Source organism: Panicum virgatum, chromosome 3K, assembly GCF_016808335.1.
Source record: "Panicum virgatum strain AP13 chromosome 3K, P.virgatum_v5, whole genome shotgun sequence".
In the NCBI taxonomy this organism is placed as follows: domain Eukaryota; kingdom Viridiplantae; phylum Streptophyta; class Magnoliopsida; order Poales; family Poaceae; genus Panicum; species Panicum virgatum.
Genome location: NC_053138.1, coordinates 52671064 through 52743152, shown reverse-complemented (window position 1 = coordinate 52743152; position 72089 = coordinate 52671064). Strand labels below are relative to the sequence as shown.

General features: G+C 46.5%; 1 protein-coding gene, 2 long non-coding RNA genes and 1 other non-coding gene across 4 annotated transcripts; 3 read left to right on the top strand and 1 right to left on the bottom strand.

The window, feature by feature from the left end:
• The first annotated feature begins 25413 nt into the window (after positions 1-25413).
• LOC120701719 lies at positions 25414-25522 on the top strand. Its single transcript, XR_005686274.1, has one exon. It is a non-coding gene; the product is annotated as a small nucleolar RNA R71 (small nucleolar RNA).
• A 7733-nt stretch (positions 25523-33255) lies between these two features.
• LOC120699569 lies at positions 33256-37820 on the top strand. The gene is made up of 5 exons (XR_005685499.1): positions 33256-33424; positions 34449-34550; positions 35739-35810; positions 35898-35955; positions 37563-37820. It is a non-coding gene; the product is annotated as an uncharacterized LOC120699569 (long non-coding RNA).
• A 1535-nt stretch (positions 37821-39355) lies between these two features.
• Positions 39356-44347, bottom strand: LOC120701033 (serine/arginine-rich splicing factor SR45-like). Its single transcript, XM_039985205.1, has 5 exons — positions 44339-44347; positions 41135-41758; positions 40705-40847; positions 40566-40632; positions 39356-40457 (listed from the first exon to the last, which is right to left on the bottom strand). The coding sequence occupies exons 1-4, from the start codon at positions 44345-44347 to the stop codon at positions 40617-40619; spliced, it is 792 nt and encodes a 263-aa protein (XP_039841139.1). The 3' UTR covers positions 39356-40457; positions 40566-40616.
• A 1349-nt stretch (positions 44348-45696) lies between these two features.
• Positions 45697-60151, top strand: LOC120699568. Its single transcript, XR_005685498.1, has 2 exons — positions 45697-45908; positions 59473-60151. It is a non-coding gene; the product is annotated as an uncharacterized LOC120699568 (long non-coding RNA).
• The last annotated feature ends 11938 nt before the right edge of the window (positions 60152-72089 follow it).

Below are 72089 nucleotides of genomic sequence, written 5' to 3'. Positions count from 1 at the left end.
TGGAAGTACTGCTCCAGAGTCAAAGGCGGAGGCATCGGGATCCCGGTCCCCTGGGTGTTCTGACCTTGGTTGTTCTGCCCCTGCTGATCAAAACCACGCCTGGTGTTCACCATCTGATTTTGGACAAAAGATTTCACGAGTAAAGATATTGCAGGAATAAATTCAGATGGATATGATAACTCTTTGCGGAAAAAGACTCAGCAATGATAAAATAGACAGGATAGAGTGGACGGTTTTACCCCCAACAATCTAACTTGGTTTATTAATTAATTTAACTTTAACTTAAAACTGATTTTCATTTAAACAAATTTAACTACTAAACTATGCAATCAACCAAAAATCCAAATTAAACATGTAGCATAATAACAAGCAGACAATTTTCACGACTTAGCCGAGTTTAACATCCGACTCGACTAACACAACGCGTCGCAGAACGTACTACCGTATTATTATAAAGCGTCACCTAGCTGATACTCATGGTGGTTAGATGACTGATTCAGGCCAATATCTACGAAAACTATTCTTTAGAGAGAGAAATCAAGGCAAGACGGGTAAAAGTCATAGAATTCAAGGGGTATAATAGTAAAATAGTTTCAGTAGGCAAGAATGAGAGAGAAGAAGACTTAAAACTTGACCAGTTCTATCTAGGCTTCGTCCTACAGTCGATATGGCTCTGATACCACTCTGTAACACCCGGTTTATAAAAGGACATAAACCGAGCAATCGTATACGTGCCAGGATCAAGTCACACGTATATACAACAGAATGAACAGTATATCACAGCACATATCATGTAAAAAGATATAATAAAGCGAATACGAATGTTATTTATTACATTAATGACAAAATGTCTGATACAGCGGAAGCAAAGTACAAAATACGATAAACTCTCCGAAGCTGAGTAGGGCGCCACAGGGACATCGACTGGGAGACGAATGCCTAGAAGTCCTCGTAGTCCTGGTAGCGCTGAGTGAACTCCCTCGCGTCGGTAGGAACTGAGCAGCAGAAGAGTGTCCCAAGAGGAAAAAGTAGAGAAGAGGCAAGAGTGCGTACACAACTTGTACTCAACAAGTATAACACAAATTATGAGGCTCTAAGGTTGGCTGACTGACTGCATTAGCTTTTAAGTCTTGGCAAAATTTTATTAAAGCTATTTACTACGAGTTGATGAATTACCATTAACCCAGTTACATAGTAATTAGTCAAATTTAAACATGATACTATTGAGAACCATACCAACCAAGCCACCCGGGGAAACCTGCCTCGTCAAAGGAAGATAACCCCACTAATCAAAAGGAGGATCTGGGCCGCTCATGACCGTGAGCACGGCTAGTATACCAGTTTTACACTCTGCAGAGGTTGCACATCTTTACCCACAAGTCGTGAGCTACGCTAGTTGTTCATCACACTTCCTTAGGTGAGATGACTAGCAAACTCACTACGAGGCCTTTACAAAGAATCTCGTTGGTAAGGAATAACCGAGAGGGTTGGATCGGCGACTATGGAGCAGGTCTAGTGGGCGTCAAAAATACCACAGACGAGGCCACTCAGTACGAGGGACATAGAAGCTTACCACCCTTGCCCCGCAGGTAAGTTATTCCAAACCAAAAAGACCTAATTATTACGCCAAGACCGTCTCATTCCAGTCTTGTGGTAGCGCTGTTGTCCCAGGTTGTCGCTCTATGAACCGGTCCTTATGGAGATTGGCCAACCAGGCAGTAAGCACCGTGCTAGCCCCCTAAACCATATTTCTAACAAAAACCAATTTTAACGAGACGTGAGCCACTCAAGCCACACAGAGGGCCACTCTCAGAATTAAGTTGCATATACCATTAATCAAATTAATTAAAAAGGACCATTATGTGTTATAGCGCGGCACCTAGCACAACTAACCAAAATGCAACCCAAAGGATATATATATATATATAAAGGGTATAAAGTGGCTAGGAAAGTCCTTATAGGCATACAATATTAAAATGCAGTATGAGAATGTATTCAAAGTGATAGGTTGTTCATGTTATACTTGCCTTCCTCGTACTGCTCCTACTGCTGCTCAAACTGGTCGGAAGATGGCTGCTCCGGGTACTGGTACTGGGGCTCCTCCGGTAGCTCAACGTCTACTCACGAACACATGGCCAAAACAAGGCACAACAATAAGCATACAAGCAAACACTAACAAAAGCTAAGAAATAGTACATCAATACACAAAACAGCACACTAAACTAGTCTAAAACTATTCTACGTGTTACAACGATCGCGTGGACATAAAGAACGCTTAAAACGGAGTTAAAACGCATAATCTAGGCTAAAAACAAGTTCTAAGGGCTTATCTGCGAGAAAAACTAAGTTCCAGGGGGTTTTCTGCAAAAACCGAGGACTAAAACATAATTAACAGCTAGATCCGGGGTCTAACTCGCAAATCTACCAGAGCAGGACGGCGGGTTCTATTTTAATGAAGCTCAGGGGTTAAAACATTAAAAACAGGACCTAGACGCAAATACTTTTGAATAAGCCTGGATTGCGGGTTGAATCTCGGAAAGCTAAGGGGCTCTTTAGCAAATTTGTCAGGCCGAAGGGGTACGCGTGGATCTGATCCGTTGGATCAAGATCCAGCAGCTCAGAACAGATATGGCCGTGATCTAATCCCGTGCATTGGCTGTGGATCCGACGGCCCAGGTTCAACGGAGCGCGCGGGATGGCGGCGCTGGTCGACGACGCCCAAACTCCGCGGCAGCGCGCAGGGGAATCCACCAGAGTTCACCAATCTTGATGCTCCGGGCCTCTAAACAGCTCGGGTTTGGGTCAGGCGTGATTGGCGTGGCGCGCGTGATCCACCTGTGCCTAAGGCGAAGGCTGATGGGGCTCGGAGTGGCGGGCCCAACTGCGGCGGCGGGTCTGTGCAGCGGCACTTGCCGGCGAGCGGTGTTCTAAGTCCCGGAGTGGACTACAGGCCGAGCTATCAAGCGCAAAAGTACCAGGGGGCTCTGGGTGCTTACTGAAGCCTTGGGTCGGCCGGAGCTGTACCGCAGGAGAGGTCATGGCGAGGTCGGCGGCGGTGCTGAGACGAAATGCGCGGTCCGGGCGGTGCTGGGCTCATCCGGGGTCCTGGGCTGCACGGGTCGCCGAGTGATGTCCCTACGAAGCAAAATCCGGGGTCATCTCAGGCCGATCCGCACCGGCGATGTGAAATTGTGGCGGCGAGGCGATCTTACCGGACTTGAGATCCGCACGATTCCGGCGCGGCGCGGGCAGAGCTCGGGAAGGGCCAGTTTGGGGAGGTCCCTGATGTCACAGCGGAGCGTGCGCGGGGGTTCGCAGGAGCGGAAACGCAGCGGGGAAGCGAGGCCATGGCGGCGCAGGACTCTGCTCCGCTCAGAGTTCAGAGGGCGGCGGCTAGGGTTTGATGGGGGCGCTAGTGCGTAGGAGGGGGAGCAGGGGGTCCGCGGGGGGGGGGGGGGGTTTAAAGAAGGCGCCGGGGATCTTGGGGGGGCGTGCCCGTTGTGATCCCGGTGGGGATTGCGGGGCAGCCGTTGCGTGAGCGGCGGATGCGGGAGGAAAGGCAAGGCGCTGACGCGTGGGCCCGGGCGGTTAGTGGCGGGGCGGGGAGCGCGTGCGGGCGACGCAGCTGAGAGCGAGCGTGCTGGCGCTGGCAGGTGGGCCCAGGTGAGTGCGGGGTGAGAGGGAGGAGCGCGGGCGTAGGCCGGACGCGTGCGCGCGGGGTGAGACGCTGGGTTGCTGCGCGGGGAGAGGGGAAAATTCTAGGCCGCGCTGGGCCGTGCGGGAAGGAAAGAAGGGGGAGATGGCCTGGGCCGTGTGGGGGGCTCGGGCTGGGCCGGTTTTGGGCTGATGGGCTGGTTTCTGGGTTTTGGGTTTTGGGTTTCTTTTCCTATTTCTTTCCTCTTTTCTATTTTCTAAAACAAACAAACAAATTCTAATTGAATTCAAATTCCCATTTGAATTCAAACCTAGCACTCAAACAAAAAGAACAATGCACCAGCATGAATGCAACAACAAATTTTTAAACTTAGACAAATTTTAATTACTTGTGAAACGAAATTAGATTAAACGCAAGGCTAAACATAATAAACCTTAGAAAATTAAATAAAGCCAATTAGATTTATTATTAAATGCTGAAATTTAAATTAGGGTGTTACATGAGCGTCTTCGTCCAAAGTTAGCATCCTGTCAACACGGTCTGCAATCGATACCCATTACAGGTATCTCCTCAATAACTACACCTCTACTATGTTCCCACAGGAACGTTCTATCACCTGCCACAGATGCCCGTCACCCATTACAGGTGCACACAGGGTCGTGCCCAACACACAATCCCCCGGCTCCCGATCCGAAGATCAGGGAAAAGGGTCCGCTCTCCCCCGCTGTAACCTAATCACCAACTCCCATATAAGTGGAGGCAACTTCCAGCAAGCAAGGACTATCACATCATATATTCCCATACCCCGAAACTCACTCATAGTAGCAATAGCATACAACAAATCATTTCTAAGTATGGAAACAAGGAATTCGGTAAATAAATGGCCATGCAAGCTCATCTCATCACACTCAATTTGGGAGCGTAGCATATCTAGCAAGCAATGCCTATTAGGTATTCAATCTCGGACGGGCGTAAACCTGATAGGTCTTCATAGTCTTCCTAGTCCTCCGAGGCTTCAGGTCTCCGGGTACGTCCTTTTGGGTCCTCCGAGTGTCGGGGTAGTCCTTCTGGATCTTCTGGTCGTTCGGGACATCGGTCAACTTCTTCTCGTCAGGACCTAATCATAATTACATATAAATACAGGGGCCAAAGTGCAGAATGCACAAAACAGGCTCAAAAGAGATCAAACTCACAACAAAACCTATTCTAACGCGTAAGTCATGATTTTAGAAGAATTATGAAACTGGTTTCATATTTTTCGGAGCTCCGGTTGAATTACTGGGAATTATCTAAGATTAAATCATTTTCTGGAATTACTAAATAATTATCGGAAAAGGAAAAACACAAAGGTGACACATGGCAGCACCAGAGCGTGCCATGTGGAACGATGACGTCAGCATGACGTCACCTTAGGGTCAGCTCTGCTGATGTCAGCAGTGGGCCCTGCTGACGTCAGCGTTGACAAAGTCAATGTTGACCATTGACTGGTCAACCAGGTCAGTGGGGTCCGCATGTCAGTGGGTTCCACTGGTAAGCCTCACGTCAGACGCTTACATGTGGGGCCCGCATGTAAGTTAAAGCCAAAAAGAAAAAAGAAAGAGGTTGCAAGGGCTAACGGGCAGAAAGCAAGCGGCCGGCCCATCAAGGCTCGGCTCACACAAGTGGAAGGCTCGGCCTGTGGCTTGCAGGCCGGCCTAGGTTCGGCTTAGGAAGGCGGGCCGGCTCGGGTTCTTTGCTAGTAGACCGGCTCGGCTTTGGCTAAGGAAACAAGGCCAGCCTGGGTCTTTTGGTTCGTTGGGCCGGATGTGGCCCAAAGGGCCACGGGCTTTCCCTCCTCTCTCTCTACTCCCTGGCTCTCTCTCTCACTGGCTCGCGGGACCAGGGCGACAGCGCGCTGGCTGCCGCTGGCGAGTGGGGCGAGTGTGTCGGTCCTCTCCTTCCTCCTCCCCTGCTTTCTTCCTTGGCTCCCTCCTTCCCCTCCTCCCATGGCAGCTCGGCGGAGACATGGGGGCGCAGGGTTAGGTCTCGGCGGAGCTGCAGAAGGCGTGCGCGGATGGCGGAACAGAGCTGGAGCTACGGCACGGGCAAGCAGGGACCATGGGTGGCTTGTGCGCGCGGGATTCGGGTAGGCGACGCGAAGCTTCTCTGGCGATGGAGCGCAGCTTGGGCGGCTTGGCGGAGCTCCAACGGCGGCAGAGCGACGACGATTCGGGCGGAGGTCCAACGGCGCGACAAGGCGAAGTAGGCAATGGCGGCTGCGGCTTCTTGTGCGCGCGATAGAGTTCGGCATCTCCAGTCCACGGCGGCGTCGTCGGGCTTCCAACATCGAGGTTGGGGTTCGGCGGAGCTTCGGCGGGGGCAAGGAAGCGGCGACGCAGGGTCAGGTTAGGGGGCGGCAAAGCCCAAGGCGCGGCACGAACATGTCGCGCGTGGCCCAGAAAGGCAAAGCGGAGCGGGGCTCGGCTGCGCAGGTCGCGGCGCGGAGCGTGTGTGGCATGGATGCGACGCGGCGCGTCGTGTTGAGATTGCCCTGTCCAGCGCGTTCGGCTAGAGCACGCGCGTGCGTGGCGCGACGCATGGCGTGGCATGGCGTGCGCACGGCGGAACGCAGGGCCATGGGTGCAAGGGTTAGAGGGGCCCAGTCTTGGCTAGCGTGGTGTGTGCGCGAGTCGGACATATCCACGTTGAGCGGTGTCCAGGTGTTCGGGCACACGATGTCGCGATGGCGACGCGACGCGACGCAGGCTGGTCTGGTAGAGCCGGGGCAAGGCTGTGCGGGCCGTGGTGCGCGTGGCGAGGCTAGAATCGCATTTCGGCCAAGGTGGGTGCGCGCGCGTGTGTAGCGTGACCGCAATGTCGTGGCGTGGGTGTAGCCACGGCGCGACAGCGGCGGCGCAGAACAAGGCCAAGGACAGGATGGCGGCCTACCAGGTCAAGTCGAGGGCGACTGCGCGACGCGGTGGCGTGTCGAAGCAGCGAGGTGGCGAGGCTGTGCCGTGCCGAGCGGGTTCGTCAAGGTCATCGTAGGGGGCGCCGGCTTGATGGGATCCTGCAGCAGGCGTCCTCCTATTCGTCGCATCGGCCTGGCGTCGGTGGCGGCGCTGGTCTAGCAGCGGCGGCGCTCCACGGGCCGCTGCTCTTCCTCCTCCTCTTTCTCGCCTTCTTCTTCTCCCTTCTTCTTTCCTTCTCCCTCTCTTCCTCTGTTCTGGTGGCGGCGGACACCGAAAATGATCGCGGCTAGGGTTCACAAGGGTGGAAGCCGAGGGTTTTATAGGCGGCTGTTGGCGCTCCTTAAGTACCCATTTTACTATATGATTAGGAGTTGTTTTGGTAAATTCTTCGGGATGATTCATGTACTAACCCGCCACTTGGCACCCGAACTTGACCGTTTTCGATTTTGTCCTGGATTTTGGAGCATGTTGCATTTTGACAGGAAATTGGACAATTTCGGAGATGTTTTGACGCATGGTTACAACTGGGCTAAGATGAGGAATAAGAGGAAGATTCAACACGCAAAAGATGGGACCGAAAGGGGCCAGAAAAGGCCCAGGCCGGCCGGCCTGGAGTCCTTGGGCCGGCCGGCCTAGCCCTTTTCGGAGTCTAATCGATCTCGGTTTTCTTCAGCGCAAAGTATGCGTCAACCCTAGTCTATGTTTTACCAAAACCACCGACCATATCTTCCTATAAATACCCCGAAGCCGCCGTCAAAGAGAGATCATCGCGGGAGCATCCAGGGAGATCGCAGAGAAGAGCATCCAGAGATACATTCAAGTTAGACACAAGAGAAAGGCGACACCGGAGGCCTCATTGTCCCTCGGCGCCGCTGCAAGTTGGAGGATAGCAAGGGATCCATCCCTTGCCGGAGATTTCATCACCATGATCGACTACACTTCGCTTAGCTTCATGGGGTAAAGTCCTCGTTTGTTCATGGGGTTGTAAGGAGATCTTGAGTTGTAATTGCCGAATCCTTTATGAGATTGATCTATCACAATTCTTGTTGATGATGCTTTGATGCCTAATAGTTTGCGGCTTGGCTTTGGGTTTGCTTTGCTCTTGCATGGTTTACTTAGATTACATCAACTATCGTGTTCTTGTTGATTTGTTACTGATTATCCTCGTGTAGTGACAGTATGCGGGAGGGAAAGGTTTTGATCTTGGAACACACCTTTGGTAGATTAGATCCGTTCTTCGTTGCTTGGAGATTACATCTCTAGTGATCCTAGACCCTATGGACAAATGCTCTTCATATCTTGTGCACACATCTATCATTGCTCACTAGTCTAGATTATATTAGATTGGTTAGATTAGATCTATTTCACACTCAATCATTCCATATAGATCTTTTACCGACATCATTAGTGCTTAGTTAAGCATAGTAATACACTTGTTCTGTGGATTGATAAACCTTGGGGGAATACTCTAAGGGAAGAGCTACATGATCAGTGCGCTTGCGGTACGTAAATTGGCGCTTTAAGAAGCGTCAACAGTGGCCAGCTAGGGTTTGGGCTCAGCGCGGGGCGCTCCAAGGCACGGACGCCGAGGATTGTCGGCGGTGGCTTGGGGGCGCCCACAGGGGTACGTGGCGTGCATCACACGGCTGCGTGGCGCGAAGCCCTAGGGTTCCTTTCGCATGCAAAGGCGGTCAAGAGCGGTGGCCGACAGCGGGAGGCGCGTGGCAGGCGGTGACGCGAGCAGGCAGCGCCGGCGTGAGAGGAGGTGAGAGGCGCGGCCGGTCAAAACCAAAAAGCAGAGCAGAGCGGGCAGTGTTCGTGCGGAAGATTGGGGAGAGAGGGGACGCGCGCGGCGGGTAGGCAGCCTCCTCACGTTGTCGCGGAGCGGCACGGGCAGGTGACGCGAGCGCGGGGCAGGCGGCACCGGCGTGCGGGGCGAAAGCAGAGCAAGCAGCATTGTCGATTTGGGGGAGAAAGAGGAACAGGAGGGCTCCGACAGGTGGGGCCACGAGGTCAGCGGGCCAGGGCGGAGGGAAGCAAGGGTGCGGCGGTGCTGGCGCGTCCGCGCGAGCGGACCGGGCCACGCGCGTGGGAACGCGCCGGCGTGTGTGCGTGTTGGTAGGCTGTGGCCTGCGTGCGTTTGGCGGGCCGAACGGGGAAGCAGGCTGGCAGACTGGCAGGCCGGTGGGTTGGGCTTCAGCGCGGAGGCAGGCTGGTTGGTCAGCTGGCCCACGTGAGTTTGGTTCCTGGGCTGAGCTGGGTAGGCTACTGCTGGGTTTCGGGTTGGACCGGGTTGGACTGGTTAGCGGGCTCTGCCGGTTTGAGTCAGGGTTTGGATAGGTTAGCGGGTTAGGGTTGGAGATGGTTAGCGGGTTGTTAGAGTTTGGATTTAATTTGAATGGCTCAATTCAAATTAAATCCCACACAAACGCTAGAAGATGAAATTAGATTGAGGGGCACACCTCGATTTAATTTCCACACAAATTCACACAATAAAATAAATCCAAATCTGAAATCGAAATAAACAAGTAGAGCCAAATAAATCCAATAACTCCAAATATTCTCACACTAGCAAATCTTATGCTTAATTTTATACAAATTTTTTAATTACTAGGATTTTGGGGAGGCAGAAATCCTACTTAAGTTGATATCTACAGCATTGCCACAAATTTTTTTTTTGAAATTCACATTTTTCAACTTTATAACATTCCGGGAAAATCCGGGATGTTATAGTCTTCCCCCCTCACGAGAATCTCGTCCCCGAGATTAAAAGCTTCCTAGGGTTTCGTAAGGGTAAAAGATCGCTGACACTGTCGGTTCCGCTGATCTAGCACGTTGATCGTGGATCTTCTTCTTTTGTCCATATTTGTCTCCAGTATTTCCTCGGGATTCCTGAGTCGAGTACATGATTCTCCCATGAAACTCGGGGAGCGTGCACGTTACGCTCCAGTACTTCGCAAAATAGCCTTCCACAAGGTTCTTCTGTCGACTCCGGGGTTAGGCTCTCATCCATCGTAGCAGTTGAATTCCTTATATACGATATCTGATTTTTGGTTTGATAATGGGTGATCTGTTACCTTTCCGAGTGTTCACATTTTCTCATCCATTCATTCGAGTGTGGACCGTTCCTTATATATGACACCAACTGATAGTATCTGGCATTATCTAGGGTTGGTTGGCTTTACCATAGTTCTTACATAACTTGCCTGACATTCTGACCATTCCTTGATATACCAACTGAAGCAACTAAAAGCTCGAGATCGGTTGAGATCTTTACTCCATTTATCCGATAGTCCTTGCACTACGAGTGCATCTTCTGTGTACGGGGTCACCATTGGAGAGGATACCAACTCATACTTACTAATCTCATCTGAAGTTGTTGGCTATCCTCTGGATATTGCTTGAACTTCTTCTTGACTATTTTAGATACCAATTGAAATATCAATTGAACTAGTGGAGTCAATCAATTGTGATTCTGCCATAAATCCAACTAAAACTTCTGCCGGTAACTCTTAGGGGTCATCCATGATTACTGGTAGTCTTCTCGTGGCGTTACTTGGCGACGGGGAAAAGGTCCAACATTGATTCTTCGGCAGCTTCTTGCTGGTATGCTCTTCTTCTTAGGATTGCTTCTAGCTTATACCTATGATGGTCAGACGACTTACTCCAGGCCAGAATCTACGGAAACTAATTCTATAGAGAAGATTCAAGGCAAGACCAGTAAAAAAATTTGGAATTTCAAGGAATATAATAGCAAAATAGTTTCAGCAGACAAGGCTGAGAGAGAAGAAGACTTAAAACTCGACCAGTTCTATCTAGGCTTCGTCCTACAGTCGATATGGCTCTGATACCACTCTGTAACACCCGGTTTATAAAAGGACATAAACCGAGCAGTCATATACGTGCCAGGATCAAGTCACACGTATATACAACAGAATGAACAATATATCACAGCACATATCACTTAAAAAGACATAATAAAGCGAGTACGAAAGTTATTTATTTTATTAATGACAAAATGTCTGATACAGCGGAAGCGTAAAATACATATACGAAGTCTCTCGGAAGCTGGGCGCCACAGGGACGTCGACTAGGAGACGAACGCCTAGAAGTCCTCGTAGTCCTGGTAGCGCTGAGCGAACTCCCTTGCGTCGGCAGGAACTGAGCAGCAGTAGAGTGTCCCCAAGAGGAAAAAGAGTAGAGTAGGCAAGAGTGAGTACACAACTTGTACTCAACAAGTATAACACAAACTATGAGGCTCTAAGGTTGGCTGACTGACTGCATTAGCTTTTAAGTCTTGGCAAAAATTTTATTAAAGCTATTTACTACAAGTTGATGAATTACCATAAACCCAGTTACATAGTAATTAATCAAGATTAATCATGTTACTACTGAGTACCAAACCGAAACCACCAAGGTAACCCCGAGAGGCACCCCCCTCGTCAGAATGAGATAACCCCACTAATCAAAAGGAGGATCTGGGCCGCTCATGACCGTGAGCACGGCTAGTATACCAGTTTTACACTCTGCAGAGGTTGCACATCTTTACCCACAAGTCGTGAGCTACGCTAGTTGTTCATCACACTTCCTTAGGTGAGATTACTAGCAAACTCACTACGAGGCCATTAAAAAGGACACATTGGTAAGGTGTAACCGCTAAGGATTCAGGCAATGCAACGATGGTACCCACCTCGAGGGGTACGCTGACCAAGCCTCGTAGCCTGGAGACCATTGAAGCTCGACCCCCCTCGTGCCCCATCGGTAAGTTACTCCCGAACCAAAATGACCTAATTAGTAAGCCAAGACCGTCCCATTCCAGTCTTGTGGTAGCGCCGTTGTCCCAGGTTGTCGCTCTATGAACCGGTCCTTAAGGAGAGTGGCCAACTAGGCAGTAAGCACCGTGCTGGCCCCCTAAACCATGTTTCTAACAAAAACCAATTTTAACGAGACGTGAGCCCCTGAAACGGGCCACTCTCAGAATTAAGTTGCATATACCATTAATCAAATTAATTAAAAAGGACCAAGTGTGTTATAGTGTGGCACCTAGCACAACTAACCAAAATGCAACCCAAAGGATATATATAAAGGATATAAAGTGGCTAGGCAAATCCTTATAGGCATACAGTGTTAAAATGCAGTATGAAAATGTATTTAAAGTGATAGGTGTTGTTCATGTTATACTTGCCTTCCTCAAACTGTTCCTGCTGCTCAAACTGCTCAGAAGATGGCTCCTGGTACTGGTACTGGGGCTCCTCCGGTAGCTCAACGTCTACTCACGATCGCAACGCCAAAACAAGTCCAGCACATACACATACATGAAAATAAAGACAAACACTAAGAAACAGTACAACAATACATAAAAACAGCAAACAAAACTAAGCTAAAACTATTCTACGTGTTACAACGATCGCGTGGATATAAAGAACACCTAAAACGGAGCTAGAACGTGAAAACTAGGCCTAAAACAAGGTCTAGGGGCTTTTCTGCAAGAAAAACTAAGTTTCTGGGGGTTTTCTGGGAAAACCAGGGGCTACAACATAATTAAAGAGTAGACACAGGGGGTAGCATGCAAAAAGACCAAGGGCATCGGCCTGGTGGACTATGGGTTCCATTTTAAAGAAGTTTGGGGGTCTAAGCGTTAAAAAGTGGGCCTGGATGTAATTACTTTTCAACTAACTGGGATCGCGGGTTTATTCCAGGAAAAGTTGAGGGCTCTTTAGCAAAAACAACAGTGAAACGGTACGCCCGATCTAATCTCGGGCGTCCAACGAGGATCGGGCGGTCTGGAGCGCGGGGCGGTGGCGGAACACACCGGAGCTTGAGTTCTCGCGGCGGCGCGGCTCGGGGTTCGCCGGAGCTCGGCCTTTCCGGGTTCCAGTGGTCGTTTTGTCTCGGGTTTGGCCCTGGAATGATCACCGCGACATGAGTGACCCACCTGTAGCCTAAGCTGGGCTCGGGGAGACCTGGAGCGGCGGGTTCGACTGCGGCGGCGGTTCTTGTGCGGCGGCGCTCGCCGTAGTGCATGCGCACGCGATGTTCTGGGCTCAGGAACGTGAGCTAACGAGTGCGGGCGCGTGCGCGCAGCTTCTGCAAGCCAGGACCGGGGCAACGAGGGGCTAAGGGGCACTGCAGCAAGCTCGCCATGGTGGAACAGCGGCAGTGGAACGCCGGTGACGGCGTTCCGGCCTCGGGCGCGGCCGTCAGACCTTGAAACCAAGCGAAAAAGGACGGGAAGGGGACGCTGATGCTCATCGAGGCTCAGATCGAGCGGGGAAGCGGCGCAGGGCGGTCGGCAACGAGGACCCGTGGCGGCGCTGGGCGGTGTTCGCGGAGGAGGGCGCTGCAGATCTTCTCCGTGCTCCTAGACTCCACGGATCGACGCGTGGAGTGCCTGCGAGGGATCCACGGCGGTCAGGGAGGCTTTGGGGTCGCCGGCGGCGAGTAATCGCGGCGAAACCGAGCTCACCTGCGCGGCGGTTCTTGGCGAAATCCCGGCGATGCCTGGACTAGGGTCGAGGCTGGGAGCTTCGGTGGGGTTCCTGACGTCGAGGCGGGGCTCCTGGGGTGGTCGGCGGAGGCTGGGAGGTGCGGGCGCGGCGGGTGCACGGTGGCGCAGGGGCTCTGCGCGGCGATGGCGTGGCGGAGCGTGGACGCTGGGGTGTGGAGGCAGCTGCGGGATGGATAAGAGACGCAGGGCGACCGGGGTGCTAAAAAGAAGAAGGCGGCCGAGGATTTGGGCGTGCGTGCCCCAGGCTATCACGGCGGAAATCTCGAGCTTGACTCCGCGCGGCGAAATCGGATCAAGCAGCAGCTCCGCGTGGTCCGGCTTGGTGGCGCCGCTTCTAGAAGGTGTTGGGCGGACGCGGCATGGTAGGCGGGCCGTGGTGCAGGGTGGTCCACGGGTAGAGGCGGGGCGCAGGTGCGGGGGAGAAAAACTACGCGAGCAGAGGCACCGGCGGGGAAAACGGAAGGGAGAAAGGAAAGGGATGACAGGTGGGGTCGGCGCGTCAGCGGCGAAGGGCGAACGGGAGGCACGCGGCGAGAGGCTGGCGTGGGCTGACATGCGGGCCCGGGCTGGAGCGAGCGGGGGAAGCGCAGGCCAGCGCGTGGGGAGGAGCCAGCTAGGCTTCGGGCGAGCGGGGAAGGCGCTGGGCTGCGAGCGGGGTGAGCGGGCCGAGGAGAGAGAGGCCACGGGCTTGAGGAAAGGAGGGAGCGGGTCAGGCCGATTTCTGGGTTTGGGCTGGTTTGGGTGCTGGGTGTGGGCTGAGGTTTTCATTTCTCTTTTCTATTTGCTATTTCAAACACCACTCAAACTAAACACCATTTGAATTCAAATTCAAATTTGAATTCAAACCTAGCACTCAAACAAAAGAACAATGCACCAGCATGAATGCGCACACAAGTTTGCCCTAAAATAAATTTTAATTACTTTATGAAGCAAAAATAAATTATAAATGCAAGGCTAAGCAAATTAAATCCTAGAAAATTAAATAAAGCCAATTAAATTTATTATTAAATATAGAAATTTAAATTAGGGTGTTACAGTAGGGCTTCTTGAAGCTCTGGCAGTCAGGGCTGCGCCTCTGCCTTGCTTCGTTGGTGGGTATGACATCGGAGCACAACTATTCGCCTTCTGGCTGACATTCCTACTAGGTGTGCTATCAGGGTTTGGATCTATGCACTTGACATTCTAAGAGAAAGATAGTCGAGCAGGTATAGGTTGCAAGGGCATCTCTACTGCAGAAGGGTTTGGGGGTACTCACTGGTACGGTAGTTGTTGAAGGCTGTTGACGGGCCTTGCGTTGCTTTGCTGGTAGATCCTAGGATTTGATAGCGCTTCTTGTTCTTCTTTTTCTGAGGGCATATGGAAGCTTTGTGTCCCACTTTGACGCAGTTGAAGCAGATGATTGGAAGGAAAGGAAGATAAGGCTCAGGTGTAGGCAGTTACTTTTTGTTCTTCCGGTTTGGGCAAGCGGAGCACTTGTGTCCATACTCCTTGCACTTGTAACACTTGATCTCGCTTTTCTTCGGGGTGCTTTTAGCTTCGTCGGCTTGTCCTCCCATGCTTGGTGCTTGAATAGAGTCTGACTCTAACTTGGCCTTCTTGTTGGAACAGCTTCCTTGAGACTCCTCGGAGTATGGAACGAGATCTTGGTTTTCCATGGTGTTCTGCACCGTATAGGGGTGGTTAACTAATTAGAACGTCTCTCACCACAAGGAGACTATGTAAACAAAACAATCATTACAAGTTCACTCAATAAGAAGATGCAAATAAAGAGTCATTAAATCAGCATAAGATCCAATGTAACACCCTAATTTAAATTTCAGCATTTATTAATAAATTTAATTGGCTTTATTTAAATTTCTAAGGTTTATTGTGTTAGACTTGCATTTAATCTAAATTTTTGTTCTATAAGTAATTAAAATTTTGTCTAAGGTTAAAACTTTGTTGTTGCATTCATGCTGGTGCATATTTTGTTTATTTTGGTTGAGTGCTAGGGAGTTTGAATTCAAATTTGTTTGAATTCAAACTAGTTTGTGTGAGTTTGCAAAAGAAAAAGAAATAGAAATGGAAAGAGGACCCAAACCCAAAACAACCCAGCCCATCCTTTCCCCACGGCCCATTTTTTTCTTCTCCCTCTACCCAGCCAGCCCAACACTCTCTCCCCGCGGCCCAGTCGGCCCTTTCCTTCTGCCGCACGGGCCCAGCATGCTAGCCCAGCTGGTTCCTCCGCACGACCCGGCCTGCCCCGTTTCAGCCCGCCCCGCACCTCGCGCTCCCCCGCTCGCTAACGCCCTGGCCCTACACAGCAGGACCTTCCCCTTCCTATGCCCGCTATCCTCGCCGGACTCCCTCTGCTCCGCTCTCGCCGCTCTCCCTCGCTGCCCCGTGGCCCCGCTCCGCCCCGTGCGCGCTCCCGAGACCGTGGCCCGCTCGCCAGCCCGCGCACCCCTTCAGGAACCTTCTCCCAAGCTCGGATCACGCCAAGACGTTGAGCGCGATCCGCTTTCCCCGCAAAACAATCACGACCGCAATCCCCGCTCCGATCAAGCCAGGCACGCACGCCAAGAGAACCGGGATCCCTTTAACTAGCACCTGCAACCCTCCCCGCACCCTACCTCCATCCCGCAGCCCGAACCATAGCCGCGGCCGCCCGCTACACCGGTGCTCAAAGCAGAATAACCCGCCGCCGCAGGTGAGCATTTCACCGGAATTACTCGCCGTCGGTGACTTTTGGCCCGCCCTGACTCACCTTCCAACCTCGCAAGCACACGCCGCATCGATCCGCGCTGCCCAGGCGTCCGGAGGCCCCTTGCCTCGACCCGTCTCCGACTCCGTCCGAGCGCCGCCGCTCGGGCCTCGTCGCCGGCCCCCTCTGCGCCGCATCTCCGCCTGATCCTTGCACGGTGAGCACTAGCCCGGCTTCCTCTCCCTGTTGCGCTAGATCCTAGGGCTAGTAGACCACCGCAAAGGCCGGAACGGCGAACGTCGCCGCTCCGCAGCCCCGCGCAAGGCCCGCACTGGCTTGCCTTCACTTCGCAGGCGCTCCACAAGTCTTTTGCGCCCGGGTTTCTGCACCAGAACCGCCCGGAACTCACCTCGCCGGCGAGCTCCGTCGAGCAGGCCCGCCACCGCCTTAGCGCCCGTCGCTCCGGACCCCCCCGAACCCCGTTAACCCCTCGGGAGGCTCACGCGTGTCGCCTAGAGGCATCTAGACCCCAGCCCTGCTCGAATCCACCCCGGGAAGGCCGAGATTGGCCACCTCCGGCCGCCCGCCGCCGCGGGAGCACGTCGCCGGCGCGTCCCGCCGCCGCCCCCGCGCCCCTTTGCCCTGGACCGCCAGATCCGTATGCAACGGCCTAGATTAGATCTAGGATCAAGCCACCTAGCACCGTTAGATCCAGATCCAAGCGTCCTGAATCAAACATACCGGTTCGCCTTGCACGTTTTGCTAAAGAGCCCCTTCCTTTTGTTAATATCAACCCGCGGTCCAGAGTTAGTCAAAAATAATTCCACTTAGGTCCTGTTTTTTAACGTTTTAACCCCTGAGCTTTCCCGAATTAGTACCCACCGTCCAGCACTTGTTCTTATACGAGTTAGACCCTGGAGTTAACGGTTATTTACGTTTAGGCCCTCGGTTTTTGCAGAAAACCCCCTGGAACCTTAGTTTTCTTGCAGTTTAGTCCCTGAACCTTGTTTTTAGCCTAGATTATGCGTTTTAGCTCCGTTTTAGGCGTTTTTTATGTCCACGCGATCGTTGTAACGCGTAGAATAGTTTTAGACTAGTTTAGTGTGCTGTTTCTATGTATTGATGTACTGTTTCTTAGTTTTTGATAGTGTTTGCTTGTATGCTTATTATTGTGTATTGTTTTGGCCATGTGTTCGTGAGTAGACGCTGATCCATCTGAGGAGCCCCAGTACCAGTACCCGGAGCAGCCGTCTTCTGAGCACTTTGAGCAGCAGCAGGAGCAGTACGAGGAAGGAAAGTATAACATGAACACCACCTATCACTTTAAATACAATTTCATACTGCTTTTAATATTGTATGCCTATAAGGACTGTCCTAGCCACTTTATATCCTTTATATATCCTTTGGGTTGCATTTTGGTTAGTTGCGCTAGGTTGCTGCGCTATAACACATTCTGGTCCTTTTAATTAATTTAATTAATGGTTTACTTGAACTTAATTCTGAGAGTGGCCCTCTGTGTTGTGATGAGTGGCACACGTCTCGTTAAAAGATGGTTTTTGTAGAAACATGGTTTAGGGGGCCAGCACGGTGCTTAGTGCTTGGTTGGCCACTCTCCATAAGGACCGGTTCATAGAGCGACAACCTAGGACAACAGCGCTACCACAAGGCTAGGATGGGATAGACTTGGCTTACTAATTAGGTCTTTTTGGTTTGGAGTAACTTACCTACGGGGCAAGAGTAGTAAGCTTCAATGGTCCCTGCTCCTCCGGCTTGGTCTGTGCTAGGATTGCGCTCCGGTGCTGGTACCCCTGGAGGTGGGCCCCATCGTCGCTGACCTAACTCTTGCGGTTACGCCTTACCAACGAGATTCTTTGTAACGGCCTCGTATTGAGTCACTAGTCATCTCACCTAAGGAAGTGTGATGAACCTCTAGCGTAGCTCACGACTTGTGGGTAAAGATGTGCAACCTCTGCAGAGTGTAAAACTGGTATACTAGCCGTGCTCACGGTTATGAGCGGCCCAGATCCTCCTTTTGATTAGTGGGGTTATCTCCTTCCGACGAGGGAGGTGCCTCTCGGGGTACCTTGGTGGTTTCGGTTTGGTTCTCTGTAGTAACATGATTAATTTTGATTAATTTCTATGTAACTGGGTTAATGGTAATTCATCAACTTGTAGTAATTAGCTTTAATAAAATTTTGCCAACACTTAAAAGCTAATGCAGTTGAGTCAGCCAACCTTAGAGCCTCATAGTTTGTGTTATACTTGTTGAGTACAAGTTGTGTACTCACTCTTGCCTCTTCTCTACTTTTTCCTCTTGGATACGCTACTGCTACTCAGTTCCTGCCGACGCGAGGGAGTTCGCTCAGCGCTACCAGGACTACGAGGACTTCTAGGCGTTCGCCTCCCAGTCGACGTCCCTGTGGCGCCTTGCTCAGCTTCGGAGAGTTTTACCGTATTTTGTACTTCGCTTCCGCTGTATCAGATATTTTTGTCATTATTGTAATAAATAACATTCATACTCACTTTATTATATCTTTTTACGTGATATGTGCTATGATATATTGTTCATTCTGTTGTATATATGTGTGACTTGATCCTGGCACGTATATGATTGCTCGGTTTATGTCCTTTTATAAACCGGGTGTTACATCCAAGCATTCAATCATTATTACAAGCCTTACACTCATGTCATCTCAAGGTTACATCAAACCTTACAGACAACACATCTACTGATCTAGGATTACATCATGAAAGATTACAAAAGGGTGAGTCTTAGCGTAACAGCTTGACAACTCTGACTGATGCTACTAAGGACTGCTCAGACGAACTCAGCTGGCATGGGACATCAGCTCTTGACTTTGACTCACGGAGGCTTACACCGGAATGGGTCATCGGAGGCTCGGTGCGACTCTGACTCTTGCCGGAATGGGACTTCGGCACCCTAATTATCTTACAACTCTACTTTATTCTGACGACTAAGAACTCGACTACTCGGAACTGCGGGGCCTCTTGTACTGGAGAACTCCCTTAGACTCCTCCGGATAGAACGGTGGGTACAGACTGCTGATAGCGTCGTGAGCTTCCAACACTTCTTCTGTCTTGACTGGGGGTAGCAGGTCCCCTAAGGCACACTTCTCGGGGCGAAGCTTGGAGGGGATCAGCGTGAAATCCTCCTTCCTTATGGCGCGCTGGTGCTTCTCTGGCAGGCGGTCGAGCAACTCCTGGAGTTCGTTGACTCGAAGGGAATCGGACTCCATCCAAGTCTTCAGGGTGCGGTTGGCCAGGTCACGATAGCACTCAGCAACTAGTGTCAAGTTGGCGAGGTTCTGCACGTTGTCTTCCATGCGATCCTTCAAGCTGAGCATCCTGTGCTCGTTGGCACTCTCGAGGTGGCCTAGAAGAATCTTCTAGTCCTGTTGGTCTCCCAGCTGGCTTTGGAGGTCCTTGTTCTTCTTCTGCAGCTCCTTCTGCTTCTCCTCCAGCTCCTTCACCCTCTTCTCCAGCTTGTTGATGTTGTCGAGGTGCTCCTTCTCCCCATCTTGTAGGAGGACAAGCTAGTAATCGGCTGTCTCCAAGTCTCCTTGGGCGTCGGCGAGCTTCTCTTCAACTTCAGCTCTTCGGGCTACTTCCTCCTGTAGCATTATCCGAGTTGAGTAGATCTCTTGGTTGGCACGGAGGGCAGCTTCATTGGCCTTGGCGTAAGTGATTGACCATCCCTTGACTTCTGCTTCGAGGTCGAGGATGCGTCGGGCATTCGCATCTTGCCCCAGGTGAAGACGAGAGTTCTCGATCTCTAAGTCCACCATGAGGTTGTCCACGTCGAACAGGTAGGAACCAGTGCAGTGCAGCATGTGGGGGTCTCTTCCTCTCTCCTGGTTGGGCGCAGCTGCCATTGCTGCAATAGCAGCCCAGCGGTCTTCCTTCTCGGAGATGGCCCTTGGGATCAACCTGAAGATGGTCTCCTTGAACTTGGCATTCCAAAAGCAGACGACTATCCTCTTGATCATCTTTCTGGCCACAGATTGGATGGCAGCAGCAAGATTGAAACTGGTGCTGGACACCATCTCTCCTGGGAACTCAGGTACGGCGGGGTCAGGCATAACCACAAGAATCGCGGTCGAGCTGCGGTAGAGCGGTGGGACATGAGCCTCCTGTGCTGACAGCTTGACATGAGCTTGGTTGATGCCGGCTGCTCAAAGAACGCATTCCATCCAGCGTACGAGTCCATCATGGTGTCGGACGTACATCTCCGGATCATGGGTCACACTTTCCGTCGCGGTCATCATGGCAGCGTCCATCTGCGCACACGTAAGAGTGGCGTTAGTGTAGGTAAGAGAAAAGGTAGAGTAAGGGGTAACGAAGTAGACAGGTAAGAGAATCAAGTAGAAAAGTAAGTCTAGAAATAGGTAGAATATAGTTCAAGGTAGTATATCAATTAGATAGAAGCGTTTAGAGAGTCCTGAATCTAACGACCATGTCTACGGCTCGAGCTATGGTCCAAGTATGCTCTGATACCAGCTGAAATAGACCGGGTTCCCGAAAGGCGAACCCGAACCTCTGTATCGTCGTGATAGTCCCTGGATCAGTAGCTATCACATACAGAACCCATTTCATTTGAATACCACAGACATAACTCACATTTACAACATCACATGGGTTTATTTATTACATAATCCGAAGGATTGTAATACGAATCTTAGAGTACAAGCCCCTTGGGCTAAAAGAAAACAATCAGAAAGCGAAAATGATATCTAGTCTTCTGGGCAATCTTCATCTTCACGAATCCTCTCCACAGGCAGCTCGGAGTGTAGCTCGGGCCATCCTTCACATCATCTTCCTTTGTCGTCCTGTCGACTCCTTCACTCGGATCCTGCATCTATCAGGCTATCCCCAAGGATGGGATAGGTTCACATCACCATCCGTATGCAAGCTTTATGTGAATGCAGATGGTATAAAAGTAATGCCAAGGGTAGGCTATGTTTTCCTAATGCAAGCATTATATATATAAGTCATCCAAACACCTTTCAACATGGGCAGCTCCGGCAACCCGGACTCCCGGTCTCCTATCTTCCACTACAACTGTCTCAACCCTGTTTCGGTGCGGGAACTCCCTCTCCCCACACCTCAGCTGCTATCCAAGAAGGAAAAGTAGTACTAGAGGGAGGTAGAAAAGTATATGTGGTTCTAACTACATTTGTGGGGCCAGATCCAGAGTTGTACATAACCGAGTACGCGGCTATACGTATAGTTTTCACCCTGTAGGGGTTGTAGACCTGTACCCACTCGCCACGAATCCGGCCGGGAGCGACCCGACCTTCTCCGAGGCACCAGTCAACGAAACTAACGGCTACGGCACCATCCTACTCCCGGTCTGGGGCGCGTCTTCCCGCAGTAGGTCGCCCGGGGCTGTGAAGCTATCTAAAATGGAATCTCCATGGATCCTGCGATAGGGGGCGATAGGATCCTACCCTCTCCCCCTGACACTGAAACACTATCCTCCTGCAGTAATGGTGCTGCGCATAGCTAGCTCGAGCTGGGTCCCCCCTCATAAAGGATAACTGGTGTGCACGTTTGACATAGTTCCGTCACCAGAGCCACAAAGTCAAGTCCTTCATCCAGCTGATGCGAGCGTCTTCGTCCAAAGTTAGCATCCCGTCAACCCGGTCCGAAGATCAGGGAAAAGGGTCCGCTCGCCCCCGCTGTAACCTAATCACCAACTCCCATATAAGTGGAGGCAACTTCCAGCAAGCAAGGACTATCACATCATATATTCCCATACCCCAAAACTCACTCATAGTAGCAATAGCATACAACAAATCATTTCTAAGTATGGAAACAAGGAATTCAGTAAATAAATGGCCATGCAAGCTCATCTCATCACACTCAATTTGGGTGCGTAGCGTATCTAGCAAGCAATGCCTATTAGGTATTCAATCGCGGACAGGCGTGAACCTGATAGGTCTTCATAGTCTTCCAGGTCCTCCGGGGCTTCAGGTCTCCGGGTACGTCCTTCTGGGTCCTCCGGGTGTCGGGGTAGTCCTTCTGGATCTTCTGGTCGTCCGGGACGTCGGTCAACTTCTTCTCATCAGGACCTAATCATAATTACGTACAAATACAGGGGCCAAAGTGCAGAATGCACAAAACAGGCTCAAAAGAGATCAAACTCACAACAAAACCTATTCTAATGCATAGGTCATGCTTGTAGAAGAATTATGAAACTGGTTTCATATTTTTCGGAGCTCCGGTTGAATTACTAGGAATTATCTAAGATTAAATCATTTTCTGGAATTACTAAATGATTATCGGAAAAGGAAAAACACAGAGGTGACACGTGGCAGCACCAGAGCGTGCCACGTGGCACGATGACGTCACCTTAGGGTCAGCTCTGCTGACGTCAGCAGTGGGCCCTGCTGACGTCAGCGTTGACAAAGTCAACGTTGACCGTTGACTGGTCAACTGGGTCAGTGGGGTCCGCATGTCAGTGGGTTCCACCGGTAAGCCTCACGTCAGACGCTTACATGTGGGGCCCGCGTGTAAGTTAAAGCCAAAAAGAAAAAAGAAAAAGGTTGCAAGGGCTAACGGGCCGAAAGCAAGCTGGCGGCCCATCAAGGCTCGGCTCACACGAGTGAGGGGCTCGGCCTGTGGCTTGTAGGCCGACCTAGGTTCGGCTCAGGAAGGCGGGCCGGCTTGGGTTCTTTGCTAGCAGGCCGGCCCGGCTTTGGTTCAGAAAACAAGGCTCTCTCTCTAGATCGCGGGACCGGGGCGACAGCGCGCTGGCTGCCGCTGGCGAGTAGGGCGCGCGTGTCGGTCCTCTCCTTCCTCCTCCCCTGCTTTCTTCCTTGGCTCCCTCCTTCCCCTTCCTTCGCGTAGACCGCAGCAGGCGCGGCGACGGTGAGGCTCTTCTTCGGCGGTGGCGGCGCTGAGATGGCTCACGGCCTCTCCTCCCTAGGCGGTGGCGGCTCCTCCGATGGCGGCTCGGCAGAGACATAGGGGCGTAGGGTTAGGTCTCGGCGGAGCTGCAGAAGGCGTGCGCGGACGGCGGAATGGAGCTGGAGCTACGGTGCGGGCAAGTAGGGGCCATGGGTTGCTTGTGCGCACAGGATTCGTGGCAGCGACGCGAAGCTTCTCTGGCGATGGAGCGCAGCTTGGGCGGCTTGGCGGAGCTCCAACGGCGGCAGAGCGACGATGATTCGGGTGGAGGTCCAACGGCGCGACGAGGCGAAGTCGGCGATGGGGCTACGGCTTCTTGTGCGTGCGATAGAGTCCGGCATCTCCAGTCCACGGCGGCGTTGTCGGGCTTCCAGCATCGAGGTTGGGGTTCGGCGGAGCTTCGGCGGGGGCAAGGTAGCGCCGAAGCAGGGTCAGGTTTGGGGGCGGCAAAGCCCAAGGCGCGATGCGAACGCGTCGCGCGTGGCCCAGAAAGGCAAAGCGGAGCGGGGCTCGGCTGCGCGGGTCGCGGCGCGGAACGCGTGTGGCGTGGACGCGACGCGGCGCGTCGTGGTGAGATTGCCCTGTCCAGCGCGTTCGGCTAGAGCACACGCGTGCATGGCGCGACGCACGGCGTGGCACGGCGTGCGCAGGGCAGAACGCAGGCCGTGGGTGCAAGGGTTAGAGGGGCCCGGTCTTGGCTAGCGTGGCGTGTGCGCGAGTCAGACATGTTCACGTCGAGCGGTGTCCAGGTGTTCGCGCGCACGACATCGCGATGGCGACGTGACACAAGCTGGTCTGGCGGAGCCGGGGCAAGGCTGTGCGGGCCGTGGTGCGCGTGGCGAGGCTAGCATGGCCTTTCGGCCAAGGCGGGTGCGCGCGCGCGTGTAGCGTGACCGCGACGTCGCGGCGTGGGCGTAGCCACGGCACGACGGCAGTGACGCAGAACAAGGCCAGGGACAGGATGGCGGCCTACCAGGTCAAGTCGAGTGCGACTGTGTGACGCGGTGGCGTGTCGAAGCAGTGAGGTGGCGAGGCCGTGCCGAGCCGAGCGGGTTCGTCGAGGTCGTCGTACGGGGCGCCGGCTTGATCGGGTCCTGCAGCAGGCGTCCTCCTCCTCGTCGCGTCGGCCTGGCGTCGGTGGCGGCTCTGGTCTAGCAGCGGCGGTGCTCCACGGGCCGCTGCTCTTCCTCCTCCTCTTCCTCTCCTTCTTCTTCTCCCTTCTTCTTTCCTTCTCCCTCTCTTCCTCTGTTCTGGTGGCGGCGGACATGGAAAAGGACCGCGGCTAGGGTTCACAAGGGTGGAAGCTGAGGGTTTTATAGGCGGCCAGCTAGGCTTTGGGGCTCGGCGCGGGGCGCTCCAAGGCACGGACGCCGAGGATTGTCGGCAGTGGCTTGGGGACACCCACAGGGGTACGTGGCGTGCATTGCACGGCTGCGTGGCGCGGAGCACTAGGGTTCCATTCGCGCGCAAAGGCGGTCAAGAGTGGTGGCCGACAGCGGGAGGCGCGCGGCAGGCGGTGACGCGAGCAGGCAGCACCGGCGTGAGAGGTGGTGAAAGGTGCGGCCGGTTAAAAGCAAAAAGCAGAGCAGAGTGGGTGGTGTTTGTGCGGAAGATTGGGGAGAGAGGGGACACGCGCGGCGGGCAGGCAGCCTCCACGCGTTGTCGCGGAGAGGCGCGGGCAGGTGACGCGAGCGCGAGGCAGGCGGCACCGGCGCGCGGGCCAAAAGTAGAGCAAGCGGCATTGCCGATTTGGGGGAGAAAGAGGAACAGGAGGGCTCCGACAGGTGGGGCCGCGAGGTCAGCGGGCCAGGGCGGAGGGAAGCAAGGGCGCGGCGGTGCTGGTGCGTCCGCGCGAGCGGACCGGTCCACGCGCGCGGGAACAGGCCGGCGTGTGTGCGTGTTGGTGGGCTGTGGCCTGCGTGTGTTTGGCGGGCCGAACGGGGAAGCAGGCTGGCAGACTGGCAGGCCGGCGGGTTGGGCTTCAGCGCGGAGGCAGGCCGGTTGGTTAGCTGGCCCACGTGAGTTTGGTTCCTGGGCTGAGCTGGGTAGGCTGCTGCTGGGTTTCGGGTTGGACCGGGTTGGACTAGTTAGCGGGCTCGTCGGTTTGAGTCAGGGTTTGGATAGGTTAGCGGGTTAGGGTTGGAGATGGTTAGCGGGTTGTTAGAGTTTGGATTTAATTTGAATGGCTCAATTCAAATTAAATCCCACACAAATGCTAGAACATGAAATTAGATTGAGGGGCACACCTCGATTTAATTTCCACACAAATTCACACAATAAAATAAATCCAAATCTGAAATCGAAATAAACAAGTAGAGCCAAATAAATCCAATAACTCCAAATATTCTCACACTAGCAAATCTTATCCTTAATTTTATACAAAGTTTTTAATTACTAGGATTTTGGGGAGGCAGAAATCCTACTTAAGTTGATATCTACAGCATTGCCACGAATTTTTTTTTTGAAATTCACATTTTTCGACTTTATAACATTCCGGAAAAATCTGGGATATTACAGTTGGAGTCGTTCATTGCTCCACCCCAGATTGGAGACCATCTTCTCAACCAATTCTTTTGCTTTGGCCATAGTTAGGTCGAGGAAGGTTCCTCCAGCAGCAGCATCAATGTTGGCTCGAGATGTCGTTGTGAGCCCATTGTAGAAGCTTTGCAGGATGAGCCACTCATCCATGCCATGATGAGGACAGGCCAGGATGTATTCCTGCAGCCTCTCCCAAGCTTCTGTGATGGATTTCATCCCTGTCTGCTGGAAACTTGAAATTCTCCCGCGCAGGGCATTTATTTTGCCCAGCGGGAAGAATTTTGCGAGGAACGCCTTGGAGCATTTGGCCCAGGCGTCGATGTCCTTTTCTTTATAAAATCACTGTTTCTCCTTCCCTAGGAGGGAAAAGGGAAACAGACGAAGCTAGACAACATCGGCGGCGACACCCCGTATGACAATGGTGTCACAGAGCTCCAGAAAATTCTGCAAATGTGCATTTGCGTCCTCATTTGGCTTGCCACATAATGGGCTAGCCTGCACCATGTTGATGAGGCTTGATTTGAGCTCGAAGTTCATGTCCCCGACATTGATGTTGGGGCCAGTGGCCACATTGTCGGTGGAGGGGACGGAGAACTCGCGGAGAGTCTTTTCAGCCATAGCCTCAAGAACGAGTGGTGCTTTCGAAATGGGTTCTTGTGCCGGGAGGATAGCGAGAGGAGGAACGACGCGAGGTCGTGCCCTTCTCACGAGCCTCTCTGGATTGTCTGTGTAGTTTTCTGGCAGGGAGAAACCAGTCATACACTACCCCTGTCTTCTTTCAAATTAAAAATAAAAGAAGACATAAAGTGACATTAGCCTGAAAAAGTAAAGACTATATCCTGAGTACAAGGTCTAAGTTAATATCAGCACAATATCTTTGTTCACATGTCGTCCCCGGCAATGGCGCCAGAAATGCTTGTTGACATTTCTTACCGCAATCACTAGGAATGGTTAATCCTTGGCAACAGCGCCAGAAATGCCTGTTGGCAGTCCTTAGTGCAATCACTAGAAATGAGGGCGCCGAACCCATCCTAGCAACTGCACCCAAGGGGTGCCACTCTCATGGTATAATCAATATGATTACATATGGATCCGCAAGCGCACGGATATACCGTTGTAGCATTTCACCCAGAGAGTAAGGGTATCGTTATTTATTTGTGTCCCAAAGGACGGCAGCGGCAAAGATATTGTACTCAACATTAACCATGACATTGTGCCTCAAGCAATAGACAATACTCTAACAGGGGTAAGTACAGATAAAGAATAAGCAAGGGTAATGTGACACAGCACACATCCACACTCCAAGAGGAAGGAATAAAGGAGAAAAACTATAAAACAAAGAACTACTCTATCCTACGTCAAGTCAGCTGGAGCTTAGGCTAGATTAGGTGTCCTAGTGCTTCTATCCAAAGCTGGGGTCATGTTAGATCATGGTTAGGACTGCAGGTGCCAGGAAAATGGGATAGCGGGGAAAAGGTCCCGTACCAGAATACATCCAGTCCCGTTACCTCTTTGCATGAACTCCTACACCGAACCCGAACATCGGGGAGTACGCTAAACGTAACACCGCTGTTACGCCGGACGGACAGGGCTGTCACCACCTGCCGTCTACCCCAGTCACACCGTGGAGCACGGTCATATCCGAAGGATCCCGCATACCCGAGCACCACGCTCGTGTATGAAGTCACTACTCTAGTGCCCCCAGGTCTCCCACCCATCGGATGGACGAGTAAAATACTAGAGCAAGCCCGAAAGCACAACGAACCTCTATCTGTACCCGGATCATCTGGCCTAACCAAGACCGTAGCATAACTTATGAATGAACTAAGCATGGATTGATAAACTATCAAGATAGCAAAGCAATCATGGCAAAACTCTATATTATGAATAGAAGTCTGACAAGTCGGATAAAAAGCCATACCAGGAGCCGAGGATTGCTCAACGACCCCGAGGACGACTTGCTCGCTAAAGAGAACTAGCCTAGCTCCACTACCTAGCTAAGAGAGCAAGAGAGAGGAGAGCCTTCTTGGAGAGAATGGAATGAAGTGTGTGTGTGTGTGTGTGTGTGTGTGTGTGTGTGTGTGTGTGTGTGTGTGTGTGTGTGTGTGTGTGTGTGTGTTGAGGGGGGTGGAGGAGAGGCCTATTTATAGCCCTAGAGGTCGGTTTCCCTCCAACGCCCATATGGAAGGTGATCAGGTGCCTTGGCAGCCACTCCTCCTCGAAGTGCACCTGGACGGGAACCAGGCCAGGTTCGGCCGACCCAGGGGGTCGGCCGACCCCACCTGGCAGCCTCTTGGCCTGATCTTCTGCTGGATGGTATATTCTTTGATCCTTATCCTTATCCTCTGGTGCATCTTGCGTGGAGGCCCCGTTTCCACTGACATGTGGGCCCTCTTTGTAAGGGTGTAACGCCGGATGCGATATTTTGTGTAGTTTTATGGCGTCTGCTGCGTGTTTTCGTCTTATTCCGCTCCTGCTCATCTGAAATGTACAAAACTCGAAAACAACTGTGGAGCGAGGTTAGTGATACAAATATGTGAGTAAGGCATGTAGTTTTCCTTTATTATTGAGTATAGTTGACGGGTGAAAATGGCACTTAAGCACCGTCAATAGCCTCACCATCAACTCATGAAGGTTGAGAAGAAGTTCAAGAAGAACAAGCAAAAGCAGGAGAAGAAGTCCAAGCATGAATCCTTTGCCACATTTGGTGAATGAGTAAGCAGTGGTGAAGAATCAAGTGCAAGTTCAAGTGATGAATCAAGCAAGAAATTCACCACCCGCATGGGATCATCATCCAACACTTGCTTTATGGCCAAAGGTATGGACAGCGATGTAAGTGATGATGACTCCGACTCTCCTTCAATTTATGAACTTCTTGACTTAGTTCATGAGCACCAAAAAGTAATTAAGATGCAATCAAAGGAAATAAAAAACTTTAATGCTCTCAAAGATCTAAATGCTTCTCTTGCTACAAATTTTGAAGATTTGATGTGCAAATTCAAATTGCTTAGCAAGGAGCATGAAGAGCTTAAATTAAAATTTGAGAGCATTAATGATACTAATGACCTTTTGGAAATGAAGCAAACTATCCCATGTGCAATTTCAATATCTAAGATAGATGCTTCAACTTCTTACATTTATTTAATTGATGAATCTTGCTCTAACCCTTGCAATGAGAAATGCTATGAAAATGTTGTTGTAGAATCACGTGATGATCTCATTGCCAAGGAGAATGATGAGCTCAAGCGAGAAGTAGAAAGGCTCATGAAGGACTTGTATAGATTGAAGGGCAAAGGCATAGAAAGCAATGTCCAACCTTCTCAAGATAACCGTGAAGACATGGTGAAGAAGCTTGAGAAGAGGTCCACCGTGACTTGCTCCAAGTGTCACAAAGAAGGCCACAAGTCCAACAAGTACCCTCAACCAAGGAAGAAGCTTCTGGATGAGAAGAATAAGAAAAAGCTAACAATCAAGAGTTCTCTCATCTACACCAAGCCCAACCGGAGGAACAAAAGCAATAGCACCTCCTATGTGATTAAAAAGAAGACCAATGGCAAGGTGGTTGCTCACAAGGTTGGGAAGAAGGAAAGAAGTTGGAACCACTCCATTTGGGTGCCCAAGGACATCATCACTAATATGAAGGGGCCTCAAATGGTGTGGGTTGCAAAGGAGACTTAAAGCCCAAGAACGGCATTGGGAGATTTGGAGGCTTAGCTTACAAGTTGAAGTGAAGATTTAAGTCAAAACAAGCTAAGCTCACAACTTGGGCATTTCTTGCCCAAGTCCCCCATAAGGTAATTGTAGCTAGATTTCAATTCAAGCATCATGTAGCTCCATTGCTCTTGCTAGGATGTTTGCATGTTTTGCATCTCCTAGTGTTATATATGGTGGGTTGCTTGTGTCATGATTGTAACCCATGAGCAACCTACATGGTTTGATAAGTGTGTAGAAAGCTACACAAGGTTACCCTTCATGGTACATGGACTTCAAGAGGTATGTATTTCATATGTGTACCATGAACACAAGCTATAGAGTAAACTTCCCATTGTTGTCAATAACTATGTGCATACATTTGCTTGATGATTCAAACACTAAATGCACACATTTAGGGGGAGTTCATCCTATGGCTTGTGATTTTGAGACTAACATGCTTGCAAGTTTATCTTTTGTAGTCTCACGATGGAGTTAACACTCTAAGAGAATGTTATTCACGCTCAATGTGAACAAACAATTCTATAAGAGTGATTAGATAAATTGTGCTTCATGCATACTGAGCCATGCTCTATTGAACTTAAATGCTCATATCTAAGTTCATAGGCTATGTGCTCATATATTTTCTTAACCTTGGTGTACCAAGTACTCTTCTTCTAAAGACTTCAATTGTTGCAAGTCACTTTCAATTGGTACATGCAAGGTAAACAAAGCGACCCCCGGAGGTATGCAAGGTTCTAAACTCATTCAATTGGTACCATTGTCAATTCTTTATTATTTTAGAGCTATCTCCGAGCATGATATGATCTAAGCTTTCTTGTTGAAACATCTAATTGCGCACTTGATTTCCACATTATCATTTTCGTGCACATATTTGTGGAAAGCTTAGCTCATGTCATGCTAGTTCCGTGATTTTGTGATCCACCCTAGTTAATTTTCAATTGGTATCTTCATTATCATATAATTGGATCATGAGTCATGGGACTAACTCCCTAGATTGCTAATCTTTCCTTGAGCTATATTGCTTTGCAAGACTTTTTAGGTGATTTGATTCCAAAGGGTGAGAAATATGGATCAAAGCAAGGTATTTTTCCAAGGAGGAGAGGTATATTCCAGACGGGGAGAAATGACAACTGAATCAAGTCAACTCATGAGGGAGAAGTAGCAAGATAGGGGGAGGATCAAAAGCGGGAATCATGGTTTTAGGGGGAGGTCAAGCCGCCATTGGATGGTGGTAAGCATCCAAGCAAGTGTAAGTGGTTCAATTTATCAATATTTGCAAATTTTATGCTTGCTTTGATTGTGTTGTCATCAATCACCAAAAAGGGGGAGATTGTAACGAACATGGCACCATTTATGCCATTTCGAGTGATTTTGGTGATCACATGACAACGCAATCAATGGGACTAATAGTTTTATTGAGTGAACATTTCTAGATCCCAGGGATGAAGTAAAAAGGCTATACAAAGCAAAACACGAAGAAATAACTCAAAGAAACATTGAATTGGATGAGTTCTACTGAAATCAGTAGCACCAGTTTAACCGATGCCCAAGCATCGGTGCATCCGATGGTTGTCGGAAGATCCGACGCCCTATGCATCGGCGCAATTTGGTGTGCCAACTGATCCAAGTGAGAAAATCTCAGTGGCACCGGTTGAATTGACGAGGCCAAGTCAAGCATCGGTGCAATCAACATACTATTGTCCAGAGATGATGTCAAGCGCGCAGGAGCCACGCCTTCAGCACCTGTTGAAACGATGGTTCATCGGAGCATAGCATCGGTGTAATGACATCAGCAGAAGAAGGAGGATCAACGTCTAGTTCAGATGCTGTGAGTGACCGGTTTAACCGACACACAGTCATCGGTTAAACCGATGGTTCCGCAGACAGTGCGTCAGAAGCTCAACGGCTACTTCAGGTCTGAGAGTGATCAGATGAACCGACGCCACCCCATGCAGATGCATCGGTTTATCCAATGGTTTGCTGATTTCAGCTATCCATTCGAGCAACGGCTACAAGACTTGGTGGCCTATATATACGCCTCACCCCGGCCATTTTGAGTTTGCTGGAGTCCCAAGACATTACACACACATCCAAGAGCATAGAGATCAAATCCTTAGTCCTTAGCACAAGTTTTGTGAGTGTTAGTGCTAGGTTAGCTCTTGAGTGAGTGATCAAGTAAGGTTGAGATCCTTGTGCTGTGGTTCTAGAGTGAACCAATATTGTATCTTGGTGCGCCGGCCATCCTTGGAGCTTTGGTGGCTCGCCGACAAGTCAACGACCCTCCGGCTTGGTGTGGAGCGGCGTCAACAACTTTGTGCGGGGAACGGAGACCCCTCCTTCGTGGGCAATCTCCCTTAGTGGAGATCAGGATCAAGGTGACCGTGATTGTGTTCTCGGAAGAAACTTGATTGCCGGGAAGCGATACTCTTCGTGAGTGCTTCAACAAGTGGACGTAGGGGCGCCTTTGTGGCAATCGGAACCATGGGATAAATCCTCGTGTTGAGAGTTCGCTTCCTCTCATCTCTCTCTTTAAGCTTCCGCATTTCATATTGCAATCTTTGTGCCTTTACTTTCTTAGTGTAGTATCTTGCTAGGATTGGCTATAGGTTGCAAAACTCTTTTTGGGATGAGGTTTTCACATTAGAAGAACCATAGTTGCACATCTAGATAGCTTGATTTAGTTTTAGTTTTGTGCAAACTAGTTGAAGCCATAGGTTAAGGTTTTAAGAGTGCCTAATTCACCCCCTCCCCCTCTTAGGCTAGATCACCCGATCGCTTACAGCTTGTTTTTCTTGGTTGGAATATGTTGAGGAGGAATGTGTTTAGCAGGGAGCAGATGGCAGACGAGTGCATGGTTGAGGGAAAGTTTGGCAGTCAATTTATATAGAGGATCGATCAGACTTCACTATAGAATACTCTCTCGGACGGAGAAAGCAAGTCTATGATTAGATATGTAAACGTACGAGAGATCTTCTCCAACCGCAAAAAATATTATATGAAATGGTGTATGTGTGCTGCTTCCACCTAGGTACAATTAGATATACTAGCACATATATATGTGTGTGTGTTAAATAAGTCTATGATTGCATACGTACTTACGATAATATGTGTAGTATTTTCGTACCAAATGAGCAGAGGTATATTTCTATGATTGCGTACTTACTAATGATCGAGAGTATTTTAACAGGAGTATAAAAGCATATACGTAAACCCTACTCTTATAAGCACCTCCGATAGACCGATCTGGTAGATCTTAAAATACTCTCGATCATTAGTAAGTGCGCAATCATATATATCATCAACTTTGCTGTGGTGGATAAATTAGATACGAGTTTCTATCTCCATAACACCTAGCAGGCTCAATTAACTAGACTCAGGTCTTGATAACAGTGTGCACTAAAACTATGCATTTGTATTGGCAAATAGTTAGTCCCACATCAAGAGGAATGACAAATCTATAGGAGCCAAAATAAGGAGGGCTTTCGTAAGGAGGGAGGGCTTTCGAAGGAGCGGCATCCGTAAGGATGGCAAATAGTTACATATACCTACTGCTCCACAGCTAAGTAGCAGGCAAGAGAGGCGCCGACGCTTCTACCGATGCCATAAGAGCACGGCTAATAATATAACTAACAACGGGCTGTATATTTTTGCCACATCATATACAACTAAAAGCCCACTAACATAGTAGTGTAGCTATAGATTTAGACTAAATCATTACGTCTGGACCACCTTGCCATCTCAAAAATATTCTAGGAACCAGGCATCAGCCGGATGTAAGTCAATAGCTCGCTTCTCTTCTCTCTCTTCTCTTTTCTCCAACACATCACAAATCTGATGTGGCAACTTTTGCAGCCCTCCAACCTCACCTTATAAAAGTTGCTCTGAATTTTCATGACCAGCATATAGATGGCAGTCATCCTGTGATCGTGTGGTATCATAAATTAATTTTGACATATCTGAAAATTATTTACATATGTAGTTTCTTATAAAAAAATTAGGTTTATCACTTGTGTTCAAATCTTTGACTTGATAATGATGTTCATATTAAGATATGTTAGCTTACTCTCTCAGAGGTGCTTGTGTAATAGAATTTGTGTATGTGCATTCGTATATACTCCTGTTAACATGTATTTGCTTATGCTTGTTTGGTATAAAATACTAAAAAAACTCTAAGTAAATATGCAATCATATAATTTAAAGGCAAAGACTACTTAGTGGCCGGCCATATTTTTATTTGATTGCACGGCCCGCGTGCATCTATCGTTATCTATAGAATAATAATCCAAGAGCTATCACACGTGACCTTATCCTCATCCTCCTGCCAGACATGGCTTCTGCCAAGTTGCCTCCTCTCCACTCTCCAGAACTCACCCGTTCTCTCTCTCCCTCTCCTCCGATTCGTTCGTCCAGCAGCTCCGGTGGCTCGTTGCCGACGGCCGGCGACGGTAGGTCCTCCTCCTCCCCCCTCTCCCTCTTTTGGATTGAGCCATCGACGGGTTAAGGTTTGGGGATTTGGGACTGGGGGTTAGGGTTGGGGTTAGGCATGGAGAGCCTCTCCAAGCTTGCCGGCGAGCTCGACGAGGCTTCCACGCCTCGGCTCTGAAGTACCAGCTTTTCTCTGCTATACAGTTTCGTGGGCCAACAAAAATTGGTTACATCGACATCAACATGCCCATCAAGTGTTAGACGGAATGCTTAATTACTAATGTTGGCGATTTTGGCGCCCACATATGCTGCTGCAGAAGGTGCATCAACTTCGTCCTCAACTTCTCTGTTGCTCTCTATCAACATCTAGAGCTCAGCGGCCTACAAGTTTGGTGCCTCTAGTTTATGCCAGCACAAGCGCACGCTAGGTGTCTGACAAAATGCTCCAAGTTTATGGGATCTTTCGCAGTGGTAACATTGATATGTCTCGACCTAGGAACATCTATACAGTAACTCTGGCTTCAACCACCACCACTGTAGCTCTCGGAACTTGCAGCAACTACTTTCTATATGACTTGCTCTACATTGTTATCCAAGTGTCCACATGTACGGCTCCCCTGCAATACTCCTGGATCAATCATAGCATAGATTGGTGTGTTCATATGTACTACTGATGTGTCTATTCCTAATGTTGCCTGTTCAACATTTCTCCAACGAATATGAATATGATTTAACCCACGAGGATCACCATCATTATGATTTGGTTTGGTTTTGCATATATTATTACCTACTACCAACATCTCTGCAATACAAGACCTGAATTTTAGCATCACTCTGTGGTACTGTTATCCGAAGTACAGTGAAATACAACTCCAATTGTATTGTACATTAGGCAATTAAGCATGCAATCTTCTCTATTTTCTTGTTAATTACTGCTTGCCTGCTCAACTGTTTTCCTGCCATATAGGCATCTAGCAAATTTTGTTTATCCCCTATTTTTATAGATTTGAAGTTTCTAACATCCTACTCTGGTATTCTTTGCAGAGTTTAATTAAAATCTAGGGGCATTCGTTTTCTGGGTGTGACGATAAGAGCCTATTTTCAGTTTTGTGCATCATTTATCAATACATTCACATATCTTTTCAGGTTTGGTTCCTCCTTCTGCCTTGGTGATGATAGAAGTTTCCTTTATTTTTCTACATTTTAGGATCAATGCACAGCCCTGTTTGTAGGTAGCTTGTATCATGTACACCAACAATAGAAATGTCTCAGCCAACTGATGCATAAGGAAGAAGAACAGATTTGTAGTCAGTATCATTTAACCCTCTCAGATTTATTTGTAGGCAATTTTTTCTAAATCATCAAGCAACTTATTCATTTTAGTTGCTGCCTGTCCATGGCTCTGTGGCTAAGCTTACTAAATAAAAAAAAGCACAACCTGGTTTATGGAATCGTAAATGTTCAAAGTGGTGTTTTTTTCCTTTTCTTGAGGATCTAATGCTTTTCATGGCTCGCTTTCTAACGTGGGTGACGTGTTTCATATAGTGGGATCAGTTTTTTTTTAGCATTTTTTGCATTCTGATTCTTGCATTTTTCCCATGTTCCTACTGATCATTTTCTTCGATTTCATATATGCAACTTATGCTCAACCAACAAGCAAATTAATCATACTAGCTAAGCATCTTTGTGCCTTGATTTTTTAGCATTTTTTGTGTAATGTGACAATGTGTGTTTTTCTTTTGTTTCTACTGATAACTGTGTGCAATTTCATGTGTAGTCCGCCTGTGCTAAATGAACAAACAAATTATCCATTTTAGTTTAATATTTTTTTTGTTCTGGTTGCACCAATTCATATTAAAATGGTAACATCTTGTATTTGCAGGTTACAACAACAACAACATAGCCTTTTTTCCCAAGCAAGTTGGGGTAGGCTAGAGATGAAACCCGAAAGAAATAAGTTCAAGGTTCAGGCACATTGATAGCTAGTCTCCAAGCGCTCCTATCCAAAGCTATCTCTTTAGAGATATTCCAATCCTTAAGGTCTCTCTTAACCGACTCATCCCACGTCAGTTTAGGTCTACCTCTATCCCTCTTTACATTATCGACCCGCTCAAGAACCCCATTACGCACCGGCGCCTCAGGAGGCCTTCGTTGGACATGTTCAAACCATCTCAGCCGATGCTGGGTAAGTTTCTCCTCAATTGGTGCCACTCCGACCCTATCCCGAATAACTTCGTTCCGGACTCTATCCCTCGTGTGCCCGCAAAACCACCGCAACATCTGCATCTCTGCTACACTCAGTTGTTGGACATGTCGCCTTTTTTGTATTTGCAGGTTAATCAAAATAAATGCAAATTAATTAAGCTTGATAAATCCATTTCAAGATACAAAGGATCTTTAGGAGAGGTATCAATTGAATTATATTTCTTGATTATACCTTAAACATTAGTGCATAGAGTTACTATAATGATTAACTTTTAGATTATCTGATAGGAGTTTGGAGTGACATGTTATGAACAGACTTCTTGAAAGAGCATACAACAAACTTAAGGTAGTTGAGATTTCTCTTTACATGATTGCTCTTCCTAAATCAGTGTTGGTGCTTCACAACTTTTATGCATGTTATGAAAGATCATACAACAAACTCTGCATGTTGGATGATGCTTGTCATTGAAGCTTAATAAATGCAGCAACATGTTCTTCACCAGGCAATAATATGATTTTCATTAGGCAATAACATGTTTTCACTAGGCAATAATATTATTTTCATTAGGCAAAAACATTATTTTCTGGCATGTTATGAAAAAGCATACAACAAACTCTGCATGTTGGATGATGCTTGTCATTGAAGCTTAATAAATGCAGCAACACTTCCTTCACCAAGCAATAATATGATTTTCATTAGGCAATAACATGTTTTCACTAGGCAACAACAACAACAATAACATAGCCTTTTTCCCCAAGCAAGTTGGGGTAGGCTAGAGATGAAACCCGAAAGAAATAAGTTCAAGGTTCAGGCACATTGATAGCTACTCTCCAAGCGCTCCTATCCAAAGCTATCTCTTTAGAAATATTCCAATCCTTAAGGTCTCTCTTAACCGACTCATCCCACGTCAGTTTAGGTCTACCTCTACCCCTCTTTACATTATCGACCCGCTCAAGAACCCCATTACCCACCGGCACCTCAGGAGGCCTTCGTTGGACATGTCCAAACCATCTCAGCCGATGCTGGGTAAGTTTCTCAATTGGTGCCACCCCGACCCTATCCCGAATAATTTCGTTCTGGACTCTATCCCTCCTTGTGTGCCCGCAAAACCACCGCAACATCCGCATCTCTGCTACACTCAGTTGTTGGACATATCGCCTTTTTGTAGGCCAACATTCAGCACCGTATAACATCGCCGGACGAATTGCTGTCCTATAGAATTTGCCTTTTAGCTTTTGTGGCACCCTCTTGTCACAAAGGATGCCAGAAGCTTGCCGCCATTTCAACCAGCCAGCTGAAATTCTATGCCTAACATCTTCATCAATGTCGCCATCCTTTTGTAGCACCGATCCTAAATACCGAAAAGTATCCTTCTTGACCACCATTTGCCCATCTAGACTAACGTCTCCCCCCTCATGCCTAGCCGCGCTGAAATCGCACATCATGTTTTCACTAGGCAATAATACTATTTTCATTAGGCAAAAAAATTATTTTTTGGCATATTATGAAAGAGCATACAACAAACTCTGCATGTTGAATGATGCTTTTCATTGAAATTTAATAAATGCAGCAATATGTTCTTTACCAGGAAATAATATGATTTTTCACCAGGCAATAATATTACTTTAATTAGGCAAAAATATTATTTTCTGTTAGTTAATGATGTTACCTCTAGCTAGGCAAAATACTACTCTCATATTGGGCATTCTTGATCATGCAAAATATTTCTTATTTAGTCAAAGTATCATTTTTAGGCAAATCACTACTAATAGTGACAAAGTTTTGGTTATGAACAAGATAAAAAAATGCATTTTCCTAGGCAATTTTTGATGACCTTTTATTTCTGGAGGGCCTCTGTTGCTTAGTAGGATACACAAGCTAGTTCTTCACCTTATGCAACTTATTTTTGCTACACAAACTGATCTTATCTTCTTTTTCTCATTGTACGGCAGGTCATAAAAGGAACTCATCAATTATGCAAGTATGAAGTACGCTGCATTTGTGATAATATGCTTGTGACATGTCTGTGTAATCCCATGAATAACCATGCCGTTCAGTTTCACTTGTGATGTTATATTTTTGGATTTAGCATAGGGTGGACGTAAATTTGTTTGTGTATAATTGCTTATTATATATCCTAATTTTGACATATTGGATTGATGTATTTGCACACGAGGTGATCTGGAATCTTTATTATGTTTCTTGGCTTATTCAGTTTGTCTCCAAAAGAAAGCACATTAGGAGACAAAACCTACCGCTACAGTCTAAAAGCAGAAAGCATCATGATTTTTCTAATCATTGTATTCTCGAAACGGTGCGGCCGTACCATAAGCAAATTTACGGCCGGCCGTATTTTAGCTACTTCCTAATTTAAATCTATATACACGTACTCTCGTAAGTAAGTATGCAATCATACATCGATGGAGAATCATTCAGGAATCTCGTACCTTTATTAACTTTACTTTCTCCGTCCGATCGAGCATTCAACCAGGCAAGTTTTGTCGTCCTCTTGGACATGTGATTTACTATATAAATTGCATGCTAAACTTCTCCTTGATCACTCGCTCCTCTGCCATCTGCTTAATACTAGCAGGTATATGTCATTGTGGCTGCAGGTCTGAAAGCATTGATAACATTGGCGGTGCGTGCGACGGCTCCCCGCCTCGCTGTTGTTACTGTTTGTTTAGTTAGGGCTCCAATCCAATCCAACAATAATGCCCGCTCGCGCTCGGTCTCCGTACTTGTAATAATATATAATAAAGTCTGCCTGGCGTCGTACATATATGGATAGCATACTTGTCTTGTGACAGATGAAATTGTTGGACTCGTGGATCAATTTAAAAGAATAAAATTGGCTCCTTCTTGAGTAGCTGAATTGAATCGAGCAGTCCCAGAACCCGGCACTGCACGTTGCCGTCGGCGCGGTGTCAACAAGCATTTATCAAGCCTCATGCTTCATCAAAATCGGGAGAGAGAAAAATAAGGTGGCGCATGAGTTTGCCCATCTAGCCATCCGCTCCAACAGTGTTGAGATTCTTTTTCTTCCTTACTGGATTGCGTTAGAACTCTAGGGTGTAATGAACTCTCTCTTAATGAATAAAGCTCTCTCCTTTGGCAAAAACAATGTCATTTTAAAGGTCATGGAAGAACAAAATTAGAATGAGTTTTTAGGGAGGGAATATATATGGTCTATTCTGGCCTAAGATGCATGTATTGTTTCTTTCGGGAATGCTTGGATACACCAATGTGTATGGTCTATCTAGCATATACCAACCTTATACTCACTACCGGATATCTCTTGTTTGCCGAGTGTCCCAGACACTCGCAAAGCCTATAAAACACTCGGCAAAGGCTTTGCCGAGTATCGCACTCGGCATACAACATTCGGCTACTGTTTACTCGGCAAAGGAGTGTTTGCCGAGTGTTTTCCATCGGGCACTCGGCAAACACTTTGCCGAGTGTCCAGACGACCCTCAACAAAATAAAGTAGGTGCAACGAGAGCGTAACGGTGACGTATACTTTGCCGAGTGTCATAACGGCCAGACACTCGGCAAACCCTACTTCTTTGCCGAGTGTCTGCCCCCTAGCACTCGGCAAACCATGCTTCCAGGCGGCCAATTTAAGCATCTTTGCCGAGTGTCCTGGTCATGACACTCGGCAAAGTGGCTTCTTTTTTCAGTTTTTTCTGTTCGGCAATGTATATGGTACCCCTCTCAAATATACATTATATGCATCACATACACATCAAAATAACCATCACAAGAAGTTCATATGTACACAAAGTAATCCACAAATACAATTAAAGTTTAGTAGCGTTCATCCACATCTAGAAATAATCCACAAGTGCACAAGTTAAGTCCATACAACTGATACAGGTATTCCACAATGTAGCGTTCATCCACAACTAGAAATAATCCACAACCACTACAGGTCCATACAATTATTCGACAACCACTACGAGACGAGCTTGACAACGTCTTGCGGCGAAGTGAACGAGTCAAGGACGGTGAAATAGCCTCCCTTGCTAAAAAAAAGGACAAAACAGTGTAAAATAGTGAATACAAAACAGTGGCACATATATCCTAAATAAATCATGAAAATGATAAATAGTGGCACATATATGCAACCACCATATGGTTCCAACTCCTAAAGATATATCATGGCAACTAACATATTTAATTTGTGACAACCCAATTACTTGCAGATAATCATCAAGGCATCTCATGATGGCAATAGGAATAATATAGCACACTAGAAAGGGCTTCATGCTTAGGGAGCACTTGCATTTTCTGTATCTTCAGTAAGAATTTTGTCTATCTTCCAAGCATGAAGCATGAAGCATGGAGCAACATATATATATGCATGGGCATCCAGAGTAAGAGCTCTTGTTTTTCTAATTCAAAGCCAGTTTATAAACATTCATGCAAGGGGGACAAATCTCTACAGCAAAATAGAAGTTGCATACAGATAATGAGCAAATGTCCATCCTACATGATGAAAAGTCTCACACTAAATTAATCTGGTTATCTACCAAGGTATAGCAGTGTCTGACCAGCAATGAAATATTGCTCCATCAAAGCTCCTATAAGCTCTGTGTGTCATTACGAAACATGCCTGCCGGTTTTATTGTGCACATCAGTGTATGTACAACATCAATATGGCAGAAATTGCAAAGAAAAGGCAAAGACATGGTTTCAGAGAGCAGAGGTGATACCTACTTCCCTGGTGCTATTTATTGAAGAATCAATCTCTTCGTCATTTAGATGAACACGGGATTTTGCAGAATAGCTGCTTGAGCAGCAGCTGAGGGAGCATCTAAACCCACATTGGCCGATAAGAATGCAACCTGTGAACACTTCAGTTTCTCAGTTTTCTCCCTCAGTTCTCCATATTCAAAGTAAACACATATTCAAAGTAAACAACAATACAGTACAAGGCAGCTTATGAAACATGCCTGTTCATTGTAATGTAATGATGTTCTGAGTTATGAAATTGGGTGAACATCTCAAACATAATAGTTCCTACAGCACCCAAAGACCAAAATGACTAATATGTGAAATACTCTGAATTTTGAACAGGGTGCAAGGTCATACCTCCCAAGGATTTTGCAACACCAGTGAAATTTGGTCCATTGCTCTCTTTTTTTTACCAAAAGTCCAATGCTCTTTAAAAGATATGTTTCGGTTTTCTGCATATAAATTGCTTCTGAACTGAACTTTGAGATGACATTTTGCCCCTGGCATGATCATTAGATGAAAGCAGTTCAGAAACTATAGTCTTTTATATATACACGTATTGAATCATCAGGTACAAGCAAAAGATTCAGAAGTAACTGCAGACTGAATCGACAGCTCTCGGGCCAACAAAAAATGCGAGAGGAAACACCTGCGCAGGCAAATCTCCTTGCAATTCTAAACACGCCTCTAATGAACATCTCCCAGTCAAAATCAATCAGGTTCAAGAACTTGAAACAAAAACTATTATTTGAATCTAATTGTACAAAATCAAATATCCATCACTCACATGGAGGTCGAGGCACTGTTCCCAGTCGAGGGGCAGCGGGTCGTTGAGGTGAAGATCCAGGCTCGCCGACGAGCTCCTGGTGGCCCTCGGACTCTTCTTCCTGGAGGTGACCTCGAACTCAGACGACGAGCTCCTGGTGGCCGGAGCTGCGCAGACGGGCTGGCTGCGGCGCTGCGTCGGCCGGCGGTGCTCGCAGCGCAGGCGGTCTGGCGCGGGGGCGAGCGCAGGCGGTCTGGCGCGGGGGCGAGCGCAGGCGGTCTGGCGCGGGGGCGAGCGCAGGCGGCGGCGGTGGTGAGCGCAGGCGGCGTTGAGGAGGAAGCTCACCCGGCGGCCTTGGCGGGCGGCGGTGGCGAGCGCAGGGGGTCCGGCCGCGGGGGCGAGCGCAGGCGGTCCGGCACGGGGGCGAGCGCAGGCGGAGGCGGAGGCGGGCCGGCGCGGTGGCGCGGACGAGGAGCGGCGGCGCTGTGGCGAGCGCAGAAGGGAGCAGGCAGGCGAGCAGCAGCGGTGTGTGTGGTGCACTGGTGCCTGTGTGTTTGTTCTGGATAAGTGATGGGGAGGGGGTGTTTGCCGAGTGCCCCGATCTGGAACACTTGGGCAAAGATAGAATGTGCCGAGTGTTGAGATCTGGGACACTCAACGAAGATTGTGTTCGCCGAGTGTCCTTGTCTAGACACTCGGCAAATGTATTTTTTTATTTCATTGTTTAAATATTTTTCACTTAATTTTTTTTAATATAATTTAAAAAATACTTTGCCAAATAAGTCAGCAATTCCTATTTCATGCATATGTATAGCTCAAATGCATTTTATTTCAACTAATTATTCTAATTGAATATGTGTTTGAGTAAATTTGTTCAACTTTTCCATTAAAATGCCTTTCCAAATTCACTGAATAGTTCCTACTGATGCGTCAACGAAAGAAAATTCCATTATTTCATTCAATATTAGTTCAAATTCAAATTACATCAATTTCATAGTGTAGTTGCAAAAAAAATTAAAATTATCAAACGGATTCAAAAAATATCCAAAATTTAACAGAGAACATTCCATCTTGTCTATTGCCTATACAAAAATATTTGAATTCAAACTCCAATTCGATCATCATTATTACTCAAAATCTTAATGAATCCTCTATTGTCTATGGAACTTCTTTGGAGATGTCTCATTTCGTAAGCTATATATGTCAAAACTTTTGCAAAACCTTCTCAGTTTTTTTATCACACTCTCCACATATGATATCATGGTATCATGACAAATCTCATGATTTTCAGACTTCATTTGCTTTTTATAGAATTTAAAATCTATTTAGCCATATGTTCGTGGTCATATTTCATGTACAAGATATTCGATTTTTTCTTTCAAATCTTCGACAGTGACTCAAATTTGACTCAGTAATATGAATATCAATTTTCCATTCATTATAGTACATTATTTCAAAAACATGCAGTACAACTTTGAATTTTTCCAAGAATAGTCTTTTAATGAAAGAAATTGAGCAAATATAGAAAACATTAGGGAAAATATATGAAATTTTAATATGCAGTGAATCTTATCGTGTGAGAACAGACACAAAAGTTTGAAAGGTGGAAGAAAAAAATTTATTAAATATTTGCCGAGTGTCACAATGTGGCACTCGGCAAAGAAGTGTATTTGCCGAGTGTCTAACGTTGGACACTCGGCAAATATCACGGCCGTCACAGTACCGTTGACGGGTGTTGCGGGGTGAGGCGGTTTGCCGAGTGCCCCCTAGTGGACACTCGGCAAACGATTGGTTTGCCGAGTGCTCCTTTGGGGACACTCGGCAAACTACCCTTTTTGCCGAGTGCATTTCTTCTCCCACTCGGCAAATAGGCAGTTTGCCGAGTGCCCATATTTTTGCACTCGGCAAACCCAGCGACACTCGGCGTATGACCGGTTTCCGGTAGTGACTACGAGGGGTAAAGCTTGATATCAATTGAGGATCTATCTCTAGTTGATTACAAAGGACTCTATATAAATGATTACATAGGTTTAACGTAAATTTTGCCCATGATATCTTGATCTACTCCTATTATATCACCTCTCCTTGGAATCCTATGCACCATTAGGATGTAATAGGTCACATAAATTCATTCATTGCAAAGGTCATGAAATTACCATAGAAAATACCAAGGCCCCCTTTGACAGGGCTCCATCTACTCTAGTGATGGTAGCCTAGCAAGAATCATAAAATAAAAATAAACCTAGATTAATTAGTCACAAGTTAATAATTATAGAGCGGTGCCAAGCATTCTTATTCTCGCAAAGAAAACTAAATGAACTAGATGGCTCCCGTAAGACGTTTCACTTAAATTCTGTTGACACCAATAATGGTATATGCCAATCTGTTGAACGGGCAGCCGATGGAGAATGAGCCAGCACTGGGTCAAAAGAAAAGGAAGGGCACAATGGGCCTTTGGGCCAGAGTGCACTAGGTAAGAAACGATCTATAGTGACACGCACAAAGGTGACACATTGTTGTTGCGTGTCACCTTTGCGATATGGGCGATGCTCGAAGATGATGCACGTCACCTTTGACACCTTGGGGGCCTCCCTAAAACATTGACCGTCATCTTTCTTATTATTACATAGGTGATGTGCAACATATAAGCACGTCACCTTTCTTACAGGTGATGGGCCATATTTATGGTCTGTCACCTACAAGTTTCATATAGGCGACGGGCATCATCAAAGTGCGTAACCTTTGTGATGACATAGGTGACGAACAACATCAAAGTGCGTCACCTTTGTGACTTTTCATAATATTTGAACACGCGATTTTTGAAAAATTCAAATGGTCTCAAATTGAAAAAAAATGGTCTATACAAAAATTGTAGGTCTGAACCTGATCTACAACTTTATAGTTGAAATTTTTTCAGTTGAGGTTGTTTTGGCACCCAAATACATGGTTTAAATTTTGAATTTTAAATTTTCAAATGACCTCAGATGGAAAAAAAAGTATAAATGAAAGTTGTAGGTCGCGACAAGATCTACAACTTTGTAGTTGAAACTTTTGAGTAGTCATCGGTGATGTGATAGAGGTGACGAACATAAACTTTGATCAACCACATCCAAGTTATATGTTAGGATTCGTATTGTCTAAATTAGGCAAGTTTGTTTCTTGTTCCACAGTTGTAATATCGCTGTATCGGCATCAGGGTCTACGTTTAGGCTATAAATAGCTGACCTTCGGCATCTGGAAACTTTGATCAACCACATCCAAACACAAACTTTACATTCATCTCATCTACCTTTCAGTATGGCGGTTCACCCTAGTTGCAGTAGATTTTCTCTTTATAAGTTCTTCTCAGCAGGCACATTCGTCGTTTGCTGGTAAGTTCCGAGTCGAGTTGTGTAGATAGGCCCAGACTGACGGTGCATCGCTTCTTCCTATGTCTATAGCGCTCAAATTTATCGAACACGTTAGATCTATCCGGCGGGCTCTAGCTGTTCACCAATTTATCGAGCCTGTTAGATCCGTTCGGTGGGGTCTAGCTTACTCACCAATTTACTGGTAGAAGTTATCAATCTTTTAGGTTAAATTATTTAATTTGGTTTGTTCCATGTTTATATCACAAGTTATCGATAATTGTTTAGATCTTGCTAGGTTAATCTGTTTAATCTAGTTTGTTTGAAGCTTTTACCACAATTTATCCATCTTGGATCTGCTCGCTATCGGCTACTCACGTGATTCTATCACTATAACCAAAACCAATAGGATTTGGGTCTAGGTGTTGTTCTTTAAAGCTGCATTATTCTAGATGGCTTGCTTCCTTAATGTTTATTCTTTTTGTCAATTGTAGGTCAAATTAACTAGCACGCCGAGCGCACCACACACACGCTAACTGGGTTCAGTACTCAAAGTGAAGCATATCTCCCCCGCTCTAGCGTACGTGGAGCGCGAGAATCCGTCCAATGGGATTGCATCAACACATTTATTGGCACGCCCGGTGGGACATGTCATCAACATCCATGTAATGCTATTAAAAGTAAAATGTCACTAGTCATGTATGCTTGATGAAAAATTTAGATTGATGTTATGATATTTGGTTGTCTATGAACTAATGGATTATGATTTTGAGCAAAGTACGCTCTGTTTGTTAGAAAGTATAAAATAGGTACACGTTGACCGGGTATTTTAAGGAGGGGCAAAAGTTGACTTTTTGATCTGTAGTTCGTATAGAAAATCGGAGACTGTAGATGCGTAGATCTTTTCGAAAGCAATCCGTTTGAGTACTCATGTGTAGTATTCGGATTTATGATCATGGAGATATGTGCATCCGAAGAATCAAGGGATGGGATGAATTTAGAAAAAAAAAGGAACGTACCCCTTCAACCTAGTTCAGCCTCCCCTTCCCCTTTGCCGACACCCCTGGAGCGCCCCCCCCCCCCAATCCGTTTGAGTACTCATGTGTAGTATTCGGATTTATGATCATGGAGATATGTGCATCCGAAGAATTAAGGGATGGGATGAATTTAGAAAAAAAAAGGAACGTACCCCTTCAACCTAGTTCAGCCTCCCCTTCCCCTTTGCCGACACCCCTGGAGCGCCCCCCCCCCTCACTCCTCACGACCCCTCCCCCCAGCACGCTTTCTCCTCTCTCTCTCCATTGCTCCCTCAGATCCGCTCCATTGTAGCCTCAATCAAGAAAGCGGAGCATCAAAATGGATTGAGGAGGAAGAGAGGATCGAGGAGATAGGCGGGATTTGTGTTTTCCCCAACCTTCCCTTACGGATTCTCATGGAGAACCCCGTGGGTAAGTATGGAATCCGACTTTATACCCTTTAATTAAGTGTTTTGGAGGATTTGGCTGTGAGAGATTAGAGGATTAGGTGTTGGGTTTGATTCTTACCACGTTTTCTAGTTGCTGTTTCGTAGCAGATTTGGCTATGTTTAAAACGTTGTGGATAATTTCTTAAGCTTTCCAGATTGTATTTAATTGTAATTTTTGGTGGATTAGAACTCGAGATATGGATGAATCAATGTGACTGTTCGTGTGGCCTGGCAGATCTAGTCAGGTGGTGTTACTATGAGGAGTCTATGCATACCTACATTATTGGTAAAGGAAGTGAACGTAGCGGTTGCGTTGCTACAACTTTAACATTCTATTTTTAGTGCCTCCACTTATAAAATATACACACATAAGTGATGATATAACAAATTTGGACATGACTCATAATGATTGGGTGAAATATGAAATGATGTTGCTAATATAAATTAAATCTAGAGGTAACATGGCTTTTTACTTCAACATGGGTGGATAGACAAATGACGTGGTCTATATGTGATGGATTTTGAGTTTATGGCTGGGGATGATTTACATATGACATATACTAAGTAATTTATCCTATGGTATGTTTTTCTTTGAGTAAAATCTTTAGAATCCTTGATAGTTTACTAATGAGCGGGCTTGTTATAGTAGAGGTTATGCTAATATTGGTGTATGAAAATCTCTGTGACATTTAGGCTATTTTATGCATCCTAGTGCTATCATGTGTGGATAAATTGGAGTTTGGATTACGAGCAAGATTTGAAGTAGTATGTTAATAGCTATTATTTGTGTTCAAATATATGGATTGAACCTTGGGCTGACCGACGCTACTTAGAAATGTTTTTATATGATAGATATGCTTGGGGCTTGGATTTTGGAATTATTCTTTTGTATGTTTAAATTAATAATGGCTACACACTATCCTAATTCTGTTAAGACCATAGTCACAAAGTTCCTGGGTCGACCGGGTCGAGGAACGGGGTCGAGGGTCGAGGGACGTCACTTTATAAAATTGTGGTACGAAGGGGGTATATCTTTATAGAACGATAAATTATTATGTGGAACGCGACTCTGATTCATCCGGGTCGATATTTTCGGGTCGATGCGTCTTTAAAACAACAAAAACTATATATATATGTGCTACTAATGAAGAAACTAATCTGCATAAGCATATAAGAAACATACAAAATAGTACATTTAGATCATACTACACGTACTTAGCTTATTATCTAATAAAAACCACCTCAATCCGCTATCAATAACCTTCTTATTCCAATTAAATCTGCTAGCAATGGGGCTGCGACCCCTCTCAAACCGGGACGCGATCCAATCTTGAATGGGACAATGACCCTCTTCGACCCCGACCCTCGAATCGGAACTGCGTTCCCGGGTCGTGGGACGAGGCATCGACCCCGAATTATGTGACTATGGTTAAGACTAGGGGGATCTATAGATATAATTGTGGCAGAACCACCTGAATTATCCCGGCTCAAGTGCGCAGGCCATCACCAAAAAGGCAACACCGGCTCAAATGCACTTCAAACGGAACAATTCTTGGTCTGTCGGGTAACGTCTCGATACAACCACCGGTTCTCGAATCGAACAAGCATACCCCGCACGAAGGCGAGTCTAGAGATATTACAACCACAAGTTTACAACACAGGCGAAGTAGAGATTACAAACCAGTTTAAATTAATTAATACAAAACCAAATTTAGTAAAGCAGTTATACAAGCCATAAGTGTAAAACTTCAGAATTTAACAGCGGAAGATAAAACACGACGGCTACAACACGTCGCCAAAGTATACCAGGCTAGCCCAAGTATGGTATCACTCGTCAGGTTCATTGCCGGCCGAAGACGGATCCCACTCAGCAGACCAGCCAGCAGGCAAAGAGCAGGGATAGGTCGAGCTAGTTATCTGGTTATCGAAACTCATACCTGAAAAAGGTATCAACAGCAAGGCTGAGTATTCTAATACTCAACAAGACTTAACCGTCAACGGGTATAAGTAGCCCACTATAGCTAGACTATGCAAGGTTTGTGAGGCTCTGATTTTCCTTTTTGCTGAAAAGCAATAAAGAGTAGGTCCTTACTTTCAAGTTTTAGCTTTCAAGATTCTAGTTGATTAACCATTCTAGGTAAGCAACTACTAACCAAACATGGTAGAAAACTAAGCAACCATCAATATTGATAAATAATATTATTGCTCTTATTACTCTGTGTGGCAAAGGGATCAAGCAGTCTCATTTCATCGTGAGAGGCGGACGATTCTGAATCGAAATTCAACCTTGCAAGGATAAACCTAGCACACACGTCTGGAACACCGTCGGGTCATTCCCAAACAACCGTTGACCTTTCTTTCCGGCTTGTGGATAGGAACACTCTCCCCGACTACAGGGCTCCAAGGTCCACCCGTGCCCGGTCCACCCTTGTCCCTTGAAGTCGTAGTGTTGCGCAACATAAAAATAAAACCTATCCCTAAGAGAGAGTGTCAGGTATATCCACTCCCCGGTCCAATCGGCTACTAGGCTTGCCGCGTACCATATTTACGGCATGTGGCTAGTACTTTCAAAAACTTAACCACCGCTACAACACACCACGACCTTAGCAAGTTCATCAATATAGACGGGGTCTCACCAAAGGTCATGATATCGAACACGACCCCGTCCGTCGTCCTTATATTGATAACAGAAGGTAAACAAATAATTCCTATAAAGCTCGCGAGTGACAGGCAATCACTCGACTTTTATCGGTCCTATAAGCTTAGCAAGTAGTCGAACTCAAGTCTAGTGTTCAGTACATAGGTTCCTAGGATCATGCATCTAGGGTTTCAATTCAAATCCTAAGAACTGTAAATGCACAAGTAAGTAACAACAGCAAAAGATCATAATTTGAAATATGGGTTATGTCCGGGGCTTGCCTTCTCGGTAGTCGCTAACTATTTCAGCTCTAGGCTCTTCTGAACTTTGGTCCGGGGCTTCAGTTAGTACGGCGGTGTTCGCTTGAGCTTCGAGATCACCTCCGTCAGACTCCGGGATCAGCTCGTACGTCCCGTCCGATAAGGCAGTCGTGTCTATATGTAATGCAAGAACAACATTAAAAACACACATGGGCAATCGTTTATAGAGTAATTAAATAATAAATTTAACTACACAAGGCATCATGATCAACAGCACAAATGAAGTCTGCTAACTTTACAAACAAGTGGGGGTGATTTCCTATAACAAATAAATCATGGTTTGCAAATAAATAAACAACTCAGAGCACATTCAGCAATAAAATCAAAAAATATTATCCTCAACAGAACATGAACAGAGTAGGCTACCCTGTAAAAATCATGCCAAGACATGTAACCATTTAATCACAACAATTTATTCATTCAGACTATACCTAGAACAAGCTTGAATTATACAGGTCAAACTAGAGCAGATAAGAAGCTCAAAATTTAATAGGAGGTCAACACAGAAATAAACTAGCTACTGCGAATTTTTTACGATTTTATCTACACAGAAATAATTATGACAAAATAAACAAAACAGAACAACAGATTAGCAAGATTCATTTTTAGCTCCTGTTCTAGTCATGAACTGATATTCCAACTTCATGGACAAGCTAAGCTACTCAAGAAGAACATGCAAAAATATTTTCATGATTTATTATGAACAGAAACTATTTACCATAATTAAAGTCTACTAAACAAACATTAAATCAAAGAAAAAGCTACACCTGAGAACTGATCATGAAATTTTTATAGAAAAACTAGTGTCACATGAGTAAACTACCATAAACATTTCAGAGCAAGACAAGTTTTCAATCAGCAGATAAGAAAAAGATTAAATAACTAGTCTTTATTTACCTAGTGACACAAAACAACTTGTACAGCAAAAACTTGCAACAAACACCTACCATATTATGGTTCTACTGCAAAGAGCTTCACACAAGGATTCCAAAACATCAAGATTTGCTATTTTACGAATTTTCTATGAATTGATATTAAATTTCAAAGTTCACTGCTAGAAATAACAAAGAGGCCCTTGAAGCACTATTCAAATGAGTCTTGGGCTATGCATAAAACCCCCCGGGTTTTCTTGAATTTGAACCCGAGGTCCCTGGCCGTGGGGAAAAGGAACAGAGGGAGGATGGCCAGGCCAAATCCGGCGACGGTGAGCGCCGGCGGCGAGGGTGGAGGGGCGTGGGAGGTTAAGAAGGCCAAGGCGCACCTGTGGGTGGCTTTGGAGCTCGAGAGGAGGGCTGGAACTGGGGCGTCGACGGCGAGCGGCGGTGATTGGAGCTCGGCTACGGCGGCGGGGTAGTTCCCGTGGGGTTTAGGCGAGGAGAAGCGGTCGAGGAGCGGCGCTAGGACGAGGCAAAGCTATTGGTGGGGGCTGTAGGGGTGGAGCTGCTCTGGAATGGCGGCTCCGCGGTGGGGGTGAGCTCGTCGGAGTTCACACGGGGCGGCGGCGATGTTCTGCGGGTTCGGGGTAGAGAGCGAGCGAGAGGGCGAGTGGATTGCGATGCTGGGTCTCCAGGGGTGCTGAGGCGCGCGCAAGATAGGAGTTTGGGGTGCTGCGCTGCTCGGGCCACGGCGGCGGCGAGGTGGCAGCCGCGCGGAGGTTCTGGGCGGCGTGGCGAAGGAAGGGAGCTCCAGCGCGCGGGGGCAGTGGGTCCAGGGGCTTGTGGGGGCGCCACGTGAAGCGGAGACGAAGTTGTATTTGGCCGGGGGCGTCCCATCGCGGCGGGCGGGCGGCGCACGGCACCGGCGGCGAGAGAGCAGAGAGGCAGACAGGGGAAGGAGAAAAGGGACCCAAATGCTATTTCCAAAAATTCCAAGGACCATTCTGTAAACTAGCGATAACTTTTAAAATAGGGCTCAAATGGAAAAGTGCCCAACATGAAAGTTGTTCAATTTTTGAAGATCTACAACTTTGATGTTGTGCAAAAATTCATTTGATAAAAAATTCAAGAGCTAAATTTGAAAACATTGAAAAGGATTATGAATTCTAGGTAATTTTATCAAATTCAAGGTAATTTCACTTTAAATTTAGACTTAAAAGCAAAATTTGCTGTCATGTAATAAATGCACTGAATTTTGCAAAAACACCCTCCATAAAAGCAATAATTGCACACTCTATTAAATATAACTGCAGAAAGGACCTTGCATAAAATCATAATTACACAAGGGCCCTTATAAAATTAAATTAATCCCTTGCTCAAACAATTCACACATGAAGCATAACAAACAAAAGCAGTTTTTATTGTGCAGACACCTAGGGTGTCACAGCCTTCCCCCCTAAAAGGAATCTCACCCCAAGATTCTAAAAGATAGACTCTCGAGGGAAAAGGAGCAGACCAATCATCAAGCCAGCAGGACAAAGTCACACTAGAGAATAATGATGTTGATGATATGATCTTTTGTAGATAAGGATTGAGAACTTAGAGAAAGTTCAAGAAACAAGGTATGAATTTATGAGCGAGAAAAAAATTAATGTGCGATTGTGTGAACTAATCAATTGTTTTTCCACACTAAAGGCTCTAGGATTTCATTCTTTGCAGCAAGAGTCGGTGGATAAAACATGAGATCACAATCACCATCAAAGTCGGCTGGAAAAGACTGGTGGATTACTCTAGTACTAACATATAGTAGGATTTTTGTAAAGAAGAGAGGACCTAAATTCTGGGAGAATCAAGGTCTCAACCTGGTGGTGAATCTAGATAGAAAAGATATCAAAGTGAGTTTTTGCTCAAGGACATTCTTGCTCAAACTGTTGATTAAATTAAACATTATGATGCGAGATGCATATGCTCGATGACCATGAGAATGATGCATCCTCGAGATGTATGATTGCAATGCTGGTTAGTGACCTAGAAGGATATACCAAAAACTCACGGTTTTTGTTGGCCGAATCAAAACCCCAAGTTAACACAATATTCAGGTCGCGAAAAATGGATTGTCGGGGTATTGCTTACACGTACCAAGATACCAGCGCTCTCCTAGTGGCACAAACGTATGGCTGCAGCCCTAGGTCCCGTCGCGGCACCATTGGTCAGTGACAGACACCACGACAAGGTAAAAATATAGCAACCTAAATAATGTGCATGGCTAGAAAGAAAGACGGAGGGTTAGGTGATAAACGCAAAACCCTTCCCAGATGCATATGATGTTAATTGTAATTGAGCCCCATGATGCACATGTTTAAATAATGGCCATGCAACAACCATGCTAGTAATGATCCTGCATGTTATTCTAGTATTCTTGATTGCCACTCTTTTTAGTTTTCAAGGAGAGTTATACGAGCAAGGAGGATAATGAGATTTCCCTTTGATATGCAAAGTATGGGCTAGACGGTTTGAGAATAGAGAATATACTCGTCATAACCAGTGCACCTTCAAGAAGATCGGACAGTGGGGTGCCTCCAACCCTTCCTTGTAAACTATCCTGTCTCTTGCCCTTATTTTTGTTGTTCTGCATAGAATCTTGACCCTGTTTTGGTCGTCTAGGCTGGGAGCAGTGTCGAGCGAAGTGGTTAGGATTCCCACAATTGAAGCAACGTTTTATTTTGCCTGAACCACCACGTGGGATGAAATCCGTGCAGGTAATTTCCCACCCAGTCAAGTCTATGTCGCTTGGGTAATGCTTGAGAGTCCGATGCTTTGCTTGGCGAGCCTTAAATTCCATCGGAGGTTGTGATGGTGGCGTTAGGGAGTCTAAGTAAACATCCCTCGTCTCCTTTATTTCTTCATTGAGCTCTTGATAATCCGCAACCAGAGGTTGGGGAACATCATACCCTTCCCCTAGCTAGTGTTGCTGCTGTAGGAGTTGATAAATCTCTTGTTGTCTCTGAGCAAGTTGCTGGAGTAGTTTGGTCTGGGTAGCCACGAGTTCAGCCAGGTTGGACAATAGTTGTAGTGGCTGTCCGCTATCACAAGCACTTCCCAACCCTGCAGGAGCATTGTGTGTCCCTTGCACCATCTGCAATGCGTAATTCTTTCATTAACTAGGAAAAATTTAGTAGCAGCCAGAGAACACATTTTCGAATAAAACTTTCCACATGATCAACTATAGATCAGGTCACAAACTAGGCCAATTAATTTTGGTTTACCCAGATACAATAGAAAGACAGATTTCTAGATAGATCTTAGGCGATCGAATAGACAGGGTTCTTGTGCTACGCTGCTAATCAACAGCGATCATAGTAGTGATTGGACTAAAATATAGTCTCACAGATTCAATAGGCTAGAATTTGATGAGCACCCATGTCACAAAATTTGCAACATTTTTAATATTAATCAAACAGCCTAGAAATGCACAAATGAAGAGATTTGGCAAGTAGGAAGGATTATGATCTTCCAAACTGGTAGTCCAAGTGGTACTGGTTCATCATTTGAGATTCTAAGGAATGAAAAGATCCTTATAACAACAAGATGGGGCTTAGGATGAAAGCACGACTCAAAACCATCTTTTTCATTCAAGAAAATCTAAGCATTTTAATAAGCATGCTCCTAAAATCAAAATTTAACTCACTTATGGTTTAAGCACACTAACACTTATCTATGAGGATTCATACTAGAAATTCCTTAAAAAGCTCATGTAACAACTTCACATACTAGGAACCAATCAAACATCAACCAGATATGTATGCACGTCCTGACCGTCCTCACAAAATAAACAATTGCCAACTATCGTTGGACTTACGTGGTTAGCACGGTGGCATACATAAATACGGCTCTCCCTATATAGCTAGTCGGTAAAATCTAACTGTTCTTAACTTTTCGAATCGCGGTTAGTGTACCTGCAGAAAATCGACAGAACACATATATATCCATTTAACCTTTCATGCCAGCACCCATGAAAGCGTCCCCAAACATCACTGCTCACTATAGAAGCGGCAGCCATACAATTTCCGCCGTATGACCAACGTTAACATACGCTACTTAGTGGCGTATTCACGAGTTTCTTTACTCCCAATATAGTCGACCGAGATCAGTATATTGGCAGCAGCTCAAGTAGGTCACTGCTTGAGCGCAGCGTTCGGTTCGCATCGCCGATGGGAAGGTCAGACTCTCTCAGCTGACTGAGCACACTTTACTTCCAATATAGTCAACTAGTAGTCGGTATATTGGAAGCACCTCAAGTAAGCCACTGCTTGAGGGCAGCGTTCGGCTCGCATCACCGACGGGAAGGTCAGACTCACTCAGCTGACTGAGGATCCTTACCTTCTTACCTCAACGTAGGTGCGTCGTTACAGGAATTAAGAGTTGCTTGTGAGTATGGTTTAACAAAATGTAAAGTGCTGGAAGTCAGATAACATAAACCATACATAAATAACCACCTAGTAATTCACGTAAATTCCCTAGGACTTTATGTTCTATTCACAACCCTTAACGAATCCAACGTAGTTTTTCGAAAATTCTTTGTTGTTCCAATTTTATACGAAAAACGATTTTTAAGGTTTCAACACCTCTGGTGTACGCTTGCAGCTCTGATACCAGCTGTGGCAGAACCACCTGAATTATCCCGGCTCAAGTGCGCAGGACATCACCAAAAAGGCAACACCGGCTCAAACGCACTTCAAACGGAACAATTCTTGGTCTGTCGGGTAACGTCCCAATACAACCACCGGTTCTCGAATCGAACAAGCATACCCCGCACGAAGGCGAGTCCAGAGATATTACAACCACAAGTTTACAACACAGGCAAAGTAGAGATTACAAACCAGTTTAAAGTAATTAATACAAAACCAAATTTAGTAAAACAGTTATACAAGCCATAAGTGTAAAACTTCAGAATTTAACAACGGAAGATAAAACACGATGGCTACAATACGTCGCCAAAGTATACCAGGCTAGCCCAAGTATGGTATCACTCGTCAGGTTCATTGCCGGCCGAAGACGGATCCCACTCAGCAGACCAGCCAGCAGGCAAAGAGCAGGGATAGGTCGAGCTAGTTATCTGGTTATCGAAACTCATACCTGAAAAAGGTATCAACAGCAAGGCTGAGTATTCTAATACTCAGCAAGACTTAACCGTCAACGGGTATAAGTAGCCCACTATAGCTAGACTATGCAAGGTTTGTGAGGCTCTGGTTTTCCTTTTTGCTGAAAAGCAATAAAGAGTAGGTCCTTACTTTCAAGTTTTAGCTTTCAAGATTCTAGTTGATTAACCATTCTAGGTAAGCAACTACTAACCAAGCATGGTAGAAAACTAAGCAACCATCAATATTGATAAATAATATTATTGCTCTTATTACTCTGTGTGGCAAAGGGATCAAGCAGTCTCATTTCATCGTGAGAGGCGGACGATTCTGAATCGAAATTCAACCTTGCAAGGATAAACCTAGCACACACGTCTGGAACACCGTCGGGTCATTCCCAAACAACCGTTGACCTTTCTTTCCGGCTTGTGGATAGGAACACTCTCCCCGACTACAGGGCTCCAAGGTCCACCCGTGCCCGGTCCACCCTTGTCCCTTGAAGTCGTAGTGTTGCGCAACATAAAAATAAAACCTATCCCTAAGAGAGAGTGTCAGGTATATCCACTTCCCGGTCCAATCGGCTACTAGGCTTGCCGCGTACCATATTTACGGCATGTGGCTAGTACTTTTAAAAACTTAACCACCGCTACCACACACCGCGACCTTAGCAAGTTCATCAATACAGACGGGGTCTCACCAAAGGTCATGATATTGAACACGACCCCATCCGTCGTCCTTATATTGATAACAGAAGGTAAACAAATAATTCCTATAAAGCTCGCGAGTGACAGACAATCACTCGACTTTTACCGGTCCTATAAGCTTAGCAAGTAGTCGAACTCAAGTCTAGTGTTCAGTACATAGGTTCCTAGGATCATGCATCTAGGGTTTCAATTCAAATCCTAAGAACTGTAAATGCACAAGTAAGTAACAACAGCAAAAGATCATAATTTGAAATATGGGTTATGTCCGGGGCTTGCCTTCTCGGTAGTCGCTAACTATTTCAGCTCTAGGCTCTTCCGAACTTTGGTCCGGGGCTTCAGTTAGTACGGCGGTGTTCGCTTGAGCTTCGAGATCACCTCCGTCAGACTCCGGGACCAGCTCGTACGTCCCGTCCGATAAGGCAGTCGTGTCTATATGTAATGCAAGAACAACATTAAAAACACACATGGGCAATTGTTTATAGAGTAGTTAAATAACAAATTTAACTACACAAGGCATCATGATCAACAGCACAAATGAAGTCTGCTAACTTTACAAACAAGTGGGGGTGATTTCCTATAACAAATAAATCATGGTTTGCAAATAAATAAACAACTCAGAGCACATTCAGCAATAAAATCAGAAAATATTATCCTAAACAGAACAAGAACAGAGTAGGCTACCCTGTAAAAATCATGCCAAGACATGTAACTATTTAATCACAACAATTTATTCATTCAGACTATACCTAGAACAAGCTTGAATTATACAGGACAAACTAGAGCAGATAAGAAGCTCAAAATTTAACAGGAGGTCAACACAGAAATAAACTAGCTACTGCGATTTTTTCACGATTTTATCTACACAGAAATAATTATGAGAAAATAAACAAAACAGAACAACAGATTAGCAAGATTCATTTTTAGCTCCTGTTCTAATCATGAACTGATACTCCAACTTCAAGCTAAGCTACCTAAGAAGAACATGCAGAAATATTTTCATGATTTATTATGAACAGAAACTATTTACCATAATTAATGTCTACTAAAAAAACATTAAATCAAAGAAAAAGCTACACCTGAGAACTGATCACGAAATTTTTATAGAAAAACTAGTGTCACATGAGTAAACTACCATAAACATTTCAGAGCAAGACAAGTTTTCGATCAGCAGATAAGAAAAAGATTAAATAACTAGTCTTTATTTACCCAGTGACACAAAACAACTTGTACAGCAAAAACTTGCAACAAACACCTACCATATTATGGTTCTACTGCAAACTGCTTCACACAAGGATTCCAAAACATCAAGATTTGCTATTTTACGAATTTTCTACGAATTGATATTGAATTTCAAAGTTCACTGCTAGAAATAACAAAGAGGTCCTTGAAGCACTATTCAAATGAGTCTTGGGCTATGCATAAAACCCCCCGGGTTTTCTTGAATTTGAACCCGAGGTCCCTGGCCGTGGGGAAAAGGAACAGAGGGAGGATGGCCGGCCAAATCCGGCGACGGTGAGCGCCGGCGGCGAGGGTGGAGGGGCGTGGGAGGTTAAGAAGGCCAAGGCGCACCTGTGGGTGGCTTTGGAGCTCGAGAGGAGGGCTGGAACTGGGGCATCGACGGCGAGTGGCGGCGATTGGAGCTCGGCTACGGCGGCGGGGTAGTTCCCGTGGGGTTTAGGCGAGGAGAAGCGGTCGAGGAGCGGCGCTAGGACGAGGCAAAGCTATTGGTGGGGGCTGTAGGGGTGGAGCTGCTCTGGAATGGTGGCTCCGCGGTGGGGGTGAGCTCGTCGGAGTTCACACGGGGCGGTGGCGATGTTCTGCGGGTTCGGGGTAGAGAGCGAGTGAGAGGGCGAGTGGATTGCGATGCTGGGTCTCCAGGGGTGCTGAGGCGCGCGCAAGATGGTAGTCCGGGGTGCTGCGCTGCTTGGGCCACGGCGGCGGCGAGGTGGCAGCCGCGAGGAGGCTCGCGGCGAAGGAAGGGAGGGAGCTCCAGCGCGCGGGGGCAATGGGTCCAGGGGCTTGTGGGGGCGCCACGTGAAGCGGAGACGAAGTTGTATTTGGCCGGGGGCGTCCCAGCGCGGCGGGCGGGCGGCGCACGGCACCGGCGGCGAGAGAGCAGAGAGGCAGACAAGGGAAGGAGAAAAGGGACCCAAACGCTATTTCCAAAAATTCCAAGGACCATTCTGTAAACTAGCGTTAACTTTCAAAATAGGGCTCAAATGGAAAAGTGCCCAACATGAAAGTTGTTCAATTTTTCAAGATCTACAACTTTGATGTTGTGCAAAAATTCATTTGATCAAAGATTCAAGAGCTAAATTTGAAAACATTGAAAAGGATTATGAATTCTAGGAATTTTATCAAATTCAAGGTAATTTCACTTTAAATTTAGACTTAAAAGCAAAATTTGCTGCCATGTAATAAATGCACTGAATTTTGCAAAAACACCCTCCACAAAAGCAATAATTGCACACTCTATTCAATATAACTGCAGAAAGGACCTTGCATGAAATCATAATTACACAAGGGCCCTTATAAAATTAAATTAAGCCCTTGCTCAAACAATTCACACATGAAGCATAACAAACAAAAGCAGTTTTTATTGTGCAGACACCTAGGGTGTCACAATAATCGTATGAATAACTGTTTGGTTGACGTTTGCAACACATGATTCTTCAGTCATTGTTGGTTGATGTTTTCACCATATGAATATTCAAGCGTGGTTGGTTGGTGTTTGAAACATATGATTATTGAGTCATGATTGGTTGATATTTAGAATATATGATTATTGAGTTATGGTTGGTTGATATTTGTAATATATGATTACTGAGTCATGGTTGGTTGGTGTTTAGAACATATAACTATTCAATCATGGTTGGTGTTGTTTATGAAGTGGGAGTACTGTTTGCATTTCTAGTATTAACTATCATGAATTATTTTCTCCTTCCATCATAGAGTATAGGGTCTTTGAATTTGGAGTATATGATATATGGCTTTGGAGATCCTGTTGCATTGCATTGCATTGCACTGCACTGCATTACATGGCATTTGGAGTTATGTCGCGAACCTATGGTTGCGACCGTACCGGTACAGCATTGTTTATTGGGCATAACAATGCAGCTTTATACCTTGTTGGGTATGAAGGCAGGACTTCATATGCATCCATATGCATACATCATTGGTTTGGCATAGAGGTGCGGCTTCATACCTTGATGGGTATGAAGTCAGGAGTTCATGTGCATTGATATGCATTTTTGGCTTAATGTTGGATATGATGGAGATAGAGTATCACATACATATACTGTGGCCTATGGTGACACGCACTGCGATGTGGCTTGTGAGGGTTGGATATACCATATGTGTGCCTCTTACGTCCACTTGCTTTTATGGTATGGATGTTTGGATATCGGTGGATATGGTTGCCATGAAAATAATTTCATAATGATACTTCTCCATGGTGATGGGTGCCTTGTATGACTTAAGAAATTATGGATATATTGCACGTGTTGTTCTCTTTCATCCCTTGCACCTTAATTGGAGTACAAATATCATTCCATTTTATTATTATTATATGGTCAACACATTGCTACTTTTATTTATAGTTGCTACGGAGACCCGTATATTATGGTTGTGTTAAGAGTTGCTTACCATCACAGTATGTGAATCTTACATTATTCATTATTAGTAGCTTGATATCAAAATAAGTATTATTTTATCTTTGCTATACTCTTGGTATATCTGGCAAATAGTGGAGCTATCTTTTGATACTTGCTACTTTGTCAAATTATTAATTAATTTATTGCAGTTTAAATAGCTTGTTAAATTAGTTCACTTGCTGAGATTATTCAATCTCACCCTTGTTTATGCCTTCACAGGTTATTCTTTGAAGCTAGTATGAAAGGAAGTGGATTAGTTGCACGCCATACACTTCTACATGATCTCATAATGATTTGGTGCATAAGTCTGAGTTTGTATGATCTTGTAGTAACTTAAATCATATTAGTACATGATGTAGAGTGGTCTTTATGGAGCATCACGCTTTTCATATACATCTTCCTATTGTTGCTTCCGTGTCTTGCTTGTATATAGGTTTTGCTGCTGAAATTTAAATTTTCAGCATTTGATAGTGTAGAGTGTAGGATCTCAGGGTTGCGTGATACCTGGGGTGTTACAATCCATGTGACATCATGTATGGGTTGAGAATGGCTCGACCGGTGAAGATGACATCCATGCTGAGATCAGCCTAAAAAATGCCCTCAAGGTTATCGAAGATCAACTTAGTGAGGAGCAGAAGCAAGTGATTGCTAAGGTTGTCGACGGCTACAAAGAGGCATGTCTGCAGACATTCATTATGGTCAGCAAGGGGGGCAAGATAATCCAGAAGACCAATTTCCCCACGCCGCGCCATATCACGATCATAGAAGACCCGGTGAAGTTCCAGGAGATGTTTGATCAAGCCATGCATCATGCACTAATCAACCAATCAAATGTTATGAAACTCTGTCAAGAATGCCGTTTATCAGATGATGAGTGGCAAATCCAAACTTGGATACAGGGCCGTGTTATGTTGACGGTCTATATCGACCCATTTGACTGTCTACTCCTGAAAAAAATCAACCATATCATGAGATAAAAGCTAGCATACTCCCTCCGTATCAGTTTTACAAGTCGTTCTGGCGAGGAGGACGTTTTGCCGAAAAGAAGTCATTCGGCGTGCGGGGGCTGATTTTGGACGCGGCTGCCCCTGTGCGCTTCGACTTCCGTGCGTGGCCATAATTAGCGTGGAGTAATAACTTGCCGCATTGCCTCGCGCACTCGCCTTGCCTGCTTAATTATTCGTCCACCTGCCGCACCGCACGGCCCGCATCTCACGAGACTCCCCGGTGCTGGTCACCCTTTGCTGCGTTGCCGTCATGGAGTCACCGAAGGAAGCAGTTGTGGAGCTGCAGGACTTGGAGGTGCTTGTGTCGTCGAAGTCCCTCGAGTTCGTGCCGGACTCACTCGTGGAGCTGCAGGACTCCCGGGCGCCAATGTCGCAGGAGGTGCTGGCGCAGGACTCCCTGTGACGTCGCAGGATGTGCTCATCGCGCCGGAGTCCGAGATGCATGCACATGCAAAAAAAACATGATGATACGCAATAAAAAAAATTGGGCTGCCAGCACTCACTCGAACCAGCGACCAACGCCTCGGGACCAAGCTTCCGTAACCAATCAGGTTGTGTGCGTGTTTATGCTCAAGTTGCACCCGCCACCGTATTTAATATGGGCAAACATGGAAAAATTACCTTATGACTCTTTGGTATGCACAATTATGTCCTAAACATCTTCTAATACTGATACGGAGGGAGTATTATTTATTAACATATTCCAAAGATGTTGGTATCAGAATGTGTGCAGGATAATTCGAGCTAAAAATGCAACAAGGTGGTGAGGCATGATCCAAAACACGAGTGGTAAAGTCTACCCTAGACACCACGTCTACGCTATACCATACTGATCCTAACCATGGCCAAAATTATCCATCTCTATAAGGAGTCTTAAGCTAGGATCATTCGCTACTCTAAGCAAACACTCAATCCAGTAAAATGCAAAAGCTAGAACATGCAATTAAACTCTAATTCTAAATAAGAAAGTCACGAACACTTACAATGACCGAATAAGAATTCGTCAAGGTACAAGTGTATATTTGGCCAAATGGGCCAAGCCCGCTGGGCCAGCAATGGCACAACACTAACAAGCATGGCCCAGATCAAAATGGCCTGGTCTGGGGCCATCATGTCAATGCTTGGCACGGTCCGGTGGTAGTACTGTGCCTGGACCTTTATACCGACCCGTAGTGCCGGCTCAGGCATGACATGATTCAATGGGCTGGCACGATGCGGCCCGATAGTTTCCATTCGTTGAATCATTTTAAATGAATCACCACCATGGGATCACAAGAAGCTAACATATATAAAAAGAAAACCCTATCTTCTACTGTCTTGCTGCCGCCGCCGCTGCATCTCTCCCCATCTTCTGTGCGTCTCGCTTCCTCCCGTTCCACCCATGCCCCCCTCTCTCTCTCTCAAATAAACCAAAAGCACATTTGAGTGGATTCATCTTCAAACCATACTGACGCATCCTTTCAAGAGCAAGTTTTAAATCGGCTAAATGAGAATTCAAACCGGCCGATTTAATAACAATATTATCAATGTACACTTCCAAGATGACACCAAACAAATCATGGAAGATTAAATTCATAGCCCTCTGATAAGTTGCACCAGCATTCTTTAAACCAAAAGTCATAACCACCCACTCAAATAAACCAACGAATCCGGGACACACAAAGGCCGTTTTAGACGTATCTTGCTCGGCCATGAATATTTGATTGTAACCCGCATTACCATCAAGAAAGCTAATAACACGATGTCCTGATGCTTCATTAATTAGTATATCGGCTATAGGCATTGGTTACTCATCCTTGGGAGTAGCTTTATTGAGATCTCTAAAATCAATGCAAACACGAATCTTGCCCGAATCTTTCTTTTCAACGGGCACAATATTAGAGATCCAATCCGCATAACGACAAGACCGAATAAATCCAGCATCTAATAATCGATTAATCTCCTCTTTAATTCAGTCATAATTACTAGGATTGAAACATCTAGCCGGTTGCTTATTAGGTTTAAAACCGGCTTTGATTGGTAAGTGATGTTCAACAAGATCACGACTCAATCCCGGCATTTCAGAATACTCCCAAGCAAAACAATCGATATACTCCTACAATAACTTTATTAAATCGGCTTTAAACTCAGCTGACAAATTCTTGTTTACAAAAGTCAGCCTAGGAATAGTACCATCACCAAAATCTACCTTTTATAAAGGATCAACCGACGTAAAACCTTGGCCCAGCTTGTCCATATCTTCTGACTCTTTAATAGTCCTGCACATATCGTTCGTATGCGCCCGATAGTGCTCAATGCGCTGCTGGAGCCACTCTGTGTTAGACCGGTCTGACCCACCGGTCTGACCGGTCGGCTCTGGCGGCCAATCCGAAGAGGACCGGTCTGACCGGTCGTGGGACCCGGTCTGACCGGTTGTACCTGAGTCATCTGCTGGACTCATCTTTGCATCATTAAATGATTTAGCCGATTTTCCATCGGCTTCAGAGTAGCAGGAACAAAACCCTCTTTGGTGCAACTGATAAGCTCATAATCGGACAGATCCAAGCCCGATAAACACTTGACATTGTCATTGGCACCAATAGAGTTGGAATCGGCGGTAGCAATAAAGGAGGAAGTATCACCAGGTACAATCTCAACTTCATCGCCGATCCGCTGAATAAGAAATTGATGCAAGGTAGACGAAATACATTGATTGGCATGAATCCAATCACGCCCAAGTATTAAGCTGAAGTTACCTTGCACCTCAGAGACAAAGAAAGCTGTAGCGAGCGTCTTGCTTACAACGGTCAACTCCATGGACGCAACCCCTTTGGCACCAATGGGATCACCTCCACCCACGCCGCTAATCGTCATGTTGGTCTTGATCAGCTCCTCGTCCTTCCCGCCAAGCTTCTTGTACAATGAGTAGGGCATAAGGTTTACAATGGCCCCACCATCCACTAACATGCGAGAAATCAGCTTTCCATTAAGATGTCCCCTCATGTAGGGAGCTTTTAAGTGGTTATCCGATTCCTTGGGCTTCTGGAACACAGCATCACGATGCCCAAATTGAAGATGAGCCACCTCCTCTTCGGGAATTATGAGGCAATCCGAAGATATATGCACAATGTTGATCTCCAAATTGTTGCGCTCCGAGGACGCCTCATAATCCACCAGTTCCTCTTCTTCCATTGCTGGAGGAGCTTGTTCCACTTCATCAACACGAGAAACCGTAATAGGCACCGCTGATTCGGCTGTACTCTTTGCACTGGGCTCAACCGGTCTGACCGGTGGCTCAGAGCAGCCTGACCGGTCGAGAGAACTGGTCTGACCAGTAGCCGGGGTCGGTTCGACCGGTCCTTCTGATGGATGGTCAATCGTCTTGGCCTGCCATACTTTGCCTTGAGGGATTATGGGTCTGTATTTGTTGAAGTACTCATCCCTCGTCTTCTCTGCCTCCTGCTCCAAATTTTCCTTATTGCGAAGACGTTGGAGCTTCCTCTTTTGGGTATGTGTCAACCCCTTGGGACACCAACGGGATTGATGGTACTTGTCCGCCACCTTGCTGCCACAAGCCTCATGATTGTTAGCAGTAAAAGGTTTTTGGACAGGAGGAGCAGAAGAAGTAGCCGATTTATCAATCACCATCGGCTCCTTACCCTTATCTTGCACAACCACTTTAATCTCACCGATCTGGACAATAGTATCGGCTTTAGCCTTCTCTGGAGTAGTTTCTGGTTGCACCTCTGACTTCTTTTCCTTCACGCGGTACTCAATCCGCGGAGGAACAAATCGCGCCGGTCTCTGCTGAGACCGGTCTGACCGGTCATACACGACCGGTCTGATCGGTTGGGGCTGTTGCACTAGACCAGGTTGATGTGACTCCAATCGGTCGTGTACTGGCGTCCTGGGTCTTTCCTCCCTCTGATATGGTGGTGGGTACGGCATCGGAAAACACTGAAGACAAATCCCCTCATGCTCCCACACCGGATTTACCGCATTTGATGCCGGTGGGGATCAAGGCATAGTAGCATACAACTTCTGTGGAGGAAACTGTGGATGATCATTCCTGCGCCTGACGAAATCCCTCCTTGGAGGCGAAGCATTTCCTTGACGCGGCGGTGAGCGAGATCTCTTTTTTAATGGCCGATCTTGTTGAATGGCCTTAGTATACTTGTTCAGCAATTGTCCAAAGGTAGGTCCTTGATTTGCACGCCTTCCTTGTATATTTGGCACATTTGTTTTCCATGTACCCTCTTCCGGATGTTTTGGCTTGAAAGTCCCGGGCTGCTCCCTGGGCCGGTCTGACCGGTCGTTGGACCCGGTCTGACCGATTGATGCTACCGGTCTGACTGGTTGCGCCTGGACAGCAGGCTGATTGGATGAACTTGCTTGCCCCCCGGGCTTAGGAGCATTAACAAAAATCCTCAAAGTCGGCTTCCCATCAGGAGTCTTCTCAGCAACGACTTCTCGGGCCAGAATCTTGTCATTTGCATTCATCGGCCTCAGATCTCCAATCACCACATTCTTCCCTTGAGCCCCTTCGGCTTGCTCCGGCCGAAGGAGAACCTTTTGGATTATTCAGTTCCAAAGTGTGGACAGAGAAGGGAGTCTTGTTTACTTGCATCTCAGAGAGCACCAATCGTCTTTCATCTACAACCGATTGGATCTGTCGACGGAAAACATTACAATCATTAGTAGAATGCGAGAAAGAATTATGCCACTCAAAATATGAATGCCTTTTTTGTTCTTCCGGCGGCGGTATAGCATGAGATAATCGAATGTTTCCATGCTTAAGCAATTCATCAAAAATTCTATCGCACTTGGAAACATCAAAAGTAAACTTCATCTCATTCTACCGATTCTTTTGAACCGGCTTAAGTGAAGGACATGTAGAAGGTTTGTCCTTTGATGGCCAAATAAACTCAGCGGTGTACACTCCCTTTTCCTCATCGTCCAAACAATCAGAATCATTCTCAACAACATGCGTGTTGGACCGATGAGGCTTAAAAAAATCTTTAGAATTTTTATATTTAAATTCAACACAACAGCTCGCATTTGCAAATGATTAACCGTAATGAAATCAAAACCCTCAAGTTTCTCTTTCAAATAAGAACGCAAGCCATTAAATGCCAAATCCACCAAATCTTTTCCTGAAAGAGATGAATTAAAACTTCGGTTTTTCAAAGCTTTAAACCTTTGGAAATAATCTAAAACCGATTCATCTCGATTTTGTTTAACCGATGTTAAGTCTAGCAATCTAACTTCAGCTTCCCCACTATAGAAGTGATCATGGAATTTGTGCTCTAATTGATTCCAATTTAAAATCGAACCCGGCGCAAGCGAGGAAAACCAAGAGAAAGCGGTTTCAGTCAAAGACAAAAAAAATAAGCGAACCCGCAAAGCATCATTAAGACCCGTTTTTCCCAATTGCAAGACATATTGGCTAACATGCTCCCAAGTTGTACGAAAATCATCACCATTAAATTTAACAAACTCGGGAATGCTCCAACTAGCAGGATACGAAACAAAATCAAATTCGGGAGGATATGGATTTTGATATAAACGTGACCCACCCATATCAATCCCATGTTTAGATTTAAGTACACCGGTCAAATCTTCCTTGAATCTATTAAAATCGGCCTGATAAGTACCGCTGGCCAATGCATGCAAAGAGGACGCCATGCGTTGTGTGGTAGGACTGGTGTAAGCCATGTTGGTGTTAGGAATCGGTCCTTGGTGAGGTCCAGATCCCTGCTGTGACGTAGCATGAGGCCCTGTATGCATCGCTATCTCATTGGTTCGGCTAGGGATGACCGTACTAGGGATGGACGCATGCGGTGTAGATGGCATTGGGTGCTGCCCCGTCAGACCGGTCAGACCGGTCATATAACCAGTCTGACCGCCTGCACCGGTCTGACCGGTCGACGAGACTGGTTGGACCGATGGAGCGTGGACAGTAGATGGCGGCTGGGTTTGCCCTGGGAACGAGTTCAGCGGCATCCCATAGAATTGATCTTGGGTAACAGATGCACCAGCCGAATTCGCCTCTGGAACATAAGTGCCATATTCGACGCTTTTGCCCTTTTTTAGTGCCTCAATCTGATCACTAAGCCCAGCAAAACTCTCTCCCACGACTAATTGTGCAGCAGATATTTTCGAATCTACCATAAGAGAGAAGTGCTTAACTAATTCAGAGGGATCATTAGGAAGTACCTTGACCTTGTCTTGGTTCAGCTTGAACGATGGCATCACGAACTCCCTAACCCTCTTGAATAGGCCTCCTCGCTCCTTCTTGAATCCCTGAAGGAAGTGCTCCCTCAGGTGCTCTTCAGCAATGAGGTAGGCCTTGCATTCCTCTTCGGTGAGCTCCTCCATGGTCGCCTTGATGACGTTGTCGTTGTGGATTTCACCATGAGTACCCATCTTCTCGGAGAAGCTAGATTAGATCGGTTTTAAACCAGATTAATCTGTTCCCCAGTGGAGTTGCCAAAAAGTATGTTGACACAGAATCACGCCAACACACTCGAATGCTCTAGAACACGCGAACGATCATCAAAACAATCAACACAGTGAAGCTCTAGGCGGACCGGTCTGACCAGCGTCGCCGACCGGTGTGACCAGTGAAGGTAGGGCTTCACAAAGACCTAGAACAACAAACTCGGGAGGGACCCCGTCGGAGCTCGTGAACGTAGTGTTGTCCTGAGGTCGGCAGGCCACTTAGAACGTCTTCAAACATCATCGAAACGAAGGAAGAAAGCAATCTAGGGTTGAAAAAGGCTAGGGTTTGAGAGATAAAAAGTAATGTGATTTTTTGTATTGATTCGATTGGGAATAACATCAATCGGCCTTAGCCTTTATATTTATAGGCCGGGGAAGACATACCCCTTCACGAGTAGGATTATATGAGGACTCTTTACAAAAACCCTAATTATACTCGGACTGTATAGACCAGACCGGTCAGACCGGTCGGCCCGACAGGTCAGACCGGTTGGCCTCGGCAGGTGCCAATTTTGGCTGTCAACAGAAATATGTTTGGACCTGAATAATTTCTTACTCTTTTGTTAAGAAAGCTGCTACCTCTGGTGCACTTTGAAGCAAGATGAAAGAAAAAGGTTCCAAGAAAAAACAGCATCTGCCTGGAGGCTGGAGCGATTGATAGCATTCTTTTATTTTTCGATCAAGTTTCTTTTTTCGAAAAAGTACATACAACATTTAACAGATCTAGTATTTGTGAAAAGCTAGCTATGCTGTTTTGACCATGAATCCAAACTGCAAAATCCATCAAAAGCGATTCATAATCTAATTTGGGATTTAAACATGAACTGATAAGAGGAGCAGATTGCTGTTGCGGCTGTCACTGATTCCTATCCTCCATCTCCAAGCTCAGCGCCACCGGCCACCGCACACCATGGCAACGCTCCAGTCTCTAGCCGGCCCCTTGCGCTAGCCACGTGGACACCTCCAGGATGTGCAGAGCTTCACCGCGCCCCTCTAAGCCGACCGGTGCGTGGCAATGCCGGCAGCAGTCGCCCAGAGGGTCCTACCGCTTTGCACTCCATCACTAGTTAGCCAGTCTCAATGCAGTTTTATGGGCATTAAAACTCTTGACACATCAGCATTTTTGTTGATATGGAAGTCTAATAAAGAGGGGAGAGAAAAAGATCGTTTCATCGCCACGACACGAGTTGGGCTCGACTACCTAGTCCGATGAAATGGAATGAAACCCGCACTGAGAGCTTCGTCATTTTATTGGGGATCCAGTGCGCCGCTGCCGCCATCCCAGGCTCGCGCTCCCTGCTTCGTCCCCTTCCCGCGCTCGCGCGCCCCAGCTCCGAATACTTATTCCCGCGCGGTCGTTGTGAGGAACCAGCCCAAGTTGATCCCATTTAATCAAGTCATCATCCATTGATCAACTAGATTAAAAAGAACCAACCCCGGTAGTCCTTGGAATGTGTCATTAGCACCGCCCAGGATTTAAACACACTCCACAAGCACAACATATCGACATCATCACACAAGCACGTCCGTACACCGAGTTTAGATTATATAAAAGAGGTTCAAGTACAAGAACATCAAGTTTTACAGTTTTGCAGCGGAAAGTTCTACATCGCGCTCATTCCATACATAGTACAAAATAAGAAGGTTAACACTATATGCCGATAGTGCCCTTCCAATAGCTACCGGCCATCTACTCCTCACCCGCACCTCCGTCCGCGGGGTAGAAGTACGCAAAGACGGCCTCCGACTGTGTCTCACCTGCAACAACTTTAACGATAGCACCATGAGTACAAAGGGTACTCGTAGGGCTTATCCAATATGGGTATATACTAGCCCGACCTCAAGGAGAATGCATTTCGTTAGTAGCAAAGATTGGTCATGGTAATTAATTTGCATAAAAAGCATCTACTTTGATCAAGTTATAATAAGCAAAAGACATAGCTTCTATGATCTCTACAACATACATCAATACAATTGCATAAGTAAAGTAATCATGAATCATAAGCTCAATCTTCCATGAACTTCTTCACGAACTCTACATTGGAGCGAACCTCAAAGAGCGTGCTCATGACCGAGAGTGCGGCTATTGCAATAGATTATTAACCCTGCAGGGGTGTACAACCTTTCCCACACGAGAACAAGACCAACAACCATACCCACGGCCAAGGATAAGTGTTGATTCATGCCTCAACCTTTCACACAAACACAACCGGCTATGAGCGAACGGTCGGGAAGGACAAGTGCACCAAAACCACCGATCACACTCCATCACAACTCGCACCAAATCTGATCAAGGCAAGGTGTGACTCAAGCTAATTAGCTTACCATCCCATCATTAAGCATGTGGTTTGTACGAAAAAAGTGCTCAAGAGACCGGCGACCAAAGAGACGGTCCTTAACCAACTCAGGCAAGTCTAACCATTTGAGCTCCATCCCAACATGGCCCTACAATACTTGCCCAAGTCCAAATCATTCTTCACAGTTGCTCATCTTTTATCCATTGTTGACTAATCATGTAAAATTAAACATACATCCTATAGCTCGCGAGTGGTGGTGCCCTTGCCACCCCTCGTCTTGTACCAAAGCTAGGCATGGCTAAGCATGTAATTTGTGACACCTAACAAACATACTCAACTATGAGGGAATATCCTAAGCAAGGTTGGTAATGCATCAATTAGGTTCTAAGCAAATAAGGATACATATAGTAACTCATGCACAAACAGGACACATATACTTCATTGATCCAAAATAGGGTATAAGAGATGCATAGGTGCCTGCCTTGATTTACAATGGAAGTATAGTCTCCAACGATCTCCGGCTCAACCTCCTCTTGCTCCGGCGTCACGGCCTCTACACGAGTGCAATGATGCTTGATAAATAACTATGCCATGATTGATTGCAATGATATGCAAATGATATGAGAAAGTTTGCGTTAACATTGCAAAACCATGATAAAAGAGTCTAGACATATAGTACATATGTGTATTAGACTTAGGTAAGTGCAATACAATTAAACAATTAAAAGCGGGATGTGTTCTATGGGTGCCCGGATACTCTAGATATGTGTCCGGATACTCTAGATATGTGTCCGGATAGTCCGGACAGCTAAAACCCGGAAACTCCAGGTATAAGCCCGGAAACTCCGGGTTGCTCGGATACTCCAGGTATAGCCCCGGATACTCCAGGTTTTTCTGCGCTTCTTTGTGTAGAAAAGGGAAAATGACCATTGCCGGTGATTCCTACCACGGTTTGGGGTGGGGTTTGTTTCTAGAGGTTCTTGGCAGTGTGGGGAGTCTATTTTGGTAACTAAAATGTTCATGCATTAGGGTTTCAAAGCTCTAGGTCATCTATGGTGGAAATGTTCTAGAGAGCTTCATGGCTTCCAAATGGCAATGGGAGTAGATCGGGGATGGGATAAGCTCACCGGCGATGAGTGGAACACCGGCAAGGGCTTCAAGATGGTGTAGAGGGCTTGGTGAAGCTCGAGGCCATCCTTCTTGCTTGAAACTTGAGGAAGAGGAGGAAGAAGATGGAGGTGAAGCTTGGGGAAGCTCCTAGTCCCAAGGAAGAAGATGAAGTCGAGGTGGTGCAGCTCGTCGGCATCGTTCTCCGGCATAGCTCCGGTGAGGTGGAGGGGCTTCAATGGTGAAGGAGAGGGTGAAACTCCTTGTTGACGCTCACTAACGATCATTTCCAGGCGTCAACTTGATCAGAAAATTATGAGAGTTTGCATTTCTTACACGTACTTATATTCAATAAAGTCCCTAAACAACACTTTACCTTCTAGAATATCCAAGTTGTGTTTTTGAGCTAATATGCAGGTTGCAAGCATACTTTGGCCTAGCAGAAAATCACATAAAATATCAGAGTACTGATTCAGGATCAAATGGACCAAGTGTAGCCCAAGAACCGAAGCAAAACAAGTCAAGACAGGCCAAACCCAGCGTGGATCAGACAAGGAGGCCCAAACAAGCCCAACCCACAGTAGTTGGGGGCAGTTGGCGGCCAGGGCAGGCCGGCCGACCTATAGGTCGGCCGCCCAGGCCCCACCGCCTCAACTTTGCCACGTGGCGCCTCCCTGTTGCTCCTTTAGGTCGGTTTGGGGTGCTACGGCCGGTGGCTCCCTCCTATAAATATAAGGGAGGGGGTAGACAATAACACACACACACACACACACACACACACACACACACACACACACACACACACACACACCTCAGTTCACTCACCTCTCAAGTTCCTTCTTGCATAGTCTTTAGGCTTAGTGGAGTTTAGGAGAAGTCTAGGAGTCATCGAGTCGCCGGAGTTGCTCGAGAGTCTGGTATGGGTTTATCTCTAGCTCTCTCTTGTAATATTCAGTCGTTTGTAATAGAATTAGACTATGGTTACCGATATCTGCTTGAAGTATATTCTGAGTTATCGAGTATATGCTTCTTGTCATGGTTGCATTATTATTCAATGATCTCATTGCATAATTGCCCTGTGCTGGAGATGGTTAGTCTTTTGTTCCTAGAATTCTATCAACTGTTCCAGTATTCGTATGATTGCTCTAGTTAGATGCATGTCCATCCGGAGGGTGGGGGCTCCGCGCGGGACACTAGAGTATCCCTTACTAGTGTAGACATGGTGTCTAGATTAGCTAAGAGTTGCTGGATGTCAACTATACCCACGGTTTGTAGTGGTAGCCGATAGGTGGTGACAGCCCTCTCCGAGCCTTTTAGTAATCCTCCACGTTTGGTATGGGGTGTAGGAGGTATATAAAGTCGCCGGGGTGTACGGGCTCCTCCCGTTACTTCGATAGCGATCTCCCTGTTGTGTAGTTTAATCTCTGACAAGCTAACTAATGAGAAAGTGTAGATATAGCTAGCCTAGCACAGCTGACTCGAGCTCTGACTTTTACCTTGCTCCCGGCCTAAAGCAATCTTTATCTTTTATTTATCCAAGAGGGTAGTTTGTGTGTGTGTCACACTACCTCCTACCATGTTATTATCTTACCCCTATTTATGCATGAGAATATCCAATCTAGATAGAGTTCACCCACTAATCTATATATTCTCCCACTCATCGCCTTCCCTGCGGAAATATAAATGACACCCCGGTATACTCCTTGGTAAAATGCTACAACGGTATTCCGTGCGCTTGTGGATTCATTCATGGTTCATGAAATACTGCCACCCCAAACTTGGCGTCTGCGGGCGTCATCGCTAGGTGACGTTGGTAGGCACCAACAAGCATTTTTGGCGCCGTTGCCGGGGAAGGCACAAAGTGGAATATTTAGATAAAGTTGTGAACAAAATCGAGATTGGTATTCGCATGCTAAACAGGCTAATTTGACTTTATTTTCTTGTC

Bases quoted from the DNA above. Each gene is read 5' to 3' on its own strand.
- LOC120701033 (XM_039985205.1), bottom strand. The intron at 40,848-41,134 runs GTGAGTGATGGA...TGATCATGCCAG, and splicing joins AACAGTGCCTCGACCTCCAT to GGGCAAAATGTCATCTCAAA.